This window comes from Ictidomys tridecemlineatus, chromosome 5, assembly GCF_052094955.1.
Source record: "Ictidomys tridecemlineatus isolate mIctTri1 chromosome 5, mIctTri1.hap1, whole genome shotgun sequence".
Taxonomy (NCBI): Eukaryota; Metazoa; Chordata; class Mammalia; order Rodentia; family Sciuridae; genus Ictidomys; species Ictidomys tridecemlineatus.
The window spans coordinates 55,838,267-55,910,355 of record NC_135481.1 but is presented as its reverse complement, the minus strand read 5'-3'; the positions used below and the strand labels follow the sequence as shown (position 1 = coordinate 55,910,355).

Here is a 72,089-nt window from a genome sequence, read left to right as displayed (position 1 = left end):
TAAAGCCAGCCTCAGCAATTTAGCAAGCCCCTAAGCAACTCAGTGAGAGCCTGTCTCTAAATACAAAATAGGGCTGGGGATGTGGCTCAGTGGTTGAGTGCCCCTGAGTTCAACCCTTGGTTTAAAAAGAAAAAAAAAAAAGTTCCAAAAAAGAAATCCAAGGTAAGGAGCTGTAAGGTCAAGTGGAGGAGGGAGGAGGAGATTAAATGTGCCTGCCACGCGGCATCCTCAGTTGTGGGCTTTTCAGCCTGTCCAGATCCCCCTGAGCCTCCCTCTGCACTGGGCTGCCTCTGACCTGCCCTCATCTCTCTGTCCTCTTCCTTTGAGCCTGTAATTATGGACACCAGGTGCACTGCTTCCACTCCTCAGTGGTGACTATCATTCACAGACCTGTGAATGGCAAATTGCCAACCTTCATCCACATTTCTTTTTAAAAGCAGGATATGCTGGGTGTCATCACTTAGGAGCCTGAGACAATAACAGTGGAAATGGAATTTATCCAGGGAACAAAAGTAGCTTACTTTTCTTTAAAAGTACTTTTCTTTTTTTACTTTTCTGGATAACAGGTAGGATTGACTGCTGGGGGACCCCAGGCCTTGCCCAGGACTGGGGAGGGCCTTACTGCAGGGAACCAGGAGGCAGGTGCTCAGTAACAGTGGCGGGTGGAGTTGGGGGGTAGGCTTTTGCTCTGATGCCAGATTGAGATCTAGGCTGTAGCTTTTCTACTCAACAGGTTGTGAGTGGGACCCCAGAGTGCTTAGGATCCTGGATCCAAAGCCACAAAAGCATACTCTTGGGTTCAATTTCTGACTTTATCAGTTAATAATCTTGTACCCTCAGGTCACACACCCTATGCCCCAGTTTTTCATCTGAGTAATGGTGACGATGGTTACATGCCTGTGTTGTGGTGTTATTTTGTGGATTTAAATAAGATGCTGCTTGGGAGGCACTTGGCATAGGGCAAATGCACCATCAATGTCAACTGTGTGGCGATGCCAGTTGAGAGCCCTCCTTGGCCCTGAGTGAAGTGGCTGTGGAAGAGCAGCCACATCCCTCAAAGCCTGTTATGTTTCCTATCTTGAAGAAACTAGAGGTTTCCAAGATCTGGGGAGAATCCTCTGAGGAGGGGAGTCACCCCACCTGAAAGGCGGTAGGAAGGCCCCTGCGGGAGCCTCTCTCCAGCCCCAGCTAATCACGAGCCTGGCTCTGTAGGGGCCAAGGACACCCAAGGAAACAAAACCACTTGCTGTTCAGGAGGAACCTCAAGCCAACCACTATGGTTTACAGCTTTGAGGAAATCAAAAGTGCCCAAAAGCACCCAACTAGAGATGAACTGAATCCTCAAATTTCAAGACTGACATCTGAGTTGTGTCCACGGAAGAATGGTATCAGCTGGCCTGTTGACAAGCTAAAGGATGGAGGACTGGAAAACTGAATTCACTTAAAGTTTCCTCAAGTGCTTGCTCCCAGGAAAAGGGTGCCAGATATGCACATCACATTAGCCAAGGTAGAGTGTTTCTCTGGCTCAGCACAGCCTGGAGGAAATTGTTAGAAACTAGGATGACAATGACAGCCCTATCAACATTTCCCTGGCCTCCTGGAGGTTTGCCAAAGCAACTGCACCACCACGGGCTGGCTGTGCCTTTCCTGAACCCTTCCTTCTTGGTCCAGTTTAACTGGGTGGGACACAGGAACATGCCTGGGAGGCACTGAGGTGGGCTTTGTCTGCATCTCCATAGTAACAACAATCATTCACTGAGCTTCCTTTATAGAGAGGCCCCTGAGTTAAACTGCATGTTTAGCTCAGGGTGGAACTCACATGCCATGTACTGGTTCTGCCATTCTACTCCCTGTCCATTCACTGGCATGTCCCCTAATTGTGTACAACACCTACCACTGTTCCACAATGACAGCAATCAAGTCTTTTCCATACCTATTTCTCCTACAAGGATGAGCTCAGGGGCTTGCATATACTGTTGAACATGTTAAGTAAACCCTCCACTTTGCATATTGGGTGGGAGATTCTGCCATGCCCTCTGTTAGAGGTTGGCATTTGAGTCCAAGGCAGCCATTTTACAAGCTGGTGTATGGAGAGGCTTAGGGAAGGAGCTCGGGCAGCAAGGATTCTTGATAATGGATGTTGACTAGCCAGCCAATCAGATCTTGGGGAATTTGGATTTAAGCTCTGTGGGGGAGGCCAGGTGGCAGCTAATATAGAAACAAATTGAATCACAAATGTGGTGGCTTCTTCTTTCTTTTTTTTTTTTCTCTGTCTCCCTCCCTCCCTCCTTTTTTTTTTTTTTTTTTTTTTTTTTTTTTTTTTGTACCAGGGATTGAAGCCAGAGTGCTACATGCCCATCCCTTTTTTTATTTTTTTATTTTGAGACAGGGGCTCACTAAGTTGCTTAGGCCTCATTCCTAGTTGCTGAGGCTCGTCTTGAACTTGCCATCCTTCTGCTTCAGTATTTGCCTCAGTAATTCCTGATGGTCCCATGTGTCTAAGGGCTTAAATGTGTAAGGTTGGTAAGAAACCAGGGGGCTTTGGGGGGTGTGGTAGCACTTACCTTGCATGCATGAGGCCCTGGGTTCCATCCCTAGAATCACAAAAACAAAACAAAATAAAAAATAACCAAAGAAAAAAGGGATTTGCTATTTCAGTAGAGATAGGGAATCAGGAGCCAGGTTCATACTTCCACATGCAGCAACTGGGGAAACAGACAAAATATTGAAACAAAATTTCTCAAGACATTGGGCCATCAAGCAGTGAGGCACAGGGATCCCTGAGAGAAAGGAACATAAGCTGATGAATGTCCCACTTCCTGTGTGGGGAAAGGTTCCTGCAGATGACACAAGGGACAGTGGACCAGGTCGAGCTTATAGGTTTGTGGAGCAGATACAATCAGGAGTCTAGGGAAGCCAGGGTTACTAGATTCTGGAAAAGGATTCCTGAAAGATTTGAAGAAAGAGCTGCAGAGGTCCCTGAAAGCCTTCAGTTGAGTTCTAAGCAGCAAGAGAGGAAACTACCCAAGACCCAGAAAGAGCACCCAGCACTGGATAATGAAACCCCTGCTAAAGTTTGCAAACTGAGTGTCATGGTTCGATTTAACTGGATACTTGTAGAAGTATCATGTTGGCTGGGATGTAGCTTAGGGGTAGTGTTTGCCTAGTGTGCATAAGGCCTCAGAGTCCATTCCCAGAGCGAGAAAAAAAAAAAAAGAAAAAGAAAAATTCTTCTATTTGATGTGCAAAGACCAGCTAATGATAAAGCCTCCTTTTGCACTGACTGCTAGGAAGACCAAAACCAAAGGAAGCATTTTATGTTGTAGCCTGACTCCAGCTTCTTGTTTCTTTTTCTATTCTCTTTGTGTGTGTGTCTTTATTTTATTTACTTATTTATTTTATGTGGTTCTGAGAATCGAAGCCAGTGCCTCAAACATGCTAGGTAAGTGCTCTACCACTGAGCCACGGCCCCAGACCTTACTTTTGCTATGCTTGTTTTCTTAAATCCCAATTCTCTCTTACAAAATCACAAGATTTTGTGTATTTTTGAAAAATCATCTTTTGGAATACAGTATAAACAAATAGTAAAATCAGGACTCATGTTTTGAGAAGAAAAATTCTAGTGATGATTTTTTGGGAAAGCCAAAGAGATAAAGATTAGTTTGTCTAAATCTTTCAGGATGGATTTAAAAAAAAAAAAAAAAACCGTAGAAGTTGACAAGGTGTAAATGAAAGGAAGGTAGATGTTCTCTCAGAGACAAAAATGCTTTCAACTGGACGTTGCCAATGTTCACTCTACTCTTCAGGGAATCTTGTCCAGATCCTAGACCAAAGATAGGTAGAGGAAGAGGGAGACAGGAAAGTTGAATGGGCGAAGATTGAGTAGGAGTCAGTCATCAACAAGGCTCACCACCAAAGGGGGGACCAACATGGGTCAAGGCTCAGGATAGGGGAAGCAATGAGAATGTGTTAGGCACATTTGTAATTTTCAAAAGCTAAAAGTTGGGGAAAATATGGACCAAATGGAGTTTGGAAAATCAACTGATGCTAAAATGGGTAGATGAGAATGAAATAGGTTATTTATAGTCCCTAATAATCTCCCCATGAAGAGATATTAATTGCTAAGGGAAAAACAATGACTTAATGGTGGAGAAAAGCAGCCAGCATCACCTTAACTGAGTGAGCAAATAATGTCACTAGTGATGAGACAAATGAATAATGTGCCTCCTGGTACGATGACTGAGCTGGGTGTGACATCAAGTCCATGGGGACTCTGGCCAATCCTTCACAACCTAAAGCTGATGACAGGAAAGTCCTGCACCAGCCCCAATCGAGGGATGTTCTCAGAACAACTGGTCTCTATTCCTCCAAAGTAGAAAGGTCAGTGGAGACAAAGGCAGGCAGAAGAACCGTTCCAGAACAGAGAGACGAGGAAGCATGACAATTAAATGCAGCTCGTGATCCTGGGTTGAACACTGGAATGAGGAAAAAAAAAAAAAAAAAAGCTAGAACAGACATTTTTGGATAACTGATAAAATTTGAATATGGACAGTGGATGAGATAAGAATATTATATCAATGTTACATTTCCTGATTGTGATATTTATACTGTGATTATGTAAGAAAACATTCTTGTTCTCATGAAATATACATTGAAGCATTTAGAGATTTAAAAATCCATGACATTTATAACTTCTCAAATGATTCAGGAAATTTGTGTGTGTGTTTGGGGTACAGAGAGGTAAAACAAATGGGACAAAATGTGAACAAGGGCCAATCAAGGTAAATATATTTTTATTGTTCTTTCATATATAACAAATGAAAAATGTTTAAGATATATAATAAAACACTGTATATTTTAATATGTATATAAATATAATATTACCAAAGTTAAGTCAGATAGTTTTTCTAGGGTCACAGGATAAATGTAAACATAAGATGGTTTACAGTGTCAAGATGGACACACCAAATGGATGCAAGCCTGTAATCCCAGTGAATCGGAGCCTGAGGCAGGAGGATCACAAATTCAAAGCCAGCCTCAGCAATTTAGAGAGGCCCTAAGCAACTTAGTGAGACCCTGTCTCAATATAAAAAAATAAAAAGTGCTGAGGATGTAACTCAATGGTTAAGCCTGGGTTCAAGCCCTAGTACCCATCACCCCCCAAATGGACACACCAAAGATCATGTGCTTTTTTTTTTTTTGCTTTTTTTTTTTATTGTTGGTCGTTCAAAACATTACACAGTTCTTAATACATCATATTTCACAGTTTGATTCAAGCGGGTTATGAACTCCCAACTTTACCCTGTATACAGATTGCTGTATCACATCAGTTACCCTTCCATTGATTGACATATTGCCTTTCTAGAGTCTGATGTATTCTGCTGTCAGTCCTATTCTCTACTATCCCCCCTCCCCTCCCCTTTTCTCTCTCTACCCCTTCTACTGTAAATCATTTCTTCCATTTGTATTATCTTGTCTTACCCCTCCTTTTCTCTTATATATCATTTTGTATAACCCTGAGGATCGCCTTCCATTTCCATGCGATTTCCCTTCTCACTCCCTTTCCCTCCCACCTCTCATCCCTGTTTAATGTAAATCTTCTTCTCAAGCGCTTTGTCCCTACCCTGTCCTTGTTTACTCCCCTTATATCAAAGGGGTCATTTGGTATTTGTTTTTTAACGATTGACTAGCTTCACTTAGCATAATCTGCTCTAATGCCATCCATTTCCCTCCAAATTCTATGATTTTGTCATTTTTTAATGCAGAGTAATACTCCATTGTGTATAAATGCCACATTTTTTTTTTATCCATTCATCTATTGAAGGGCATCTAGGCTGATTCCACCATCTTGCTATCGTGAATTGTGCTGCTATGAACATCGATGTAGCAGTGTCCCTGTAGCATGCTCTTATTAGGTCTTTAGGGAATAGACCGAGAAGGGGAATAGCTGGGTCAAATGGTGGTTCCATTCCCAGCTTTCCAAGAAATCTCCATACTGCTTTCCAAATTGGCTGCACCAATTTGCAGTCCCACCAGCAATGAACAAGAGTGCCCTTTTCCCCGAATCCTCTCCAGCACTTATTGTTGTTTGACTTCCTAATGGCTGCCAATCTTACTGGAGTGAGATGGTATCTTAGGGTAGTTTTGATTTGCATTTCTCTGACTGCTAGCGATGGTGAGCATTTTTTCATGTACTTATTGATTGATTGTATGTCCTCCTTTGAGAAGTGTCTGTTCAGGTCCTTGGCCCATTTATTGATTGGGTTATTTGTTATCTTATTGTCTAATTTTTTGAGTTCTTTGTATATTCTGGTTATTAGGGCTCTATCTGAAGTGTGTGGATTAAAGATTTGTTCCCAGGATGTAGGCTCCCTGTTTATCTCTCTTATTGTTTCTTTTGCTGAGAAAAAACTTTTTAGTTTGAGTAAGTCCCATTTGTTGATTCTAGTTGTTAACTCTTGCGCTATGGGTGTCCTATTGAGGAATTTGGGGCCGGATCCCACAGTATGTAGATCATAACCAATTTTTTCTTCTATCAGATGCCGTGTCTCTGATTTAATATCAAGCTCCTTGATCCATTTTGAGTTAACTTTTGTGCATGGCGAGAGATAGGGATTCAGATTCATTTTGATGCAAATGGATTTCCAGTTTTCCCAGCACCATTTGTTGAAGATGCTATCCTTCCTCCATTGCATGCTTTTAGCCCCTTTATCAAATATAAGATAGTTGTAGTTTTGTGGATTGGTTACTGTGTCCTCTATTCTGTACCATTGGTCCACCCACCTGTTTTGGTACCAGTACCATGCTGTTTTTGTTACTATTGCTCTGTAGTATAGTTTGAAGTCTGGTATCGCTATACTCCCTGATTCACACTTCCTGCTTAGCATTGTTTTTGCTATTCTGGGTCTTTTATTATCCCATATGAATTTCATGATTCTTTTATCTATTTCTACAATAAATGCTGTTGGGATTTTGATTGGTATTGCATTGAACTTATAGAGAACTTTTGGTAATATCGCCATTTTGATAATGTTAGTTCTGCCTATCCATGAGCAGGGTATATTTTTCCATCTTCTAAGGTCTTCTTCTATATCTTTCTTTAGGGTTCTGTAATTTTCATTATATAAATCTTTCACCTCTTTTGTTAGGTTGATTCCCAAGTATTTTATTTTTTTGGAGGCTATTGTGAATGGAGTGGTTGTCCTCATTTCCGTTTCAGAGGATTTGTCGCTGATATACAGGAATGCCTTTGATTTATGCGTGTTGATCTTATATCCTGCCACTTTGCTGAATTCATTTATTTGCTCTAATAGCTTCTTTGTAGACCCTTTTGGGTCTGCTAGGTATAGGATCATATCATCTGCAAATAGTGATAATTTCAGTTCTTCTTTTCCTATTTTTATGCCTTTAATTTCTTTCGTCTGTCTAATTGCTCTGGCCAGTGTTTCGAGGACTATGTTGAACAGAAGTGGTGAGAGAGGGCATCCCTGTCTTGTACCAGATCTTAGAGGGAATGCCTTCAATTTTTCTCCATTCAGAATGATGCTGGCCTGTGGCTTATCATAGATTGCTTTTACAATGTTGAGATATGTTCCAGTTATCCCTAATTTTTCTAGAGTTTTGAACATAAAGGGATGCTGAACTTTGTCGAATGCTTTTTCTGCATCTATCGAGATGATCATATGGTTCTTATTTTTAAGTCTATTGATGTGGTGAATAACATTTATTGATTTCCGTATATTGAACCAGCCTTGCATCCCAGGGATGAATCCTACTTGATCATGGTGTATAATTTTTTTGATATGTATTTGAATCCGATTCACCAGAATTTTATTGAGGATTTTTGCGTCAAGGTTCATTAGAGATATTGGTCTGTAGTTTTCTTTCTTTGAAGTGTCTTTGTCTGGTTTCAGAATCAGGGTGATGTTGGCCTCGTAGAATGAATTTGGAAGTTCTCCCTCTTTTTCTATTTCCTGAAATAGCTTGAAAAGTATTGGTGTTAGTTCCTCTTTAAAGGTTTTGTAAAACTCTGCTGTATACCCATCCGGTCCTGGGCTTTTCTTAGTTGGTAATCTTTTGATGGTTTCTTCTATTTCCTCTATTGTTATTGGTCTGTTTAGGTTGTCTATATCCTCCTGACTCAATCTGGGCAGATCATAAGACTTAAGGAATTTATCTATGCCTTCACTATCTTCTATTTTATTGGAGTATAAGGATTCAAAATAATTTCTGATTATCTTCTGTATTTCTGAAGTGTCTGTTGTGATATTGCCTTTTTCATCCCATATGTTAGTAATTTGAGTTCTCTCTCTTCTTCTCTTCGTTAGCATGGCTAAGGGTCTGTCAATTTTATTTATTTTTTCAAAGAACCAACTTTTAGTTTTGTCAATTTTTTCAATTGTTTCTTCTGTTTCAATTTCATTAATTTCAGCTCTGATTTTAATTATTTCTTGCCTTCTACTTCTTTTGCTGTTGTTTTGCTCTTCTTTTTCTAGGATTTTGAGATGAAGTATGAGATCATTTATTTGTTGGTTTTTTCTTTTTTTGAGGAATGAACTCCAAGCAATGAATTTTCCTCTTAGAACTGCTTTCAATGTGTCCCATAGATTCCGATATGTTGTGTCTGTGTTTTCATTTAACTCTAGGAAGTTTTAAATTTCCTCCTTGATGTCTTCTAAAACCCATTGATCAATCAGCAACCTATTGTTCATTCTCCAAGTGATGCTTGATTTTTCCTTCCTTCTTTTATCATTGATTTTTAGCTTTATTCCATTATGATCAGATAAGATGCATGGTATTATCTCTACCCCTTTATATTGTCTAAGAGTTGCCCTGTGACATAATATATGGTCTATTTTTGAGAAGGTTCCATGTGCTGCTGAGAAAAAAGTGTAACTACTTGATGTTGGGTGGTATAGTCTATATATGTCAATTAAGTCTAGGTTGTTAATTGTGTTATTGAGTTCTATAGTTTCCTTATTTAACTTTTGTTTGGAAGATCTGTCCAGTGGTGAGAGAGGTGTGTTGAAGTCTCCCATGATTATTGTATGGTGGTCTATTAGACTCTTGAACTTGAGAAGAGTTTGCTTGATGAACACAGCTGCACCATTATTTGGGGCATATATATTTATGATTGTTATGTCTTGTTGGTGTATGGTTCCCTTGAGCAGTATGAAGTGTCCTTCTTTATCCCTTTTGATTAACTTTGGCTTGAAATCTATTTTATTAGATATGAGTATGGACACTCCTGCTTGTTTCCGCAGTCCATATGAGTGGTATGATTTTTCCCAACCTTTCACCTTCAGTCTATGAATATCTTTTCCTATCAGATGCGTCTCGTGTAGGCAGCATATTGTTGGGTCTTGTTTTGTGATCCATTCTACTAGCCTGTGTCTCTTAATTGGTGAGTTTAAGCCATTAACATTTAGGGTTATTATTGAGATATGGTTTGTTCTTCTAGCCATATTTGTTTATTGATGTTACTAAACCTGATTTGTTATCCTCTTTGACTACTTTCCCCCCTTTACTGTCCTACCTCCCATTGTTGGTTTTCAATGTTATTTTCCATTTCCTCTTCCTGTAATGTTTTGCCAAGGATTTTTTGAAGAGATGGTTTTCTAGCTGCGAATTCTTTTAACTTTTGTTTATCATGGAAGGTTTTAATTTCATCTTCCATCCTGAAGCTTAATTTCGCCGGATACACGATTCTTGGTTGAAACCCATTTTCTTTCAGTGTTTGAAATATGTTATTCCAGGATCTTCTAGCTTTCAGAGTCTCTGTTGAGATATCAGCTGTTATCCTGATTGGTTTACCCCTAAATGTAATCTGCTTCCTTTCTCTTGCAGCTTTTAAAATTCTCTCCTTATTCTGTATGTTGGACATCTTCATTATAATGTGCCTAGGTGTGGATCTCTTATGATTTTGCACATTCGGCGTCCTGTAGGCTTCTAGGATTTGGGATTCTGTCTCATTCTTCAAGTCTGGGAAGTTTTCTCATATTATTTCACTGAATAGACTGTTTATTCCTTTGGTATGGAGCTCTGTGCCTTCCTGTATCCCAATGACTCTTAAATTTGGTCTTTTGATATTGTCCCATAATTCTTGGATGTTCTGCTCATGGTTTCTTAGCAGACTTGTTGAGCTGTCTATGTTCTTTTCCAGTTGAAATACTTTGTCTTCATTGTCTGATGTTCTCTCTTCTAAGTGATCTACTCTGCTGGTAGTATTCTCAATTGAGTTTTTAAGTTGGTTTATTTTCTGCATTTCTAGGATTTCTATTTGTTTGTTTTTTATTACCTCTATCTCCCTGTGAAATTGATCTTTTACTTCCTGGATTTGTTTGTCAATGTGATCTTTCATTGTCTGATTTTGCTGTCTCATGTCTTCCTTGAGACTCCAGATCATCTGAAGCATATATATCCTGAACTCTTTATCTGACATTCCATCTGTTGCAGCTATTACCTCTTCTAAAGTTGAGTTGACCTGCATTGCTTGTGGTCCTTTCTTTCCTTGTCTTTTCATGCTGCTCATGTTTCTTTCTGCTTGGTGAAACTGTTGTGTTTATGAGATTTTCCCCCTAATTATTTATATTGCTCTTGTATAGTTGAAAAATCTCCCTTGCAGGGCGGGTAGTGGCTGTGCTCCTCCTCTAGTTGGGGTGATTTTTCTACCGCGCTGGCGGGCTGCTAGGCCTGCTCTGCCGGTTGTTCGCAGGTCTGCCCACCCTGCGGGTGCGGGTGGCGGCTCTGTTCTGCCCCCCCTCCAATTGTGGCGATATGACTACCACCCCCTCGGGTTGTTGGGCCTGATCTGGATTCGGGCGGCTGCTTTGCTCTGCCCCTACTCCAATTGGAGTGACGTGTCTACCATGCTGGCAGGCCTCTAGGCCTGTTCCGCTGGTGGGTCTCAGGTCTGCCTGACTCTGGCAGTAGGGGGAGTTGGGGGTCGAGAGTCCTTTGGTTCTTGCGGTCACACCCACGGAGAGATTTTGAAGTTTCCCGGTTGTTCACCAGGTGGGCGGGGCTGTTAGCAGAGCCCAGAGGGCATGGCCATGTGCTGGGCCATGCGGGGACCCTTCTAGCTGAGTCGGGCCACCGGGAGCCACCTGAAGAGCGGGGCAGCTGTGTCTGCGTGGCTAAGATCCGGGCGGGTGGTTTAGCTGTTCGCAGAGCGAGAGCTGGGCCTCCCGGGAGAGCCGGTACGGCGGGGGCATCTGCCGGTTTGGGCTGCCACTCCGCTCCGGGCCGCTGCTGCTTTCAGAAGCTGCTGGTGGCTGCGGGATTGGACCTCTGCGCCCGCCGGGGGGGGGCCACCTGTAAAGCCGCGTAGCTGCGGCCGCGTGGTTAGGAACTGGGAAGGTGAGGCAGCTGCTCCCAGAGCGAGCACTAGGCCTCCCAGGGGAGCCCGGATGGCGGAGGCCGACTGCCAGTTGGGGCAGGGCGGGCCAAGTCGCTCCGGGTGTCCGCCACTTGCAAAAGCGGCTGCTGGCTGCAGGACTTGACTTCTGCACCCCCCACGGGGCCTCCTGTCTAGCCGGGTAGCTGTGGCCGCGTGGTTAGGGACCGGGTGGGTGAGGCAGCTGCTCCCAGAGCGAGCACTAGGCCTCCCAGGGGAGCCCGGATGGCGGAGGCCGACTGCCAGTTGGGGCGGGGCGGGCCAAGTCGCTCCGGGTGTCCGCCACTTGCAAATGCGGCTGCTGGCTGCAGGACTTGACTTCTGTACCCGCCGCGGGGCTACCTGTAGAGCCGGGTAGCTGTAGCCGCGTGGTTAGGAACCGGGCGGGTGAGGCGGCTGCTCCCAGAGCGACAGCTAGGCCTCCAGGGGGAGCCGCTTGCCGTAGCGGCTGATGGCTGCGGGACTAGACCTCTGTGCCCGCGTGGCCGTCCAAGACAAACTGTCACTTCCAATAAACCTACCAGTTCACGGTAGCTCTCCTCTTAAGGGAATTATGCTAGAAGTTCCTCCGTAGGTAGGCTGCCACTGTTCCGATGGGTCTTTCTTATCCCGTTAAAGGGGAGACGTTGGAATCGCTGCTTCCTCGCCGGCTGCCATGTTGGATCCCCCCCTCATGTGCTTTTTAAGAACCACCAGATTCCTGTCTAGCTACCAAGCTCAGTTTTCAATTTGCCTGTGGAAAGTTACGTGTATGTCTTCACTCAAAAGACTAAGCTAAAAAACACTAAAACTGCTTTCACAGAAAGAGGCGAGAGGGTTTGGGTGAACTTTGTGGAGCATCAGAAGTCCTCGAAGGATACCAAGATCCAATAAAGTTGAAGAAATAAATGACTACCTCATTTAGGTTTGCTTTTTGTCACATCATTGACTGGAACTCCCCACTCCAAAGAGAAACTTTTGGTTTGAGTGGTGCCCAGAGTAAGAGAAAGCATTCCCAACAACAAACCAAAGTGGCTAAACCTTTCCACCTGAACTCAACACTCAGCAGGGCAAATGGGTCTGGGATATCAGATATTTGTGGGGTTTGGGAGCAAGACCAAGCCCTCCATGACAAATATATGCCCTCACTTTGTAACACAAGGAAAGAGGTGGGCTAATTCCAGGACTGGAATGATAGCACCTTAAAAATCTGGGGTTCTTACCTACTAGGATTTTATGTTCTGAACAAGTGACTGAATATTGCTTCCTTCCAAAGCCAGATATAAGGGTCTAGAACTGTGCAGTCCAAAATGGTAGCCACTAGCCACATGTACCCAATTAATTGAATTAAAACGATAAACTTCGGTTCCTTGAGTTGGCCACACTTGGCTAATGGTGCTCAATAGCCACACATGGCTAATGCTTCCCATAATGAATATTATTGCAGAACGTCCTGTTGAACAGTATTAGTCTAAAAAATGATAGATCACTTTCAAAACTTTTGCTTTCTTTTCTCATGACCGACAGTTTAGAAGCTTTAGAATTCTTATACCAAGCTTCAAAACCATGTTTCCAATTGTCACTAGTTCATTTGGAGCTCCTCATCCACTGGGAAAATGAAGTATTTTTTGAATCTAGGTGGGGCTGTGTGCTGTTACTGTTTGATGTATCATTCAGAGAAGACTGAATTATGCTTTAACAAGTGACTCCCAACTCTCAGTGGTTTACAGTAACAAAAGTTTATTTTTCATTGACACTGAATGTCAATCATAAATCAACACTTTGTGGCTCTCTGTCCATGTACTCTTTATTCTGAAAACCAAGATAATGGGAAGTCACCTATCCAGAGAGGGCCATGCTCATGATGGGTAGAGGGAATGGCAGAACCACCATTAAAGCTTCTTCCTGGTAGTTTCTTAAGTTCACATTTAACTGGCTAGAGCAAATCACATGGCTAGCCTAATGGCAGTGAGATGGAGATGTTTCATCTATCCCAAAGGAGGGTCCCACAGGAAGTATCCTTTAGGAAGGGCCAAAGGAGTATTTTGAATAAAATGCAGCGGCTGGGAGGAGTGACCCATACATACCATGAGGGAAAATTGTGTTGCTGATAAAAATAGTGGTGTGCACTCATGGAAGTTTTCAGATATTTTCTCTTATTCTCCCCCTACTTGCCTACGAGCTGTTAATATACATTACTGAGTGGGTCTGTGACAGGTCCACATCATAGAGATGTCCTAACAGGAATTGTCAACACTTGTGTGTTGTCTCCCTTGGGGTGGGTGGGGAGGGTGGGCTCTTCCATTTTTCAAAATTGCACTATGTGAGCCTGGAGCATTTTGGTAAATGACATGTATGGATACTGAGAAAACAAGGTGGAGCACAGCAGACTGTTGCCACAGATTGTTGCCCAACATTCATCTTTTCCTAAATGCACACTGATTCTCTCATATGCCAGTATGTGTGGTCTTGGTGCTTCACACAATTTTGGTGTCTAAAAACCCAAAGGATATATCTTTCCTCTAATTGCCTTGGCTCCTACCCATTTCCAACCTGAGTTTTCTATAAGACTGCCAGTTCCTAATGGATTTTCTAAAAGTTTCACTGTCTTGCTTACTTTAGCTGAAGTGAGAAATCAAAGAGCCCTGGTAACAAAGAACCCTAACTGATCCATGCCTTATGCAGTCAGTTCTCACAGCCACTGACCACTCTTCTGGGGAAGACACAAATGAAAAAAATTAATTGCTGGTCAACAACAACCAAAGAAACTATTAGTCTTGGCTGATTAGGAATTTAAAATGGTTAGTGCAGGTGCTGTTATCAGCAGGAATCAGAATTGATCCTCACTAGCTAGGTAATAGGAAGAGAGAAGTAGTAGTTTGCAAGCTTCTTGTCTCCAAACTTTGTCCAAAGTTGATGATGTTGTCTTCAGCAAATGGTGCTGGGAAAACTGAGCATCCAGGTGCAAAAGAATTAAGTTGGATTCTTACATCATATAAAAACATTAACTCAGTGGACCAAAGGACTAAATTTTAGAGCTAAAACTATGTGATTCTTAAAAATTTATATAGGTGAAAATCCTCATGATCCTGGATTAGGCAAAGATAGTTCCCAAGAATGACATCAAAAGCACAGATAATTAAAAAAAAATGGAAGTTGCCAAAATTAAAAAGACTTTGTGTGTAAGCATAAAAGGATATTATCTCCACAGAATAAAAAGGTAACCCACAGAATATTATTGCAAATCACATTTCTGTAAGGGATTAATATTCAGAAAGCAGAATGAACTCCTATCACACACACACACACACACACACACACACACACACACACACACCCCACTTAAAATGGGCAAAGAACTGGACTGGGTTGTGGCTCAGTGGCAGAGCATTTGCCCAATATATGTGGAGCCCTGGGTTTGATTCTCAGGACTGCAAAAGGCAGGGGGTTAAAAAAAAAAAAAGACTTCTAGATATTCAAATGGCTAAAAATCACATGAAAAAAAGACTCAACATTAGGGAAATGCAATGAGATGCCACTGCATTAGAATAGCTATTATTAAAAAGAAAATAATTATTGACAAGGATGGCGAGAAACTGGAACCCCCATCTACTATTGGTGGTAATATAAAATAGCAGCTCCCTACAAGTGTTCACAGAAACATTATTCATAATAGCCAAAGGTGGAAAAAGCTCATGTGTTTTTCAGTGGAGGAATGGACAAAACTGTGGTAAGTACATATGGTGAAATATTATCCTGCTTTAAAAAAGAAATTGCTATATGTTACATTGATGAACCTTGAAAACATTATTCCGAGTGGGGCATGTAAAAGTTAATTGCTGGTCAACGAGAATCAACAATTAGGAATTTAATGGGACAAATCAAAAATAAAAGGACAAATAGTATATGATTCCACTTATCTGGAGTTATCTAGAAAAGGCAAATTCCTAAAGGCAGAAAGTAGAATAGAGGTTACCAAGTTCTGAGGAGAGGAAAGAATGGGGAGTTACTCCTTAGTATGTATATACAGTTTGTTTGGGGTGATGAAAGCTGTTTAGAGTGATGACCACTCTATAATCTCACTAAACTATACACTTAAAAATGGTTAAAATGGTAAACCTTGTTATGTATTTTATCACAATGACAAAAATAAAGCTGATGGGACCTTCCTTGGGAAGTTAATTGGAATAGATAATGTTGATCAAAGATGTTTGGAGGGAGTTGGGCACATATGACTGTAATCCCAGTGGTTTGGGAAGCTGGACAGGAGGAATGCAAGTTCAAAGCCAGCTTCAGCAATGGCAAGGGGCTTAGCAACTCAGTGAGATCATGTCTCTAAATAAAATATAAAATAGGGCTGGGGATGTGGCTCAATGGTCAAGTCCCTGTGAATTCAATTCCTAGTAACAAAAGTGGAGGGTGGAAGAAAAAGAAAAATGATGTTTGGAGGGGCTGGGGATGTGGTTCCATAGTACAGCATGTGCTTGGTATGGAAGGGGTCCCTAGGTTTTGATCCCCAGTACCACCAACACCACCCCCTACCAAAAAAAAGTTTGCTAAATGCCTTTTTCAGCTTAAAGACTTCTCTTATAGTGTATTTTGAATAATGATAAGATAAACAGTATAATTCATTAACATTCTTCAATTTGTACAATAATCTATACCACCTAACAGACTTTTGGTGTTTCCTGAGAAACAAAACTAAAAAAAACAGTTTTAAAAGTTGTCCCCAAAGTTGGAGGATTAAGGTTTACAGGCTCTGAGGCAAAAAATAAAATTCCCAGAAGTACCTCAGAAATAAGGAACCATCATCTAGAGATGATAACACTGAAGACCACATACCACACATCTACTGACACACAGTAGGGGACAGTTGAGACAGCAGCCAGTTCTTAAGGGAACTGCCTGCCAAGTCTCAAAGACAGAAACTCAAAATTGCAGGTGTGGATAGCAGTGAGAGGCCTCTGACAGGAGCAGCTTGCCCTGTGGCACATTTCGGGATTAGTAACAACGAAAGGGTTTTATTTGATATTGGTTAATGATTCTCCCCAGCAACATTGGGGAGGACAGCTGCAGTGGCTGTAAGGTGAGGGATCTACTATGTGAGCAGAGTGCTCACCGAGTTTGTTTTGTTGCTTAAACTCAGTCAGAGAACTTCTAAAGAATCATGTTCACCAAGAATTCATTATTGTTTGATTCATGACCTAGCTACCACTAGTGTAGGTTGCTGCTTTAGTATGGGAGGGAAATTTTCTGATAGTCCTGAGACTATCTAGATCATCACATTCAGGACAAAGGAACTTGTGTTTTAGAAGCAGCTCAAAAATAAACACCCAACAATCAATAGTCATTTTAGTAATAAATTGCTAATAAACCAGAGCTACTTTAAAATTTAAAACGATAAAACATTTGCTGTCCAACTTAAGAACCTTGAAGAACGAGGAATGACGGTTGCCTGGGGGCGGTAGAGGTCAGTGGCAGCAGTAGGGAAACCTTGACAACATTTCATAAGGCTTCAGGCTCTCTGCTCCCATGCACTTGAATCCAAGTGCACAGTTCAAATGACCACAGCTCCTGGCGCATGCCGGCTAGCTGCTAGGCAGGCCAATGAAGTGCTGCTGTACTGTGATTGTGAAGTTCATCCACTTCACGGAGAACCTGCTCTGCCAGAATCGATGCCCACTCAGTTCCTGTCTCTTTCAGGAGCTCCAGAACACTCCACACTCCACCCAAGTGGAGGCTGTAAACAGGTCAGTGTTCTTGATTCAGCAGTCAGCCAGAATGATTTAATGACTATTAAGGTGTGGGCCAGCACGACACTGAGTGGTGTAGACACAAAGAGCAACTCCTTCATGTATTACAGTGCTTCTGGATTTGAGGGGAAAGCTGACTAGAGAGAAGCAAAGGCCACTCTTACTGGGGTGTCTACAAATTTCAGTGAAAAGCTGTTTTCAAGTGGGTTCAGTGACTCAGGAGGATAGGCAGGTGGATTGCAAGCTCAAGGTCAGCCTGTCTCAAAATAAATGAAAGGACTGGGAATGTAGCTCAGTGGTAGAGTGCTCTTGGGTTCAATCCCAAGTATGAAGACATAACAGCTGACTTTTGTGATGTACCTTTATTAAATCTCTCAGCCCTTGAAGCCCTCTTTCTAAAGGTAGAAACTTCCTGGTAAGGCCAGCATCGTCACTGGTCACTGCTGTCATCTCTGCCCAATGTCTTCCTTTGCTTGTCTGTCCTCCTCCGGAGGGGAGACTTCCTACTTGTCTGTGCCCAGGCAAATCCAAGCTCACCCAAAGCTAGGTGGCCCCACTTCTTCAGTTATCAGGAACACTTTCTTCATAATTATAAGCATTTATAATGTGACCCATTTCACATGTCCCAGCCCCTCTGCTTCCACCACGTATCTCAAATGTCACAGTTCAAAAAAGACCATCTCCTGGTGCACACACACAGTGGCAGTCTCATTTTCTCCACATACAAAGCATAGTTTTATTCAAGTGTATGCTTTGTCCCTGGTAGTGGTTAGGGCTTGTCCTTTCAGGTCTGTGAGCTTGCATGTGACCTGCTTTAAACAATTAAAATTTGAGTAGGGAACAGTAAATCTAAGTATTGGTAAGATCTCAGTGTTTTGAGTGAGACATATATGTTCCAGGGACAGCTAGGATACTAGTGAGGTTAAAGAGTAAGGAAGATGAGTCAAAGAAATCACAGAAACAAGGTCTCATGTGGGGTGCTCTGTAAGCTACTATAAGGACCTGGGATTTATGAGTGAAATGGTAGCCAGTGCAGGGGTCCAAAAAGAAGAGTGACATGATCCAAGGAGGGTAAAGGAGGATGCAGGGAGTCACTGGGGAAGAAGAGAAGGCAACTTTTAATGTGACCCTTCCAACCTTCACTGCAAAAGGATATTTAAAGTTTTCCAGATCAATCAATCTTGAGGGCAGGGCTAGAACCACTGCTTCATAGAACTTGGGGAACTGATAACAAAGAAAATCTGTATCCTTATAACCTCATTTCAATTCCTTTTCTAATCAAACAGTGATGGTTGACAGCTGATATCGCACCATCCCTTCATCCCCCTAATTCAGACCCTTTGAAGGGTCTAAGAAAGCCATACTGTGGGAGGAAAGGAGATATGACTACTGCACCGACCAGTAACACAACAGTGATTCCTATAAAACATAAGGATGATATATGGTGCCCTACATATCACTTTGAATTTCAGAAAAATAGAATTTTCTTTAAAGTACAATCATTTTTTACATGAAGTACTCAAATTTTTATACCTGAACAATTGATTTCTGAAAAAAATGACATTCATTCTATAAATTAAAGTATCAAGAAAATTCCCACAGATTCACAGAACCAATCATGTGATCTTCAAAAACTGCTACTCCATTCTTCCTTATCTCAAGTTATGAAGACTTGCCCACAGGAAGTTTCTTTGTTGGAACCCTGCTCCTCTTGGGATGAAGTGTTTAAGGATATTGTGGTCTTGTCAGATGCCAGATCCATCTGGTCCTGAAGCAGGAAAAACTCTCTGAAGGTTAAGGTGAACTAGTAACACTACTGACAGTCACCGTGGAGTTGACTTTGAACATGGATATTTATACATGTACATGTAAATATACTTAAAACCATACTGTCATTCAACAGTTGGGCCAATATATAACATGTTGCAAAAATCAGGATAGAGTACATGGCAAACAAACCTTTACAGTATGAAAGGATGAAGAATTTGATGATTCTGGACTTTTTTGTAGTCTGGGAACCTATATATTTAAAACAAAACCAAAGGAAACAAAACAAAATAAGAAAGCATTCTGTAAACTTCCTGTGATTTAGGCACAAAAGCAGTTTCATTGCCTTTATTAAATGCTAAGACCACTTTTATTAAGGATTGTTGCAGAAGGGTATTTGTTGAAATACATCAAGAAATGTATAAATTTACATGGATTATATGGATGTTTACTTGCTATGCCTAATGACAAGAAGTCATTTCCTATATGCCTCTATAATATTTACTCACTAGAAAATTTTGTTAGGAATGGAAACTTATTAGTTAAAAAGTTTTCAATATTGTAAATAATTGAGAATAACTGTGCTATAAGATGAATCTTTGCAAAAATATTTTCATTACACAGAATCAAATACACATTTAAAATTGTTATAATGAGAATTAGACAATCCATGGATGAATTCAGTACACTAATGGAAGGTACACATATGACCTTGCTGACCCAGAACAGTCACAAATTCTTCTGAGTAAACCCTGGATTTTTAAATACTACATAATTTAAGTCAGTTGTTACCAAGACAAATATAAATAGCAAAATATAATAATGATAAATCTTCAGAAAGGCTACAACATGGCCCATAGCTTAAGTCAGAGTTTGACACCTGGAACAAAGAGCCCTCAGCCAGCTTTGCAAGGACTACATTTAAAGAACAATTATTTTCACATAATTCCTCAGTGCTGCCTCTATCATAGACTGAATTGGATCCATATATCTCTACGTTCCAATAAAATATTAGAAGGGAACATTCCAGTTACCTCACTTAATTATGCAATTCAAAGTAAGTTCTTGAAATTACTTTCCTATCCAATCTTTATTGTTATAATCTTGCTCTGAACATTTAAATTAAATAATCGTTTCCTTTCATAGTCACTACTGGATAACATTTCACACACTGATTTAAGCAGCATGTTGACCTAATTTAGCATTGCATATTATCAAATTTCATGTTTTCAAATAAATAAATATATGTAGTATAATATAGTGAGAGAGACAGTACTTTTCTTCAGATCTGTCATCTGATTCTTAGGGGACACTCTTATAGATAAAACTTCCAGTTTTATAGATCAAAAATGGCCAGATATTGGGAATTGTCTTTGGAAAATTTTTCGGGGGGTGGAGGGATTTTACTGTGTAACTATAAGAAAAGCCACAGGGGATGCTTTGGTCTGGAAGAATCATGCCTATTCCTAACCTACAGTAGAGAACGACACACATCCACTATTTAGGTAACAATACAATTATTAACATGAAATACAATTCTTTGAAAAGCTTTTATGATACTCTAAATCACCTTATACAGGATATCAGAACCAATAAATATGAATCTTATGCAGATAAAAGGCAGCCAGTGAAACAAAATCTTTTATCAGTATTTGGTCAAGTGGTTGGTTTTGTGGTAAATTAAGTAAGTTCTACAGAGAGCATACAAACCAAGTTTTCTAGGGTAGTTCATCGAAGAATGAAGTTTTCAACTAGCATCAAATTTGATTTGATGGGAAGGTCAATCTAAGCTTTTAAGCAAGAACATGGAAAAACAATTAGTTATTTACAATTAGAAAACAAGTATTAGTTTTTCAGTAATGGATTAAGATAAAACATAACTGAAACAGACAAAAAACAAAATAGCTCCAACACTTAAAATTACAACTCTCCCTGTAAAAATTCCTAACACAAAAATCATAAACAAAACTGCAGAATATAAGACGTACAAATTACATATAAATTCAACAAATCCTTATTTGTCTCAACTTTAATGAGTTATAGGTCTTGCTATCTTTGGTTATTATGCCTGATTATCGTTTTCATTATACATTTTACAATAAACAAAATGAGCTCTTGCAGCTCATAGAATTTCACTGTTATCACCAGTTCAATTCTTAGATGTCTCTAATTATGTAAGTGAAGATCAGACTTAACAAAACCTAAGTCACTTTCAGACGTGGATGAACAAAGGACAGATGTTATATAACCAATTATCAGAATTAGTAGAGGCAGAAAACACCTCCCTTCTGCACTCTAACCATACACGAATTTAAGTGCTATTATATAAGCAGGCACTACATCTTGGATATTGGGTGAGGAAGACCTTTCCCAGGCAATTCCCAATTTTCTGTCTCAACTCTTCAAGGAAGTAAGAAATATATCATGTGCTAGAAGACAGGCATAAAAATATTCTTGCCTAAAAGAAACAATTACTGGCTTCTTTATCTCTGGAATGTTTTAATGACAATAACCATCAACCCAAACTTTTTGGCTTTCAGTAATCTTCCTAAATTAGGAATAAACAAGTCTAGTTCACGTTTTGACTATCAGATTTATCGTTTTGGCAAATTTACCCACTTGAAAAAAAATCCTCTTAAGACCTTCCAATAATTACTTTCAAAATTTCCAGGTTTCTCAGTTAAACAAAAATGCTGCTTAGGATATTAAACAATCATAAATACACACGCATTATGCAATTGCCTGTTTATTTAGTGGCACCAGTTTTGCAAACTAGAAATTATTTCTACTTTTCATCTCACATACAATCTGCAACCATTCATAGGCTGAATGCAATTTCTTCAAAGGACTTGAAAACAAAAGTACATTCTTAAAGTTAAAACTGAATTCACATATTTCTTTGGATCAGAAAATGATACATCATACAATATACACATTTATGGATTTTTCTTTGAAAGTTTGGATCATATAACCTGCAAAGTGGATGAGTTAATGTGGAGAATTTTGCTACACATTGTGTTTAAGAAAATTTCTGCAGTTAGTTGTCATAGTCTTATATTTAGAGATTTTAAACAATCTATATAAAATTCAACATGCTTTTAACATGTACATGTCTTCCCCCTCAAAACAATTATACAATGAAGTGAAATTATTTCAGTTGTAAAACAGATCATAACTGGGATATTGTCACTAAAAGATGATATTTTCCTACAGATAACATGTTCAGTTAGTCAATGACCAACTAGGTAAGATAACAGTTACTACATTTCAGAAGTCCCCAAAATGCTAGGGCTACAGCTCAGTGGTAGACCACTTGCCTGTCATATACAAGGCCCTGGGTTTGATCCCTAGCCCTGTCAAAGGGGGAGGGGAAATTCCAAAAATGGACAATAAAAACTGTAACTGAACATTCAATTTTTCAACAAGTGTCAACAATTTCATAAAATTTTTTATTGTAATTATTTTTTTAAAATCTTATTAATGTATACATTGGTGGCTATTCATGTTAGATCCTGTTTTTAACATTTTGTATTAAGTCCTTAATTCCTTAGAATCTGAAATGAATTTAACATTTAATGAACTCTAATGCAAGAAAAATCAAATCTTAAAACCTGAGTAAGACATGACAGCTATTGTGTTGTTAATATATTACAGCTGCACTGGGGAGGTTCAGAAAACTTTAGATACACTCAATTTCCATTTTACCTTTCTGTTGAATTTCAAAAGTGGCAAATCTTAAGAGATATTATTCTCAAAAGTAATCCAAATGTGATTTTTTCATCTCTAACTCTTTTCGCTGAAAGTCTTTCAATATCAGATTCAAACCATGCCCCATCCACCTTATTTGCTATTTTCAAAGTAAAACAATTCCTTAAAATAGACTCAAGTTATATTTACATCCTTGGAATATTTTTATGGACTATGCAGGAGAAAAAATGATTTCCTATTATTCTGTAATTTGGAATCTTAATTGGGGTTGAGGAGTAATGAACCACTGCAACATTATAATTTTTAGGGAGTTTCCCCATGATTCATCTGTCTCAAAGGGACAACAACTCCCAAAAAGTTAAGAACCATTACTAAAATGAATTTCTGTCACTCATTGTACCGAGTTAGGACAGTACTAATTCTGTAACTACTCAATCTTACACATAATCTAGCTTACTTCAGAAAGTACCATACAAATGCAAATATCCCTAAACACTTTTTTACTAGGAGGACTATGTAAAAGGAAAAGAAAAATTTTCTAAACATTTAATGAAAAACCCATTAGTAGAAAACTGGTTTTAGGAACAATGAAAAGAACTGAAGGGCTGTTTTAACGTAAAGAAATACTGCATGTTATTCTGCGTTAAAGAATCAGCAACTTTTACCTTCATCTTCCTTTAAAAAGTCAAAATTATTCTAGCAGTGAAAGGTGATTCTTGGTGGCTTATGTGGCATTATTGGTTTTTTTTTTTTTTAAACATCTACAGCCAGGTCAAGGTTCTTATCACTCTATCCCAAGTTTTCTTATTTTCAACCCAGTTTAATAAAGTACTAACTGGCCTTAATGAGGTAATGAGTTTAAACTTTCTTGTTCAAGAAAATGGAATTGGCCTATTTGGATGAGGGGCAGGGAAAAATGGGGGTGGTGGTAGTGAGAGAGAGACACAGACAGACACACTGAGAGGAAATGAGGGCAATATTTTCATGCAAGATAAGAAAAAATGTCACTTTTTTATTAAACAACCTTTTCCCCCCTCTCATAAAAGTGTAAGCTGTCAACTGCAATCTGAATCTGAGTTTTTCTAATTAGCACCCCCATCCACTAGTTAATATAAATAGGAAACCATGAGAGCAGAGGCCACTAGCTTAATATATAAAATAGATTAAAGGAAGAGTTTGTATTGAGGTGAACAAAAGTGGAAATGCTCACTTGACAATAAAGCAGAGCCAATGCCTCTCCTTATTTCTGAAGAGCTTCTTAACAGTAATAACTAACACTTAGCTGATGTATTTTTTTGACCAAATAATACAGTATCATACATTTAGGAAATGTGTTCTTAAATATTTCAAGCATACTCTCTGAATATATAATTTAAAAACAAATACTAACCAAAACACATGGCACATTATTTAAGGAAATAAAGTAAAATTAGGCTTCTAAAATTTTAAAACATGAAGTAGACTTCCTGATGCCTAAAAACTGTGAGTAGTCAATTAAAAAATGGCCAACTGATCAGCAGTATTTATAAGCAAAAGTATATGAAACTCCCTAAGAAACCCAAAGAATAAATATTTATATACTGAAATGTTTACTTATCCTTTCTAGTACCAAATCCTAATACAATACTAAAATACAAAGTTGAGCTAAAAGTATATGCCATGAAATTCAAAATTAAAATAAAACTAGAAGGAAATTAGTACCCAATTTCATCAGTTCTTTCAGAAATCACACATTGAATTCCCAGATGAATTTGTCCAGTAAAGATGGTTAGTGATTACTTAATGGTAATCATTTGGCTAAAATGTGGTATCAACACGGGCACTATGTTATTAAAAGAAAGAACACAAAAAAGTTTTACTTAAACAAGATCAATTTAGCTAGAGATACTTATTTTTTTAAATGCCCTCCTTCAAATCCCACCTATATTCTCAGGATTGGAAAATTCTAAGAAATCTATGACTTATTTCTGACTTGCTACTGCCAACAGAATAAGTGAGCTTCATCAGTCCAATTTTACTCTTATGCGGAGCTAAATTTTCTTTTGAGATTTTTAACTTTGGGGAAGAGAAAAGAAACAATAGTTTTCAGGTGAATAAAAGCAACAAAATGAGCCCTTTAGGGCAGAAGCATACCTTTTGCTCAGTAAAGTACCTGACAAACAGAAGGTGGGCAAAATATATATATGTGTATATATATATATATATATTTTTTGATGAGTGATCCAGTTATAATACTAACATATCTTTAGGTTATTAATTTTGCCCAAATGCAAACTCCTTGAAGATAATGACCCATTCAATCTATTTACAGTCCTAAGGAATTTAACCTAGATCAGTGTTTTGTAGATTAATATATGGTCAAATTTATGACCATTATAATTTGGATTATTTGAATTATATAACTGATATATTCTCTAATCCAAATTTCTTAATGTTATGACGTTTGCATAAAAATTAAGCTGGAACAATTGCATAGTTCTCTAGAAATAAATGGTTACAATTAAAAATGTTTGAGGATAGTTTTAAAACTGAATAAGAAAAATACCACTTTGATTTAATTTTTAAAAGATAATACTGAGAACTGCTTCTGTTATCTTTAAAAGTATATTCCTAAAGAAGGTAAAAATTAGGGAGATCTTGTTAAAATAATAAGAATTAGATAAGTGAAATATTTTAATGTTAGGTAGTAAGAATCTGGCTATACAAAACTGAATTTCTGGTTAACAGCAGTAAACTGGGTTTATCATAATATGATATCTAAATGAAAATTTAATCTTAATAAATCTATATATCCTCAGATAAGAACCACCTCCCCCCCAAAAAAGAAAACATAGAATACACCAAAAATTCTGAGGCAATGCCCTGAGATGCTAATTAGTATTAAAAAAACAGTGGGGGCTGAGAATTCAAGAGGTACAAAAATGAAGTGCACAGAAGAGGTGCAAAAATGCCTTTTAAATGTGGTTGTTTCTCACCATGACCATTACCCCTAGGAGTCAAGCAGTCTGCTAGTACAATGTAAAGTTCCTTTCTGTATTTTTAAAATGGAAAGTTATATTTTGTACGGCAGTGTTGACTCATATGGAAAAGATTTAGTCTTCTTAAAATCACATTTAAACACAGTCTTCTCACATTTCCAGCCAATTTCAATATTAAAAACTTTAACAGGAGTATCTTAATTTTCTCTTTTGTTTAAAAGACTCCCAAAAAAAAGTTATAATATGCTATGCTATTATGGTTTGAAATATAGCTTCCCATCACGTGTTTTACTTATGGTTCAAGTTTTACATCTAAAAGATACCACAATCCAGTTAAATATTTTGCAAATTATGAAACTAAAAACTTTTGGTTATTTATTAAAAAGTTAAGGAACTGATTTGTTGTAATAGGGAGGTTAGCTTTCAGTACTGGCATGTTTGGTAATCAAATCTACACTAGAAGCACTGGTATTCATTAAGTGCAAATTTAAATGCTTGCAAAGTCATAACTTAGAACATTATCATACTTCGCACTTTACCACAGATTTAGACATTAAGCATTTATTGTAAGTTAAGTAAGGAATTGGTTCTGTAATTCCAACTTTTCTGAATTTCTAAATATAAATAGTACTTCAATTTTTCTTCATTCATGCTGGATTAAGAGATAAATTAAATACAATTAAATTACATTTAATCACCTCACAAATAAGAGGGATATTGAAAAGAGTTTGCTGGTATGTAACTACTTAAATCTGAAACATTTTACATTACTTTTCCTACTAGGTTCCCTAACTTTACATTAGTTTTAAGGCTATATATACAAATATGTATATTTCCAAGTTAGGGAAAACAAACAAAACAAAATGTATTATACTAGCTTTATACACAAAATTCTGATTTTGTATTTAATGCTGTATTTTAATCTTACATTTTAGTAGTTTTCTAGTGGGGAATCTGCTTACTAACTGATTCATTTACATGATAATAAATACAATATTCAACCTAGAAAGACAAAAATACAAAAGGGCACAGAACAGTAGTCTTTTCAATGTGACAGATTGTAAAACTTTCACATGCTTAATCAGAAAAATTTAAGCCTAAATTAAATTAGGTTTATATCTACAATTCCTTAAGCTTTGAAATTTATTTTTAAAGGCCAACAGCTAAATATTATCAACATGCTATATTTCAAATCACAAATACATCTTAACCACTTGGATTCTAAAGACATGGGCCAATTAAAAGTCACAGGCAAACACACACAAACACACACATACCTACCATAGAGTGTTAGATTGTCAAACTTTGACAATTATTTAATTAAACAGTAGGCAAATTCAAGCTGATGTACATCTTAATGAAAAGTAAGCAGCCTGAAAGAAACTTATTTTGAAAAACAAATTAAAGAACAAGAGAGACTTAAATCTTTTAAGTTTTTCTAATGGAAGGAAAACAATTTCATTGGTGACTGAAACAGTATTGTCAAATTAAAAGAGACTAACATCTTTCCCTTTGAGAACATCTCATTTACAATGGTATGGTGTTTAAAAGGCCGGGGTAAAAGAGGAATTACACATACATGATTAAATTTCTTGTTTGTTAAATCAAGCTTTATTGATAAAATGGAATTCAGAATATCTTACTAGGAACAGCAGCAGGCCCAGCCAATCATGATAGCAAAAATGTGGCAGTCTCCTACTATATGTAGGAAGCTGCTGCTTATCAATTAGTAATTAAATGTAAGGACTTGTAAAAGAGGTGCAAAGAATCAAGGCATTTTAGCCCCAAGATTGATATTCTTATGAATATACTGTATTACCTGCAATACTCATAGCAACAAGGAGAGAACATCCTGAAACACAGTAAAATAAAGAGAGTGGCTTTATCAACAATGCCAATCCCTTGCCAAGAACATTAAGATAGTTTTCCATCACTCCTGGGATATTCAGCTTTGTAAGATTTTGAAATTCTTCTCCATAATCATGTGCATGTTTGAGCACCTAGCTGACATGGCTGCTGCTCTCCCTGTCCCAACCCCAAATCCAAATATAACATGACTTGAAAGGGCTATATATCTGTTGCATCACACAACAAGCCAACATTTCTTGTATCTTCGATAGTGATTTTAAAGCAGTTCATAATTAAATATGAGCATTTTGTACAAGGACAATTACACTTTACAAAAAAAAAATCATACAACAAAAATTGCTGGAGTCTGATTTACAACATGAATTATGGTTTGAAATCACGTTTACATAAGTCTCAAATTTACAAAAAAAAAAAAGAAAAGAAAATCAGTTCTGGGCTAGCTGTTGTACTGCTGAAGTTCTCTGGTGTAATCACTCTCACCCATGTCATATCCCCTTCCTTAAGTTGAGGCTGGATGCTAAAAGGTTCAACAAAGTTGAGTTGCACTCTCCTTTGGAAGTGAAGGTAAACTCCACGGCTAGATGAGCAGTTTTACCACATGTCATCAGTTGATGCTGAGTCCTTTATAAAAGGAAACAAAACAAGGTACTAAATAAAAGCTTAAAGATGCCAAAGTTTTTACTACATCTGGAAGTGCAAGAAAGATAAGGTTTTGTAAAGCTGTCTTTTAGAACATCATATTAAAAGTATGTAAGTGTGTATATGAAATATGAATATTTATTTTGTTCCAAGAATTAATCTTCCATTTTATTTCAGAAAAATATTTGGAATGATTTTACTGTGAGGTTGACCAAATGTGTACTAAATCAATACAACTATAAAAAAGGACTCTTTTCTTTGATAAGATCCAATCTTTTTTTAACACTGCTTTTATAAACTTTTATTACATCATAAGAGATTAACACTTCAAATAATGAGGTTTTAGCAAGCTTCATAATGTAATACATAAACTATTTCAGAGCTGTGTCCAAATGATTTCAAGTTATCATATTCCTATAAACATCATATTATAACAGAATTGCAAATAAAAACTTAATTGGAGAATATGGCATTCTAATGTTTGTTTATAGAAACAGAATTCTCTAATATTTAAATGAAGAACATACTTCAGAATTTCAGACAAAAGTATTTCCATACATAAAAACTATTTAGTAGAACGTTCTGAAGTTCTGTCGTAGCTATAACTCAGATTAGTTCAAGATTCTGAGTAGAAATATTATCCCAATTATAAATTAAAATTTGGTGGAGGCAAACCTTCTGAAGTTGACTGTAGAGGCTTTGAAAAGAAACCAGAAAAAAAAAAAAATCAAAGGAACTTCTTTTTTGAGAGGTGGCCACTCACCAAGATTATGTCCTCAATCACTAGTACTGTGGTGCAGGCAGAGATCAGAGCAAGCAGAGTTCAGAGCAATCAATCAGGGGTGTGTGTAAGAGAATGGGTGCAGTGAACAGCTCTGCAAAAACAGGTAGGAAGGATATGCATTTAGAGTGGAGGGGAAGGAAAAGCAGAGGGAGCTAATATGCTACTTACAGCGTCATCATTTTTGTAAGGATTCAGTCTATTGTAAACAGCTTCAATTACATTCCGCCTAAATTTGAAAAAAATGCAGAAAATTAATTTTTCAGAAAGTACAACAATGCTTAAAAACTCATAGTCAGGTGTTCATTAAAATTTCAATGGTAATCATACATGTATAAATCACTTAGTTTCATTTCTATTGTCAATAAGCCAGCCTCACTTTAGGATATTTGTGTACCAATGTTAAATTAGAGGTGAATTTACTTAAAAAAAAAAAATGCAGCATCCCACCAACCCACTTAATAGAAGACTGAGAATCATGGCTTAAGGCAATAAAAATCCTCCCCAAATTAACAAAGGCTATATGGTCAACTTCCATTTGAATTAGAGGCTGAGTCACCAATGGCAATGCCAATCTTAAGGCATAAAATAAGTTATAAAGTAGAAGTAACTTCAATGTTATGATAAAAATAATTCACATAAACTTTATGTTTAAATTATGCTTTTCTTAATGTCCCTTTAAAAACAAATTCTATTAAAACCCAAAATGTCAAATTTGACATTTCCATGACAAATCTAGGAATTTGCTTTTGAATAATATTTTCATTAAAAAATCTATAATATTCCTTATAAATTACAGTCTTCTTATTTCCAAAACTGGTAATTTTATAGACAATTGTACAAAGTCATATGAAATATGTTTCCAAAAAATAAAAGCTACAAACTGTAACTTTTACAATGATTATTTAGTGAAATGATTGGCTACATCTGCAAAATACAGTCACAAATGAAGGAAATCAGTCAATAGTATATCTTTGTGGGTCAATTATTTGGACAATTGAGGTAAAAATGCTTTAAGCATTTCATTATAAAACTGCTTGAATTCTCCAATTTAAGTACAGAAGTAAGCTTAATATTTACCACAGATCAGTCCACTCTATGAATTAAAGTGGAAAAAGGCAAAAAATGCATCCTCTCATGTTCCCTGATAGTCAAACCAACAAACAAGCAATAAATAACTAAAAACAACTGGGAAGATGAAAGATACATGATTCAGATGGTGGAAGAGAAATCTTTGGGGTGTTAAGTTTGTCTCGAGATTGACAAAATAAAATTACATTACTACTACTAATAACAGATTTTAGTAGTGCCATGTAATTGAATCACAAAAATTTTTCACCTGTATTATCTATGAGAAAAATCAATGTCACATATCTTCCACTAAAGACAATCTTCAGCATAATAAATTACAAATAATAGTATTCTGGTGTCTATTTCTAAACAAGCACCAAATATCCTTATACTAAAATATGGACTCCACAGGTTAAATATTTTGAAAACATAGGTAAATACATTACTTTAAAAATTAGCAAATACACACTTGATCAAAGAACACATAACATTTTCATATACTAACAGAAAGCCTAACACTGTGAAGAATGTAACTTACTTGCTTGCCAATTCACCTCCTGGTGGGAGGCTGGGGATGTTCTCACTTGCTAATGTGCGCATCACATGGACTAAGTCGGGGACGCCTTCTCCCTGCTTCTTTATGATTTCTGGGAATCAGAAGTACTTTTTTTGTAAGTGTTATCCAAATTTAATTAATAAAAAAGACTGAAACAAAAATAACTTAAGATTCTAAAGATGGCATTTACCATATCTGAGATATTCTAAACTGGTATAGCATTAAAAAAAAAAATCAAACTGACTTTGAAAATTATGACAAAGGGATGCACAACAAGATAAAAGTGACTTAACTTCAAAGAATGTAAACAATCAGATAAAAACGTAAAAAGAAAAAATATTTCATGTTAAATTAGTGTGTTACATAATCAGGGACATGTGTGTACAAATGAAGATATCCTTTCTTAGGATGCCAACTAGTTACTTCTGAGGAGATCAACTCCTCTCTTTAGACTGGATACATATTTTCCTGAACTTTGTCCTGTAAAATACATTACATGAATTTAAAAATAAATAAATAAACAAAAATTCAAGAATTCAAGATTTGAAAAAAATAATCTTTAAGTATGGGAAATTTATTGATCACATACTAATCCAAATCATTTGTACATCATATGTTTATATTTGCAAAATGATACTGAAGTAGCATGCACATTAGGTTATATACTTGAACATCACTCTCAGCTCAATTTTTCTTTAAAATATCTTTGACCAATGTATAGATACATAATACCATTTCCTTCATTGATTACTTGAATGGAAAAGGTCTAAATTTCATGACAAAAATTTTTTTAAAAAGAAAGATATAATAAATGGCACTACTGAATGTAAAATAATTTCAAAACATCATTCAATGGGTATAGCAGTGTTATGCAGATGCATTGTTTTCTTAACCACAGAATATCAAAAACTATGAACAAAGAAGAACCTTACAAAGAACTCTAAAACTAAGTATAGAAGTATTCACTTGGAGTTTTAGTACACTTATTTAGTCTACATGCAAAGTGAAGCCAAAGCTTTTTGTAGGTTATATGTTAAAGTTTTGTTCAGTTTTTGTTTTTACAATGTTTATAGCAAAACAATATTTTCTTTGTCTTTACTGGGCAAGAAATTATCATTTTAATTCTTCATTTGTAAATACCTTAGAAAATAACAATGCATATAAAGATCTTTCATCCTTTGATCAAGCCTCAAAATATTAATTCATCATAAAGGCACATATTATAAGACAGACATTGCTACCCATAAAATTTCTTTAAATGGTTCAAATTTTCCTTTTAGAATAAAGATCAAAATTTACCATCTATTATTTTTGCCTTTTTTTTTTTTTTTAAACCAGTCTTAAGTCTGAACAAAAAGCAAGGATCTCAGATTTGGTTTGCCAAGTTCCTTTATTGTGTAATCTTTAACATCTAATATTATTTATGCTACATGATTCTATTGCTGGAAATCTGCTATACAAAAATAAAGGGATTTGATGTTTACCTAAGCTACACAATTTCACAATCTAAAACTATAATACACTTAACATACAGTCTCTACTAAGCCAATACAATTATGTGGATAGATAACTAGATACAAAGAAATGAACACTGATGATAAATTCAACCAATGATGGTTTCAGGTCTTAAAAACATTACTTTGAATCGTCTATATTTGATGTATCTTATATTTTTGTTCAAATGTAAGTTAGGAAGTTTTAACTATGAAGAAAAATTACAGAAAAACAAATTCTTTTTTTTTTTAAAATAATGAAAGGCTTTAAAAACAGTTAATATCTCCTATTCCTGCATGGGATAATCCATTGAAACTACCTGAACATTAATACTACACTAACCTTGTTTCTTTCTGTTTTCTTAAAAAAGAAAAAGAAATTAATTTTAAGAAATATTCCTTTAATTGTTCTTGAACTATACATTTTAATTAGAACTGAAAAAAAAACTGAGTGCTTTTTATAGAGAATATATATGTATAGAATTATCCATGTTTCATATACATATGTACAAACACATTCTTCTTTCCACCCCCTTCAATCAAGTTTGAAGGATTCTATTAGTTATATTCAAATTAGCAATTTTAAAACTCAGATAGTCAGTAGCAAAGTTTTTTAAAATATAGATACATTAAGTATAATTTTAAATTGGCTTAGAAGGACCACAAATTTAATAGTAGTTTGATTAAATAGTGTGCTGAATCCTTTCACACCCCCATTCAAGTATTTAGAAGGACATAAATAATAGAAGAAAGTAGAATCTAAAAAGCTTTGCCCTTTACTATGTTGTGGACATAAATGCCAAAAATGTTGAAAGCAAATAAAATCAGATTTAGTAGGGCACAATGATTTAGTCAAGGCATATATTTAAGGAAAGAGAGGGGGGAAAAAAAGGTATGTTGTGCCTATTTTGAAAACTGAATGTAGTATTTCTTCACTTAAGACACACAACATCTTTCACAATGCAAACAGTTACATTCTATGTCTTTAAATAGCAGCAGTTTTTAAATTAATGTAATATTTATTCTCTAGCTGCAGTCTCAGCAAATCTACCTAAGAATATCATATTTATGACACATAATCTCCAATTAAATAGTACAAGTTTTAACACTTCAACATGTCAAAATATTGAGTATTAATGTAAACTGTCCAGTTGGCAACTCTTGCTTGATAATAGGTAATAAAAAATTAATATTCTAACAAAATTATATCAAGTGAATACTTCATAATTAATCAAAAATTTACTTTAGAGAGCACATTCTGAAAAGCAGCATTTCTAAGATTTGATCTCTTTCATGGTAAAAATAGTAAAGTACTTATTTCTTTAAATTAATAAAAAGCCTGTATTCCCAATTTACTTTAAAGTGCCAAAACATTAAAAACCAACTTATCCCTATACATACTATAGTTTCATATTTTCCCACTAATCAGCAGTTTAAGCCGATGACTTCATAGCATTCTAAATACTTATTTTACTGTTATCCATAAATAACTTATATAAAATTATTAATTTAAAACATAAAAATTCCAAAACTATTGGTAATAAGTGAGGAAAAAAATGCACTGAATAGTTTGTCCAATGAATGAAATACTAAATAGTACAAACACAGACATTATCACTATCAAGTAGAGGAAGGCAATAAAAACAAAATAGTAGTTCTAGACAGTACTAAAAATCAAAATTAAGAATATCATATATCATGACTCTAATATCAGCCTGATTATGACTGATATCAAACAGAAAAAAGTAAACAAATTAAGGAGCATACTTATTTTAATAATATAGGCACTGTGGGATATAACAGTGTGGTAGGTCAATGTTTGCATGCCATTAGAAGTCTTTAACATGCAAATTAGTGACATCAGGAGCCCAAAATGCACTTTTTACAATAAATCATATCAAGCTTTTCTGCTTATAGAAACTGCATTATCTATATGCTTATTATATGTATGCAGTATATTAAATTCTCTGAGGAGACAATGTTTACACTAAGTAGTAGCTGCATCCAAGATTAAATTTAAAAAAAAAATATTTTTGGTAGTTGTAGATGGACAGAATGCCTTTATTTTATTTTTATGTGGTGCTAAGGATTGAACCCAGTGCCTCACACATGCTAGGCAAACGCTCTGCCACTAAGCTACAACCTCAGTCCCCGCAAGATTAAATTTTTCAAATATTTAAAGGCATTGTACTTGAGAGGTACAAATACTTTTCTATTTGTTTCAAGATAATCTGCAGAATTATAAAAAATATATTCCTAGAATTCCTAACTTATTCTGTATTTTATTCAGTAGTTACATTTCTGCTAAGTAGAGAAATATGTCTTCTAGTCTACCTTATTTAGGTGAGACAGTTTATGGCTTAGACAAGAAGCCATGACACAGATGAAAACAAAAATTTAAAAGCTCTGGCATATGAACACTGTTAATAACCAGGTTGTGACCTTCAAGTTATAAAACAAAACAAAAACAAAAAAACTTCTACTAGAGATTTTAAATTAGCATACACAACTATTCACAGAAAGATGTATATAACAAACCACAAATCAGAATTTCCTGGCATTAAATTACTATGCCAGTGAAATTTTTCAAGAATTTTAGAGCCCATAACATTTTAGCCTTTTGAAACAAAAGTATCCTGAACAGAATATATAGACTAGTTGCTATTTCTAACATGTGAAGGACAACTGCATACATACTTCTAAAATCTACTACAGAATGCCCTTTCTCATTTTTGCACACTAAAAACTAAATGTTAAAGGCTTTTAAAGTTCTAAAAGCTAAAATGTTAAAGTTTGTGTTGAAGGTTTTTCTTTAATAAAGCTACTTATTTTTTGTTAAATGATCCACCTTCTACTCTGCATTCCAGGTACTTGTCCAACTCTGCCTCCTTCTTCACTGCTTCTGGTGATACTTTGGGTGCATTTGGAAAACAGATCAAAATCACACTCATGTTGTCTCGACTTCCCTAGGAAGAAAAATTTGAGAAATATTTTGATTTCCTTTTTCCTTTCAAAGCCTTGAGAATCTTTACAGCTATGCCAATTACAGTTACACTTATTCTAGTGAAAATGTTATTTTTAAGAAAAAAAATATGTATATTGGGGAAGGCAGTTGCCCTCATATAGCACATTAAATGTACAGTATAATCAACCCGCCAAAAAACAGAAAAGAAATATCCTACATAATAATCATTTCTAAAAATTCTATAAAGCAAAATTACTTTTAAATATTTACTAGTGACTTAGTTAACTTGAAGTGATACCTATACGTACATTCAGAAACATCCACGTTTACTCCATACATCATGGCAGAAAATGCTAGTGGTATTCTTTACAATTAGGATTTGGCCTATACTTAATATGTATATTTGACAAATTTACATGTAAAATAATTACAAGTTTTGGGGCTAACATATTTGCTTCCTAAGTAGAAATATGGAATTAGAAGTAAAACTACATATATAAAGTTTATACAGCAGTTTTCAACCCTACTTAAAAAACTGACAGGGGCTGGGGTTGTGGCTCAGTGGTAGAGCTCTTGCCTAGTATGTGTGAGGCACAGGGTTCGATTCTCAGCACCACATATAAATAAATAAAGATCCATTGAAAACTAAAATATATTTTTTAAAAAACTGACAATTTAGGCAGTACATTTATTTTTAAAGGCATCTAAGTATTCAAACTGCTGTAATTAAAACACAGATCCATTGAAAACTAAAATATATTTTTTAAAAAACTGACAATTTAGGAAGTACATTTATTTTTAAAGGCATCTAAGTATTCAAACTGCTGTAATTAAAACACTTGATGTTGCCTTCCCTACACCCTCCTTCCTATTAGTTCTTGGAATTAAAAGTATTTAATTCAGCTAGATGGAAAAATGGACCTTATAGCATTAAACCACAAACAATACAAACAAGCTAATATTAGAAAGACAATCCTAGAGGAAAACTACAAATAATTCAACCAGGGATTGAATTCAGGTGCATTCAACCACTGAGCTACATCCCCAGCCCTATTTTGTATTTTATTTAGAGACAGGGTCAGACTAAGTTGCTTAGTGCCTCGATAAGTTGCTGAGGCTGGCTTTGAACTTGGAATCCTCCTGCCTCACCCTCCTGACCTGTTGGGATTACAGGCATACGCCACCATGCTGTGGCTCAAATAATTTTTTAAAGTAGAGAAGAATATAAAAGAAATAAAGTAGAATCTGAGTCATAATTACTAATTATCTAACAATTCTTAAAAAGTTTTAAATTTAGCTAATAAGCATTTAATTTTCAAAGAGAATGCTACTTTCATGAACACTAAGTGACAATACATGCACCTTAAATCATTGTTCAGTCCCACAATTGAGAAAGTGACAGCATGCACTATGAAGTTTATACTCTATTGCCTTTTGTGTTGGATATTATATAAACCTGATTTCTAAGTGCAATCAGATTTTAGGATTTTAAGTTGAGTGTCATGACTGTGTGCATATAAAGCTACAAAGAATTTTTTGTTGACTTTTTATTTCTGCATGTTAAAAGAAAATCAAAATATACCCTCAGAGAGTTTTATAAAAATCAATATTTGTTTCAAAAAATATAGCAAAGAATAAATTAATGATCATTACCAACAAAATAGAAAAAAAGTGTGGTACAAAGAACACTTAACCTAAGTCAAGGACCTAGATTTCTAGTTTTAATACTGTTACTAAATTATATAATCCCGTAGAGGTCGGTTATAACTTCTCTAGGAAAGGAATCAACATTAACTGGGTATATATTATATGCTAGACTAGGTAATTATGTGTGTATGTTTGTTTATTACAGTTCCCAACGGTCCTATGAATTAGATACTATTATCTATATTTTATAGCTGAGAGAGGTTGAACAATGTGTTTAAGACTAAAGAGCACAAAAATAATGCAGGTAAGCCCTGATTCCAGTTCTGTTTGACTTTCAGTCCGCAGAACTTTCTCTGGTTTAAGCTTCCTCAACTTTAAAATAAAGGGACTAAGCTAGCTTGTCTACGCATATCACATTCAATCCTCCCAACAACCCACAAAACAGGGTAATAGCTGTCTTTACAATTAAAAAAAACAAACAAACAAAAAAAAAAACTGATTTTCCAGAGAGTTTAAATAGCTTACCTGAAGACATACATGATCCTATAAGTTTTTCTGACTTTATGTGCAAGGCCATATCTATTACCACACCAAATAACCACTAAAGTCCTTGTTGATGATTCAGATTCATTAAAAATAGATGCAAAGTACTTCCATAAATGTTCTGAGGTATCACATGGTAAAAATACTAAATATTCTAAAAAGCTTTTCATTTATAGATACTGAGGCTTAACCTTCCCACTCATACTCTTTTAAAACACATAATTCAAAATAATCTTTCTACTTTTGATAATCATCTACATTTTTAAAAAGCTTAAGTAATCATGGTTAAAGACTAAATATTTAGATTATAACTCTTGCATATATGGTAATTGGTTAATCTATTTCTAAATAAAAATAGATTATTTCTTTTTATTTAGAAATAGATTAACCAATTACCTATGTTGTCACTTCTATATTTTCATAATTGGTAGATTACCTTGCAATTGTGCCACACACTTATTTTTAAGAACTACAGGCTCTAAGATGATTAAATGAGAGTAGTAATTAATATGACATAAAATCATTTCATGTTTTAAAAAATAAAGTCAAGCTACCTTATACAAACAGGTGTCGACTACTTCATTGCAAACTTTCTCAAGATCATCAGTGACTTCAAGTCTGGATCTTACAAAATCACAGAGCTCTTCATTTCCCATAACATCCCAGATACCATCACATGCAAGAATAATGAACTGATCATCTTCTTCAGATCTTTCAATATCATGAACTTCAGGCTCTGGTGAGACAAGCTGCTCTGTAGGACCTTTTCCATGGACACATTTGTAATCAAAATCCCCAAGGGCCCTTGACACAGCCAGAGAACCATTCACACGCTGAATCATTACAGAGCCACCTGCATTCTGAATTCGTTCTTTTTCCAGCGGATTACTTGGTTTATGATCTTGTGTGAAGAAGTGAACTTTCCTGTTCCTACAAAGTAAACCTCTTGAGTCTCCACAGTTAATGAAATAAGTATGTTGGGGAGAAATTAAGACACCCACAGCTGTTGACCCACTTCTATCTGCACCATGTTTCTTCTCTGACATAACTCTCATGTGTTCATCAATTTCCAGAAAACCTGTTCTGATTCCATTCTTTACATTTTCCACAGAAGGTGCTCCTGCAGACCCTTTAAAATCCTGGTTATTGGTGATGTGATCTAACAAATGCTCACAGCAGTATTTGGCAACCTGAGAACCAGCATGCCCATCATACACAGCAAAGAATGACCATGTTTCAAGTCCACTTGGCAAACCGATCACAGCCGTGTGTGCATCCTCCATTTCAACTCGCCAACCTTGCATGCTGCTTAGCCCATATCGCAACCCATTACCCTGCCCCTGGGCATTATGCTTTTCCATCTTTGGCTTGTCTAAAAATGCTCCCATTATGTCTTGATCCTCTAGGTCTGCAAAGGAAGAGAAACAGGAAAGTCAGTAACTGCCTTATAACTTATAAGTAAAATACATGTCCAACAATTTTTTTTTTTTTAAGGGTGAAGCAGGGAGGGAAAAAAAGTGTAAAAGAGAAAGAAAGCTTTAAGAATTTACAACTCTTGTTGTAAATGCCTGGTGTAGTGGAAAGCTGACTCTTAGGGATAACCACTTGAGGTAGAAAGGAGACCTTTCAATTTATATGAATCAGGTCCAGCATTTATAAGGACACATTGAACATTTGCAATCTTAACTAAGTTGTATGTAGGTCAATTAAAGAAAACTAAATGAATTTATAGTGCATACAAAGGCCTACTAACTCAAAACATCTTAATTGAACATTCAGGAATTTCCAAAGATTAATTCCAAACTATCTAGTTTTATTCCCATTATTTATAAACCCTCTGAAAAAGCAAAAAATGATCTACTCACAGTGCTTCAAAATTTTCATGTTCCTTGCATCAAGCCTTTGCACATGCCACACCCTTTAACTAGAATCTCTTACCTCTACTTACAGAAAAAAAAAATATCATACCCATTCTTTAGATTTACTTCAAATTCTACCTCTTTTGTGATATTTTTCAATCTTTCAGAAAGCCAATGAATTATTACTATAAATGGTCCAGCCTCAATTTTCAAGTTGCAAGCAATCATGCATACAAACGACAAAGCTTATTATATATAGCAAAATTAGATTAATTTCATTCTATTATTCTCATGATAATATGTATCATTATTATGCTCTATGACCATTAGGTATAAGTTACAAACGAGATCAAAGGGTCCAGTGACAACCTTGCTGAGAAGCTTAAAAACTTGGCTAAACCTTTCCCAATATTCATGAATTAACCCCCTGGTATGGAATAGGCCTACACAAGAGAGACAGTTGGTCAGAAATTTAGGTTGACCTTACTTCAGTAATAGCTTAGAAATGTAGAAATTTGGGGTACAAGTGATCAAATGAGCCACAATTAAACTAAAGGCATTCTGAAAGGAGGATAGAATAATGAAGAGAGAATGAAGATAAAGAAGAAACAGGAGAAAAGTACCTAAGAGTCAATCAGTATGTGGCTCTGTGACTAGGGGATGGATGGTGGTAGTAATGCTAAACTCAGAGAAAGAAGAAAATCCTTCTAGGAAGGAAATAAAAACATTTAGTTTTCCAGCTACCTTTCCTCTTCCTTTTTCCTCCTAGGGCCAAAATTATACACAGTTTACCTACTCCTTGAAGACTCTGCTAATGGAAGGTAAATAATGAAAATTAGCTATCATGTATCCTTTATGAGTGGTATTTATGAGACTAATTTTCTGACCAAGGTAATATACACTAATGCAAGGGTGAATATTTTTATTGTAGAAAGGATAATTTAAGAATGCCACCTTATTAGTAGACAATGTTTAATAAGAATTCTAAATCACTGTGGTGTTTATAAACATTACCTTATTTAATCTCAATTTTCTAAGGCAAGTACTTATGTTAACTCCAACTTATAGATGATATCAGTCAACTAAAAAATAAGTATAATGGAATCAGAACTCTCATTCAAATCTGTCTGACTATAAGGTAACATTACTAAGTCAATAGGTTTCAACTCATGGTTGTGAAACAGTGTTATCTGTGGACCTTTTGAGAAATAAGAGATTTCCAAGTCAGAATGCCAAACTTGTAACCTAGGTATCTGTATATTTGCAAAATTTCACATGTGACTCTGAGGCACAGCAAGATTGCAGATCACTGGGGGAAAAAAAATCAGATTTAAGGCCTAAGGTAAAGAAGATAAGGAAAAAGAGACAAAGCCCAAAGAGAAAATCAGTCACCCTACATTACAAGACACTATTACAGGTTAGAAATGACAATGAGAAGTTTGACAGAAGACTCTTATCATCTTAAGAAGGGGAGGGGGGAAAGATACGAGTGAAATGCATTGATTTAAACATGTTTAACAGACAAATCAATGAGAAAGAGCAGAAACAACAAATATTTTTCTCCAAATTTCAAAACAGCATAAAGTACTAAAGAACACAAGTTATGAAAAATGGGTTTAAGTTTTGGCTCCACTATAATATATGTTATGAAGAAATATGTGTATGTGGGCTGGGGATGTGGCTCAAGCAGTAGTACGCTCGCCTGGCATGCGTGCAGCCCAGGTTCGATCCTCAGCACCACATACAAACAAAGATGTTGTGTCCGCCGATAACTAAAAAATAAATATTAAAATTCTCTCTCTCACTCTCTTTAAAAAAAAGAAATACGTGTATGTATTTTATTTATCTATCTATCTATCTATCTATCTATCTATCTATCTATCTATCTATCTATCTATAGATGCTGAGGGCCATTACCAAGTAGGAATGACGCATCGAAATTTCCTTGCCAAGCGTACCCCATGCTGCTTAGAGGACATTCGATGGGACATTGCATGCATGCTTTAATAAGGTGACCTTGCTCAAGGACCAAGGCGGATCCGGGTTTAGAGCTGATCAGGTTTGAGGAAGTAACCGGCTCCTTGAGTTTAAGGCATTGCCAGTTTAAGATAATGGGTTTTAGGGAAGTTGGCGGTTGAAGATTATTGCTGGGATTAGGGTGTTCCAGCTGCTTGTTCCCGTTGAGTTCTCGTGAGATTAAAATGGGATTTGGAGATAGCCTCGTGGAGTAGGTGAATTGTGCGGGAGACGGCAGAACGCGATTGCCCCTGGACCTGTGTGGAGGCGGTGTGAGAGCGGGAATAAAGAATTGCTGTTTGAACCTACAAGGTGTGTGGTGGCTCGTGATTCTGGTGCCAAGCCGAGACCTTGGCATATCTATCTATCTATCTATCTATCTATCTATCTATCTATCTATCTATCTATCTATCTATCATTACTGGGAATTGAACCCAGGACCTCTCAAGTGCTCTACCACAGAGCTACATTCCCAAGCCCTTTTTAAAAGTTTTTGAGACAGGTTCTCCCTAAATTGCCCAGGCTAGCCTCGAACTTGTCAACTTTCTGCTTTAGCCTCAGGAGTATTTGGGGCATGTAGTTACAGGCATGTGCCACTGCATCTGGCTTGGCTCTACTACTTCATAACAGTATAACCATAATAATTATATGACAATTTAACTTTTCTGAAACTCTTTCTCCATATGTATAATAAGAAGGTACTAATCTTACAGGGTTATTATGAGGATTAAAAATGAAATATTATATATACTTCCTACAGTGTCTAGCATATTATAAACACTAATACAGATGCTATTGCTATTTAATTATTATACTGTTTTTTTCCCCCCTGCCAGGGAAGGAATAAAGTCATAATAACCTTTATTCCTGGACACCAACTTGGACTACCCTTAAATCAAAAACTTCTGAATGATAAACCTTTTGTCTTTTTATTTATTTGTTTGTTCGTTTATATTTTTTTGCAGTGCTGGAGATCAAGCCCAAGGAGGGCATTATGCATGCTAGGCAAGAGCTCTACCACGGAACTATATCTCTAGCCCCTGAATGATATCCGATATACTTTAAAATAGACTTTAAATACTTCATTAGCAAATAGAGGAAAGCAAATTTAATACAAGATGCCATTTATGATCCATTTAGCAACATCAAAAGTTGGTAAGAGAGGCTGAGTTGTGGCTCAGTGGTAGAACACTTACCTCACACGTGTGAGGCACTGGGTTTGATCCTCAGCACCACATAAAAATAAATAAAATAAAGGTTTTGTGTTCATCTACAACTAAAAAAATACATACTTAAAAAAAAGTTGGTAAGAATGTTTGAAAACAGGAACGTCCCTATACTAATGGTAGAAAATAGTGAAGTTGAAGATGCACATAAGCAACAACTCAACAATTCCACTTCTAATTATATATCAACACCAATTTAGTGGTTTGCGTGACCTACATTTTAAAAAGATGGAATAGAGTGTATCCTGGATGACAAAGGTAAGTAAATACTATTCTTAAAGTTTCGGTCCCAGAATTACATTTTGTTTACCAAGCTGAGGTCTATATACTTCTTATATAGTCTATATACTTCTTTTGACTGTGGGTACAGTCAAAAAGTTTAAAATACACTGCTTTAACGAAATCCTCCCATTTGCCTAAGGTGATGTATACAATGATTTTTTTTAGAGAACTATAATAGTAAGTGTTCATTAGAAGGTAGAACAAACAAATAAGGGAATATTATTAGCAAAATAAATCGAGTTTTGCTAAATTTTCTAAACTTGAGATATTTCTCAAAAATAACAAAAGGAAATACACTGAATTATTCAGCAAAACAATTTTAAATAAATACATTTAAGCAAATATACATATTTGGTTAAAGTGTGAAAAGTGGTTGCAAGCTTCATGACAGCAGGGTCTGTGTGGTTTATTGTGTGCCCCCAGCACTTACAATGGAGCCTAACAAACAGCAGAAGCTCATTTTTTTGAATTACTAGCTTTTCTCTAGGGAAAAAAAAAAAGAGAATAGCTTCAGGAAAAGGTCCCAAAGGGGGGTTCAACTGTGTATGTAACTGGTGTTTCCAGGGCTTTTTAATGACATCCTTTAGTAACACAATCTCTGCTTCACATTTTAGTCTTTGCTTCATCTAAGGTAAATTGAATTCCTCCAAAAGTAAGAAGTCAAAAGTAATCAAGGAGCAATCAAGGAACAAGAGGAAAAAAAAAAAAAGTAATAGTAGTAAAAAGCACTCAAGATTCCCTTAAACTTATTCGCCTCTAGGTGAGGTAAGATTGGGAGCTTGGATTTCTCCCTCATTCTTACTATATCCTGCATCCTCACCACTGAACTACTAAAGATAATGATACTAGCTTAGTAATAACATCTAACATGGGGGAAATACTACTATTTAAACACTAAAGTTTTATATATGTACTAACTTTAATCTTCATACAATCCAAAAGAAACTAAGCTACAGTTCTGTTAAGTCATCTACTGAAGGTCACAGCAAGTTGTTTCTGAGGGATATGGACATCAGGCCCCAGGTAGGGAACTTCCCTTACTGTTTCCCTGCCAGCCCTCCTGCCTCACCCTAAATTAATCTTGCCACCAAAACTCCTCCCATGACCTGGCCCTGCCCACCATAGGAACTAACTCCTCCCATGACCTGGCTCTGCTAAAACTCAATAATATAAACCCAGGCCCCTCAGGTGGCCTACCACCATTATCCCTGCCACACCAGAAGTGCCCCTCGGGTGCTGAATAAAGCATCATGATCATGAGGTCTGCCTTCATATTCTTTTTTTCTTTGTATTCTCTTTCATGTGCTTTCAGTTTCATTTGTCTCAATTCCCTTAGGGTGGGAGGGTAGTATTAAGACACTTGATGCCTACTAATCTAGCATCTCTCAAACTTTCTCAACTATACAATGGGTTATTAATACTTAACTCTGGGTGTTGCTGCAAGGTTTAAGTCAGGCAATGGCTGCAAATTAGCCAGAGGGCCTGGCAGAAATGAGGCACTCAGCAAATAGAAACCATTTAATTATTACACAGCTACATCTGGATTCTGATAGAGACCTTACTCTCCATTTTAAAAACAAGTCCAGTAGGTATTTTCCAGGCATTCCTAAAAATATACCAAGATAAATAGTTCTCTTTAGATAAAATAGGCAATTCAGAAATCTTACCCTTGGATTCTAAGTAATTTGTAAAGTTCTGCAAAGCAGCCCACTATAAGATACATAAATATAGCACCTAGTTATGTAAATATAACTCCAGAAGTATTTACTTATTATAAATACTATGTTTACATAGTCCTCTTGTATAAGTGAACTAAAGATTATCTTCTTTAGTCAAGTTACTAAATTGGTATATATGTACAAATAGTAAGGTCTTACGAGATTCAATTTGCTTATGAAAGTTTAAATTAGTGTGAGAGAAATTTTAATTCTCCCCTAAAAATCTTTTAAAACATATATATATATATATATATATATATTCATTGTAGATGGACACAATACCTTTATTTTATTTGTTTATTTTTATGTGGTGCCAGGGATTGAACCTAGTACCTCATGCATAGTAGGCAAGTGCTCTACCACTGAGCCACAATCCTGGTAAGTCTACTTTTGAGTACATGCTGGGTCTCATCACAAGTATTTTTAGTTGATCTGAATTTTCAAAACAAAATATTTGATAATTATAAGAATAAGTTCATCTTAGATATAATCAGAAAGTTTGGTGAACAATGTCTTTTAAAACCAAAATTAATCCCTAAACTGAAAAAGCTAAGGCTGGCCAGGAAGTCATTTATTAAAAGTTCAGCCATTGCCTTTTATTAAGCAAAGCTGATCTAATAATATAGAAAGTCCTGAGTCTGGTTACTTGGTTTAATTCATTCAGAATTATACTGAATAATAATTTTTAAAAGCTCAATTTTACTACTTAGCTTCCTAAACAACATATTAGTTCCCCAATAACAGTGTTATTCAATTTGAGGACTGTTTTTGAAGAAACTGAATAAACTCTAGAAGGGCTTATAATCCCAGCTATTCAGGAGGCCAAGGCAGAAAGATCCCAAATCTGAGGTCAAACTGGGCAATTTAGTAAGGCCCTGTTTTGTTTTCTCTTGTTTTGTTTAAAGGCTGGGGCTGTATGTAACTCATTGGTAGAGCACTCCTGGGTTCAATCCCCAGTACTGTAAAACAAAACAAAAAATAAAAATCCCTCTACAAAGTATTTTTCAGTTTACCTGGGAATACTACAGTCTAATTAAAATAAATAAATATGGGAATACTACAGTCTAATTAAAATAAATAAATAAAATTCCCCTAGTCTGAACAATAGAGGACAAAATAGATACCTGTAAATGATGTGGAGAAAATTAAATTCTTTTAGTAACTGATACTTCAAGACATACTTAAAGTAAGGCTCAAACATGCTAAATACTAAAATAGTAAAACATCACTGCTAAACAAACTAACAAAATATCATCGCTAAACAAGCATTTCAGCAAAGGTGGACTAACTCGAAGACTCTGATGAGAAATAAGACAGATTTGGGAAGAATATCTACAGTAGACCTTCCTGAGCTAAAAAACCTAAAGACTGAAAGGAAATCAAAAGGGAATTATCAATCAATCAAGAGGGTATTATCAATCCTTGTTCTCAAGGATGAAGACAAATGGTCAGCTGGCCTACAGAATGCTCTTATTTACTTAGCACAGTAGTGTTGAAATTCCCAAGTCTTATGGCATAAAAATTAATACATTTACTTTGCAATCCAAGGCAGCCATCTCAAAGTTATTGTGATAATAAGCACATCACAAAATTACAACACATTTGAGGAAAAAAAAAGAAATGATATGTATGGCCCTATTTTACAAAAAGGAGGTATAGAATGATCTGCCCAAGGTTACCAAGCGGGTTTAGCAGTAAGGATTACAATAGGGTGTAGAATCCTGGACTTGCACTACATTCTCCTCCTCAAGCAATGCAGTATATGTCCAAATGAAGTAATTGAAATCTTTAATTTTTTTTTTTTTACAAACATAAAAGGTAGGGAAGATTGTCACAATACAAAGCTGAAACTTCTTTCAGTATCATCTTTCCCTGCTTCTAAGTCTATATAATTTCTTCTCTAAATCTCTAACCTTCTAAAAGACATTCAAAAAAAAAAAAAAAAAAAGGAAGGAGGGGAGGAAAAGAAGAAATCTAAACTTTTTTTGTCTGAGACTTAAAAAAAAAAAAACCGGTGCTGGGGGTATAGCTCAGTTGGAAAAGTGCTTGTCTCTCAAGCCCAAGGCCCTGGGTTCAATCCCCAGCACCAAAAAAAAAAAAAAAAAAAAAAAAAAAAAACAAACCAGTGAATTACAATTACTATTAAGGCCAATTCAGGTATTTGGACTGAACAAAATAGAAAACAAGCAGAGAAAAATAAAAGGATATAAATACATACATATTTTTAAACTCAGAAGTTTAAAAGAGGTAGACCCAGTATTTATTAGCTCCAAACTAGAAACTACCCATATCAAGACATGACATTTAATGAATAAAACAACTGCAGGCTGTCAATTTTTTTTTTTAAAGGACTCTGAAAATAGGTTCATGGAAATGAAAAACAATTACTGAACTAAAAATTCCAATAGAGACAATGAATAGCGGATTGGATATCACAGAAAGAACAAAAAAATAAATGAGTACATCATTTCAAGGGAATTCTTTTAGAACTCATCCTATCCTCTTATATTTCTATTCTTATATAGGACTCTGTTCTCATCAATGATAAATACCACTGCTAGAGCTTTGGAGTCCATGCTTCAAAGGAAATCTCAAAGTTCTTACGTATTCTTCAGAAATCCTACAATTATTATCTTCGTTTTCTCATTTCTATCAACTGGCTTTTAAATTCAAGTCTCATCCGATTAAAAATAGTCTTCATATGACTCACTCCCCTCTAGTTACCTAATTCTTTCTTCCTTTTACAGTTAAACTTCTTGGAAAAAAGTGTTGATAACCCAAAATATCATCTGCCCATTTGATCGGATCAAGTCCCTCCAAGTCAATGCTTAGACTCCATCTCTGTTCATAGCAGCACTCAACACAAAAATCCCTCTTCCAACACTCTTCCTACTGGCTTTTCAAGATGGTACATACTCCAGACTTTTCTCCTACCCCTAACTTTTCTTTCCATCCTTGTCTCCTTTGCAAACTCATCCTCGGTTATCCAAGCCATTGTATATTCCTCAAGTCTTACACTAGGCCCTTTTTTTCTATGCTGCTTCCTCCTTAAGCATTCTTTCACATCTCTGAAATGTACCAGTAAATGGCACCAAGTAAGGGGAACAGAAAACAAGGACATCTTTGACAGCTCTCTCTACTTCATCTCCCATCAGTTCTTGGGTTAAATTTCCTAAATATTCTCAAGTATGTCCACTTTTTCTGGTCACACTTTAGTCTCCAAGCTATCATCATTCTCAGCTTTCATGTTTTGTCTCTTCCACATACATGTGGGTGTCATTCCAATTCATTCTCCAAACTAAGTATAAGCCTAAGTAAACCTTTCAAAATACAAGTTTTGCCATATAACTTCTGTACTAAAAGCTTTTAAATGGTTTTCCACTTCTTGGGGAGAGAAAGAACTGCTCATTTTAACTAACATGAAGGCCCTGAATGATCAGGCCCCTTACCTTCCTTTTTTTTTTTTTTTTTGGAGTTTTTAAAAAATATATTTTCATGTTTATTTTTGCAATTTGTTTTTTTGTTTTGTTTTTTAGTTTAGGGCCTCACTTAGTTTCCTTTTTTTTCATTGGTTGTTCAAAACATTACAAAGCTCTTGACATATTTCATACATTAGATTCAAGTGGGTTATGAACTCCCATTTTTACCTCAAATACAGATTGCAGAATCACATCGGTTACACATCCACATTTTTACATAATGCCAAATTAGTAACTGTTGTATTCTGCTACCTTTCCTATCCTCTACTATACCCCCTCCCCTCCCCTCCCATCTTCTCTCTCTACCCCATCTACTGTAATTCATTTCTCTCCTTGTTTTTTTTTCCCATTCCCCTCACAACCTCTTATATGTAATTTTGTATAACACTGAAGGTTCTCCTTCCATTTCCATGTGATTTCCCTTTTCTCTCCCTTTCCCTCCCACCTCAAGTCTCTGTTTAATGTTAATCTTTTCTTCCTGCTCTTCCTCCCTGCTCTGTTCTTAGTTGTTCTCATTATATCAAAGAAGGATGATCAGGCCCCTTACCTTCCTTCTTTAGCCTCATCTTAGTTCAAACTGACCTCCCTCACATTTTCAACTCTGATCATGACTTTCTTACAGTACCTAGTACTCATCATGCTTCTTTTCCTGAAAATACTTAAATGAGCATTATTTTTTTCACCAAAAAACTTATCTCATCAACTTTTAGCCTAGTTAATTTCTACTCATTCTTTGTGACACAAGCACAAGTTCGTCAGAAAAGCCTCCTTTCAATTCCCTAGGTCAATTCTCCTAGGACAGAGCATATTGTAGACTATAGACCATCAGTAAATATTTGTTTTAATAAATAAAACTCAAAAAAAAAAACCTCAAGAAAAAAATAGACATACGCTGCCAAAAGACTTTCTGAAGGAGAAAATAGAGACTATACTCAAAGAAATTTAAAAAATAATTTTCAGCTGGGGGCGATAGCACACTCCTGTTATCCCAGCTAACTCTCTCAGGAGACTGAGGCAGGAGGATGCCAAGTTCAAAGCCAGTCTCAGCAACTTAATGAGGCATTTAGCTATTTGGTGAGACCCTGTCTCTAAAAACAATACAGAAAAAGAGCTGGGGAAATGGCTCAATAGTTAAATGCCCTTGGGTTCAATCCCAGGTACCAAAAAAAAAAAAAAAAAAAAAGTATTTTCCAACTTAAAAAGCTAACTGGCTTAATTGCTAAAAGTCTATTTCTAGTTGATCACAACTGTAGAAATTCAAGGAAACAAACAAAATATCATTATGTAAAATTCCTGAGACAAACATGAGCAAATCATCAAAGGAAAGTGTATCACATTGGTATTAGCCATCTCAACTGCAAAAGGAATGCTAAGGCAATAGAGAATAGAATACTAAGAGTGACAATAATAAGTTCATGAAGGTGCCTTTACACAATCACTCAAACTATTACTTAAGTGTATATGGGGGTGCATTTTAAGGGATACAAAGCATACACTCGTATCCTTTTTATTAAAAAAACAACAACAAAAATCAGCCAAGCAAGCATCTACTGTTTTAAAACCAAGTTTTTAATCACTATATGATTTTATTGATATTAGCAGAAAAATTAGAAGTAACCTGAATTCTTAAAAATAATAAAATAAAACACTTAGAAAAATTAAACCATAAAGAATTAAAGAATCACCCAATTATCTAATTTAATACTAGGATCCACTCCATTTGTATCTTTAAAATGCAAAAAATCAAGCTGGGTATAATCCCAGAAGCTTGGGAGGCTAAGACGAGAGGATCATGAGTTCAAAGACAGCCTCAGCAACTTAGAGAATCTCTAAGCAACTCAGGAAAACCCTGTCTCTAAATTAAAAAAAAAAAAAAAAAAGAATTTTAATTTTAAAAAATTAAATTAAATTCTGGTATTAGGGGTCAATCCCTAATACCAGAAAGGGGGGGGCAAGAAATCACCAGGAAAGCACATATGAAACAGCAGAAAAACAGAAATACCTTGACATAATAAGATTAAAGTTAAATATAGTTCTATCCAATTGTGACATCATCCGGGGCCTGGTATGCAGCTCAGTGGTAGAGCACTTGCCTAGCATGGGCAAAGCCTTGGGTTTGATCCCCAGCACTGCAAACATAACAACAACAACAACAAAAAAAAAAAAAAAAAAAAAACCCAATATGTGACACTGAACAACTCCTTTAGCTTAATATCCTTCATTGATAAATTAAGCAACCTTGTTTACTTACCAATTACTTTCTACTAAGAAATGTATAAAAAATGAAAGTGTAAAGTTCTAGCTAGGAATACCTAGGTAAATTTCATTACTAAATTTCTTTCTTTCTTTCTTTTCTTTCATTATAGATGGACACAATAACTTTATTTTATTTATTTATTTTTTTAGATGGTGATGAGGATTGAACCCAGAACCTTACACATGCTAGGCAAGTGTTCTACCACTGAGCTACAACCCCAACCCAGTACACTAATTTTTTAGTCTAAAAGGATGTTGATGAATGCCCATTAAAATTTTACTCTAGGTAAATTTTACTCTAGGTAAATTATTTTACCAATAAGATGATTATGAGAAAAAGATTTACTTTACTATAGAAAGACTGATTTGTAAGAAATAAAAAGAGAAAAAAGAAGCTATGAATTAGGACTGCAAGTTAGTAGCCTGAATTTTTCACATATGTTGTTAGCCCCTTTCCCCCCAGAACAACATAGAACAACATGCATTCTCCGGAGTCCCCACCACTCCTTCACTACATCTATCCCATTTCATTCACTTTTCCACCGTGGGATCCAAGTCTGCATGATTAAAAGGGCTGGAGATGTAGCTTAGTGGTTAAGTGCCTCTGGGGCTTACAATCTATGAGACTTTTCATCCTATTTTTGACTAATATTGCTGTCTTATCCAAAGTGGCAAAATGAAATGATACCTGTAGCAGGCTGAATAATGGCTCCCAAAAATATCAGGTCTTAATCTGGTACATGTTTCCTAATTTGGAAAAAAAAAAAAATCTTTCCAGATGTGATTAAGAATCTTGAGGTGGGGAGATAATCCTGGATTATCCAGAGACCTATGATTGCAATCTTATGTCCTTAGAAGAGAGGCAAAGATTTGACACACATGCAAGTGATCTGAAGACAGAATTTTGAAGATGTTGGCCTTGAAGGCTGGAGTATGTAATTATAATACAAGGAATGCTAGCCAGATCTGGTGGTACATGCCTATAATATAATCCCAGTGGCTCGGGAGGCTGAGACAGGAGGATCCTGAGGTTCAAAGCCAGCCTCAGCAATGGTGAGGCACTAAAGCAACTCAGTGAGACTCTGTTCTCTAAATATACAAAATAGGCCTAGGGATGTGGCTCAGTGGTTGAATGTCCCTGAGTTCAATCTCTGGTACACCTCCCCCCACTCCCCCAAAGACAAGGAATGCTGACACCCAAAAAGTGGAAAAAGCAAGTAATAGATTCTCCCCTAAAGCTTCTAGAATAAGCACATTCCTGTTGACATTCTGACTCTGGCCCAATGAAACCGATTTTTGGACTTGTGGTCTCCAAAACTGTAAGAGAATACTGCAAATGGTATCGGTTTAAGGCACAAAATCTGTGGTAATTTGTAGTATAGCAAACATGTCAACTAACAATACCCAATAGTCAAGTCCTCCTTCAGGGAAAGAAAATCTCACAAGTGAAGATGGAAGTCTGTAGTAAATTCAATTAAGTAGCAAGAGAAAAATCGACAATTTCTTCCTATGACAAGCTAATAGGAATAGTTCGCTATTACTTCTCTCAAAGAAACCTGAGAATTGTAACTAAAATGGTACTTCTATATAAATCATCCTATTAGTTTAAATTCCAAGGAGGAACATATGAATGGTATCCAGGTATTCTGAGGAGTCAAGAAGTATCTAGTCATGCTATTTTTGGGTAAGGGAGAAAAAACTACCATCATTTAAACCAAAAACAGAAACAAAATTTATGGAACCCAAACAGACAGGTTCTGAATAAAACTATTAACTTTTAAAAGAGTACTCAGAATACTTCCATCTGAAAGATTCAGCCTACAAGAAAACTAAATAATAATTAACAGATAATAAAAGAAAATCTTGAGATGAAAAATAAGAACTGTAAAAAGTATTAATAGTTAAGAAAAGAAATTTAAGAGATTTTTAAAAAAATCATTGTAATATTTCAAATGGCATGAGAAGAAATAGTGAGGAATGAATATCTGACAGTAAACAATCTGAAAAGGGGAAAAACAGAAATGAGAAATCATCTAGTATGCAAATAAGCAAAAAGAAACAAAAGTGGGTAGATTGGAGGAGAGAAAAAAATGAAGCTCCAACAGCCTAATTAGTATATCATAAAAAGAAAATGAAACAATTCAAAAGGAATTAAATTCCTAAAAAATTAATCTGAAAGATATAAATTTGATGACTTAAAGGAGTCATCAAGAAACAAAATGAGGGCTGGGGTTGTGGCTCAGTTATAGAGCACTTGCCTAGCATGTTTGAGGTACTGGGTTTGATTCTCATCATCACATATATTGTAAATAAATAAAGATTCATCAACAACTTAAAAACAAAAGACCAACATCAAACCATAAATTGGTTATTAAAAAAAAAAAGATAGGGTGCGATGGCGCATGCCTGTAATCCAGGCAGCTCCGAAGTCTGAGTCAGGAGAATCAAAGCCAGCCTCAGCAACATCGAAGCACTAAGTAATTCAGTGAGACCCTGTTTCCAAATAAAACACAAAATAGGGCTGGGGATGTAGCTCAGTGGTTGAGTGCTCCTGAGTTCAATCCCAGATACTCCTCCCACAAAAAAAAAAAAAAAAAAAAAAGAATTTTCATAAGAAAATAATTCAAACAAACTAAATATGCCAAAAAATAAAAAATAGAAACAAATCAGGCTGACCCTAGACATCTTCATAACAGACAGGCAAAATGAGGCAATGCCTTTAAATGATGGTATAATATAACAATTCCATTCCCAGCAAAATAATTTATAATGTGAAGGCAACAGAAAGACATCATAAAATATTACAGCACTGTTATTATTCATGCAGGATTTCTTTAAAAACAACCACAACAATTACAAGAACCATGTAAAGATAGATTTAAGCAACTGAGGGTAATCAAAACAAAAAACTACAAAAAAAAAAAAAAGTGAAATGATACAGATTATCTGATGTTAATATAATAACAGACACTGGTAACAATAATGAAAGAAGAAAACCTCAAACATCTGGAAATTGCTTAAAATGCATGCTAAGCTACTTTCCATTGAGTTTATTTCTACAATTATAGGATATTTCGAAACAATATGAGAAAAAAAGTCCTATCATATTCTATGAGGTATGACCAAACCTTATTCAGGAAAACTCAAACTATCTGGGGGTGGTAGAATAGCAGTGTATTAAGCATTCAACTCATAACACAAAACAATGAAAATAATATACTAAACATTCAACTCAACCACCATAAACATACACAAAATAAGAAAAGCTAAAAGAATATATTATGAAATATTAAGGTAAACCTTAAGTTATATAAGAGGAAAAATGATAAAACAGGTAACCCACTGTTTAATCTGAGAATAATTATTTAAAATTAGAGACCAAAAACCAATACACACCTGACAGAAAATTATTTGAAAATTAAAAAAAAAAAAGTCCACACTGTACAATTCTATTAATAAAATAGAGAATATGGAGGTATTAAAACAGTTCTTGGAAACAGATTATATTTGTCCCCCAAGAAGTACTGAATAAAGACTAGCAACTTTGGCAAAGAACTATCCCCTCAAAACACTTCACACTTCATGAAATATGAAAAACTTTAAAAAAGGTTAAGAACATTTCAGGTTAAAAGACATATGACAACAAAATGTAATATGTAATGGCAGGATGGGGAGGACTGCTGCAAAGAACATTACTGGGACAATTGATTAAATCTATCAAATATATATAGATAACATCATTGTATACATGTTATAATTCATAAATTTGATCACTGAACTATTGTTATATAAGAGAATGTCCTAAATTCTTATTCTTAGGGGATATACATTTAAATATTTAAGAGTAAAGAAGCATGCTGTCCACACTGAGACTTAACTGGGTTTAGAAAACAAAAAATTAACAAACTATGCATGTACTGCCAAGAGAATATCCATATTCTGGCACACAGGGAAAAAGGTTTGCAAAACAAACATGACAAAATGTTAATAACTTGTCATTTAGGAAAATAGTTCATTGTACTTTTTTTTGGCAACTTTTGGATTATTTTCAAACTTAAGTTATTAAAAATAAAAGTGAATTAGGCAAGACAATTTCAAAACCAAGATCTTTTAATCCCTAAAGGAGCTGTTTATGATTTAGACATGATTTATATACACACACACACAAACACATATGTATATATATATAAACATATTTTGCATATATATATATATATATATTAGTTGTAGTCAGACACAATATCTTTTATTTATGTATTTTTTTGTGGTGCTGATCGAACCCAGTGCCTCACACAAGCTAAGGAAGTCCTCTACCACTGAGCCACAACCCCAGCCCCAGGTTATGAGTTTTAACCTAATCAGTGCATTAATCCACTGATATGGATTAACTGGGCAATAATTATAGGCAGGTAGGGTGTGGCTGGAGGAAGTAGGTCACTGGGTGTGTATGTTGGGGGTTTACATTTTGTCCCTAGTGAGCAAAGCGCTTGAGCTATTTTCCTCCTCCACATCCTTCCACCATGATGTTCGGCCTGGTCTCCAGCCCAGAACAATGGATCCAGCCATCTAAAGACTGAGACCTCTGAAACTGTGAGCCCTGAATAAACTTTTCCTCTTCTACACTGTTCTTGTCGGGTCTTTTGGTCACAGCAATGAAAAAGCTGACAAAAACAGAAGTATACTGTACAACTCCCCAAATTACCTAAAGATCACAAACACACAAAAAAAGAACTTCCTGTTTATTTTTACAGACCCACCATAATCCTGATATAAAATCTGATGAAGCCAATCCTAAAAATATAGAACTGCCATCCAAACATGTTCATTAACATGATGCAGAAAACCGTAAGTAAAATATATGTTATAAGTCACCAAGTAATGTTCATTTTATGAATGTAGCTATGAGATCTTTTTAAATGTTCAAAGGAAAAAACATCACGTGGTTATATCATATGCTAAAAGGGTTTCACTATAATTTATTTCTTAAAATAATAATATATATTTTCAAGCCACAGAGGAAACACTGTGATTGGAACAATTTGCAGGAAAGGGGAAAAAAAAACAAGGATACCTACTCTTATTTCTGTAACTCGGCAATGTCTAAAAAGACTAGTCAATGTTATAAGTCATGATAAGTAAAAAGATACAAAATTATGAGATAAAACTGCTATTTATAGGTAATTACTATGTGACAGCAAACTTGAAACCTAACAAGGGAAAAAGGTTATCAGATTATAGAAAACCAAAGAAGAAAACTATTAACAATTTGCACGTAGAAGCTTATGAAAAAACAGTAATGAAATAAATAAATAACAAATAACTCAGAACCTTTCAGAAGAGGGCTTCAGAATTAAAAAAAAAAACACTCCCCTTTCAAAGATAAGATTCAATTTTATAAACATGATTATCTTCACTTTATCATTCCATAAATTCAATATAATCACAAGTGGGACTTTTGGGTCCCAGACCTTCAAGACATAATTCCAAAATAAAATGTTAATGAATGCCAAAATATTTCTACCAACATGAGAATTCATAACATTTAAAATACAAAAATTTTATTACAAATTATGGTATTTAAGAGGTATTGCTGGTGCAGATAAATTTATTGGTGGAACAAAACTGAGATTCCAGAAAGAGCTATAGGAACAGAGACTCAAACAAATATTATTAGTACAACTAACCTATTCCACTCCTGCCTTCCTGTGGTGGGTGAAGGACTCTTTACCTCATAACTTAAACACCAGGAGATTAAATATAAGTTTGTACTAATCAAACCATGCCAGCACATCTAGACAAATATTTCTATATTCTTACAGCAGAGAAGGATTTTTTAAAAATATTTTTTGTTGTTGTTGTTGTAGATGGACACAATACCTTTCTTTTTATGTGTTGCTGATGATCGAATCCAGTGCCTCATATATGCGAGGCAAGCGCTTTGTCACTGAGCCACAATCCCAGCCCCAGAGAAGGGACTTTTTTAAGGATGAAAAGACTTGACTCCAGAGGAATAAAAAGGGACTCCATATTAATAAAACTTCTACACTGTGAAACCAAGCTCATAAACTTGAAAAGAAAACACACCTTGGACTATTTACAATATATAGAAAGAGTTAATATTCCAAATAGATAAAAGGTTCTTATGTGACAACAAAAATGAACACTTTAAAGGAAAAGAAATGGGTGAAGAACAAGAACGGTGATTCAATGAATAATTTTTTAATGCAAATAGCTAATAAATATATGAAGCAGTGATTAACCTCACTAACTATTAAGCACATATTTATTTTTTACATAATACCATCTCCAAGATAATTTTTTAATGCCGATCATTGGCAAAGGAGTAAAAATATATATACTTCACTTAGAAGGGCAATCTGCATCTTTCTGGAGGATATACTAAAACAGTGAGTTACATAAAATGGTTAGATGTAGGTTCTTAAGAAAATTAAGACCTGGACATTGCAGTGCCTCTGAAGCCCAGTGCCTATTAACTAATTTCTCTGTGCATGTTGACCCTGACTAAGGCATTAGGGAGAGTTCTCTAATGTGTAACATTCATTACACCGAGAATCAGAAAACATCAGCAAAATAATGGTGCCTTAGTCCCACATAGCAGAGCTTAATCTTCTGATAGTTTATGGTGTTTTGTTTTGTTTTTGTGGTGCTGGGGATTGAACCCAGGACCTTGCACTATATCCCTAGTCCACAGTTTGTTTTCTAAAACATTCTTACATTATAGCAGCAATCCTTCAATTCCCACATCTTATTTTGGTTAGAGGTACAAGTTTTCTTACAGGGTCTCTAAGTTTGCAGTTTTTAGAACCAGTATCTCCAGAAGTGTCCTTCCCAATTTACCTTAAGAATAAAAATATTTTCCCAATTCCTCTGTTTCAATATTTTTTTAATGAAACTCAATCCTGTACGTTAGCTAGTTAAATCAACAAATACTCTTAAGTTTCTTCTTCTATAATATAGGTCACCTATAAAACAATTATGAAGATTTATATAAGAAATCTTTTATAAAGGAATATTTGTTATCAAAACAAAGAATACATGCATATTTTATGAACTTAGTTTTCATTACGAATAAATATTCATTTAAGTAAAAAAAAAAAACATTTTACCCTGTTAAGCAATGAATCTCAATTACTATAAAAAAAATACAACCTACCTTCACTACCTGCTTTCTCTGGAAAAAAAAAAAATTGTATACATAATATCTAGGCAAGCTGGGCAAGTGGTACACACTCTGTAATCCCAGCAATCTGGGAGGTTGAAGCAGGATTCCAACCAAGTTCAAGGCTAGTCTCAGCAATTTAGCAAGAACCTGTCTCAAAAAAACAAAACAAAAAGCCGGGCTGAGGATATAGCTCATTGGTAGCACTCCTGGGTTTGATCCCTAATATTGGGGGAAAAAATCTGAGCAACATTTCTGATACAAGGAACTGAATAGGTTTAAAAATGTAACATCTAAGTGGTCAAATACAGGTAGTACTAACAGTTTCCAAGAATTCACACTCTCTTCCCCACAAATTTAGTTTGTTTACTATAGGACTTCATAGCTGTATGAGTTTCTGACTCTGCTGGGGGCACTTTTACTGATGGCTCCTAGTAATTGTGATCCAACCAGAAAGTCTCTGGTCTATCAAACCAAGCAATTTCTCAATTAGCTCCATTTTCCTGGACAATGATAGACCTCTCTAAAGCAATGAACATGGGCAACACTCAGAAAGACTTCTCCTACTCTAACTTGAAAATCCCAGAATAGTATCATTCAGTTCTCGGAGATTTCTCTGAATAATAATCTCCAGGTTATACTGGTTTCCTATTCTGCACTGGCTCCAACCTGATGATATTGGAACAACCCAAAGAGAATGCATGACTTATAGTTCAACTTCAAAATTCCTCCACAAAGTTTTAGAAAGAGAATAACTGAAGGATGCTAAATCTCTTCAAAGAAGGGAGTTACCCTTTGTGCATCATTGGCATATCACTACAATTCAAAATTAAGAACTGAAAATTTTTAAAATTTCACCTATCTTCTTATCCTACCATACTACATTTCTGCCTCCCCCCCCCCCATTTAGGTCTCATTCCTTCTTAAATGGTCTCCAAGTTTTCTTCTGGTCTCCATTGTATTGTATTTTCCACAAACTTAGTATCCTTGAAATAAGAATATTCTTTTCTAATCTTGTTCTTACCAATTTGCCCCTCCCCCAGCCTGAATAATCACTTCTGTTCCCTTCTTGTTTTCAATTTTTTTCTTTCTTGCATTTGGTAACCCAGCTGCAAAAGGAAACCTATTTCAGTGAATCTAGGCAAGTCTGAATTTGAGGTAGAAAAGAAATAACATCTACAGTGGCATTTTAGGCAAAGCTGAGACTACAGAGCAACTCACAGTGAAAGCACCTCCGAGAGGAAAGGATTAATGGCAAATATTCTTTTAAGTTACAAATACCAGTAGTGATGAGATTGAGCCTTGGTTTAAATTTGAAAATAGCATTCTACCACTGAGCTACTTTCCCAGCCCAAAAATATTACTGTGATTTTATGATTTTCTTATATTTTATTTTACATAAAAAGGTTAAAAATAACAATAAAGTATATCAATTAATATTTAAAATATCTATACTATATTAATTTTTCCAACAGTTAAAGAAGTTACCTGAAAATGTCTTGGCTGCCAAATATTTCATCTAATAGCTTCAACTAAGTATTTACTTTATTCAATTAAATATTTACTTATCCTCCTCTGACTAACTAAACTTCACTCAAATGATTCTAATACAAATGAACTTTGAGTTAGATATGCCCCAAAGTTTAAAAATAAAAATTCAAAAATAAAACTAAAATCAATCAAACCAACCAAAATAAGACAAATTCTACTCTTGTTAAAGATCATTTTTCCCTACCCCCAAATTATTAAAAAGTAAGCAGTCTTTGCTAAAAACAAGTAAAATCTTGCAAGTGATCAAATCATAGTCAGTTTGTACCAATCTTGGCAACAGTTTTTGTTTCACAAAGTGCATGTAACAAAGCCTTGCCACTGTCATATTTCTTTCTGTTTCATTCTTCTAAATGTCTCAGCTTCTAGGCATGTGCTGAGAGATCTGAATTACATATTGAATAAGGTAGAGGTCTCAAATTTATACAAAGGTATGTTCTACATAATTTTTAAAAGTAAATTTTATAGGGGCTGGGGTTGTGGCTCAGAGGTAGTGTGCTGGCCTACCATATGTGAGGCACTGGGTTCAATCCTCAGCACCACATGAAAATAAATAAAGGTATTGTGTTCACCTACAACTAAAAAACAAATATCTTAAAAAAAAAAAAAAAAGGAAATCTTATAAGTACACTATATAATTGCCTGAAAAATATCAATGCTAAATTTACTTGGAGGGCTCTAGTGACTATAAAAATTAGATACTGACCTATTTTCATTAACAAGTATGGTAAAAGCAAACTATTGAAAAGATTTAGATGGCACAGAGCAATTTCATCTTTAAAATTTTTAAAGAACATTCCAGTATTTATAATCTCAATTAGCCTCATCTCCTAACTAATTCAAGTTTATCAATTATGGATAATTTGCTACAAATTCAGAAGTGGATTAAATTCCTAGTTTGCTTTTTAATCCTTGCACCCTTGAAGATGCAGACTCAGACTGACCCAGAAAATAATAGCTGACTTTCTGGGCCAATTCATCCTTTTTTACTTTTGCTTAAAAAAAAACCCTTCAGACAAACATTTTATAAATATTTGCTGATAAACTTGTATTTTAACTTGAAAGAAGGAAAAAAAATGTTAATATACATTTAAGATGGAAAATGATTCATTCACACACATGGAGCTTCTAAATATTTTACACATATGAAATGTCCCTGTTGGAAAAAATGACCAACAGCATTTGCCTCTGACAGACTTCTGTTGATATAAATCTAACATTCTTCAAGAATCATTCACTGAATCTACAAATTGTTGGCAAACAAGATGCTTTGTGTATAGGGAGATGGGTTCCGGGGAAGTAAGCAAAAATAAAAATAAAATAAAGTAAGTTAAATTTTTATTTAGTACCTTAAAAAAATTATATTCAGCTACCTCCTAAACTTGAATAGTCTAAGTGAACCTGGCAGCTGAAAATGAACTTCTTGAGTTCCTTTCATTTTCCTCATCTCAAGAAATCGATCAGCCCTTAGCTTACAGAATCATATATTTTCCTTATCATAGCACTTCTGTGTGAATTCTCACTTTAGATTTAAAACCCATGAAGGAAGAAATCATACCTTTTTTATTCACACTATTTAGCACATAATGACACTTGATAAATGTGTGGGAAAATGAATGACAAATATCAGTTGTCAAAAAAAGCTTGTCAGCAGTGCTTTTTCTACAGAGAAAAAGGTATTCTTCATAGAAGTTAACCCACCAACAAGCTGTATCCTAGTATTTCCATTTTGTTTATTCTATATAATAAATTGTTCCAGTTTTGTTTTTTCCCTACAAAATATTCATGACAGTTGCTAATAAGAAAATATTTGGACTCGGGCTGGGGTTATGGCTCAGTGATAGAGCGCTTGCCTACCATGTGCAAGGCACTGGGGTTCAATTCTTAGCACCACATATAAACAAATGAATAAATAAATGTCCACCAATAACTAATAAAAAATTAAAGACAATATTTGGACCCAAAAGCAAATCTGCAGCTTGCTAATAAAACATTTGATTCAAATGACTGTTTATCAATAACACAATGTATAAACTGTGGGATGACCACAGAACAAAAGCTGCCATTTCTAAGATAGGCCCCTTGACATCCCAAACAGACTTACAGACAAGAATAGTTTCTACTGCTTTACAAAACAATGAAAATTTTATTTATTCTCTATTTAACATTCTGAAGCATGATGGCATGCTACAAAGATGGTTTTCTAAAGCCTGGTAAGTTCTGAGATTCTATTTAGAAAACAAAAACTACAACAACAAAGAAAATACACATCCATATCTTGTTATCTTTTATCATTAATACTTTCATTTCTGAATTCTAATAACAAAGGCAAACAAGCAACATCTCCTATTATGCCAAATTTGATGAAATTTTCTTGTACTCATGCTAAACAAAAAAGAATCTAAGAATTCTGAGAATCTAAGACAAAGTTGGTCACAAATTATGTTCTTAATTCTTTGAGACAGTACAACAGAACTTTGAGTAACTTTTTTTTTTTTTTTTTTTTTAAATCCAGGGCCTTCTGCATGCTAGGCAAGTGCTTTAACAGTGATCTAAATTACTAACCCTTTTTAGAATTTTTAATTTGAGACAAGGTCATGCTATGAACTATTTTCCAGTCTCCTGAGTACTGGGATTACAGGCGTGTACGGTGCCCAGATGAATAGCATATTCTTTAACTAAAGTAATTAAGCTACACATATCATGATGAAATTTATCTACATCCCTGAGTTAGGCATACCATAGGTGAATACAAAGCACCAATCTAAATTTAAAAAACCAAATTATACATGACCTATGCTTTCTCACAGTCTACTATATTTCTGGCTTATATTCAATTTTCTCTACTATGAATTCCTCATAGAAATGAGTAGAGGCCAGGAGCCATGGCACCTACCTGTAGTCTAGCTACAAGAGAGGGTGAGGCAGGAGGATGCCAAATTTGAGGGCAGCATGGGCAACCTAGCAAGAATCAACAACAATCAAAAACAGTTGGGGATATAGCTAAATGGTAAAGCAACCCTGGATTCAATCCCCAGTAAGTACACATATTCATACACATAAAATCTTCTTAAACTAAGAATTGCACTGGAACAAAGAACCAATGGAGCTAGGTGAAGTGGCAAACAATGACTGTAATCCCGGCGATTCCAGAGGCCGAGGCAGGAGGATCCCAATCCAAAGGCAGCCCTAGTGAGGCACTAAGCAACTCAGTGAGACCCTGTCTTTTATTTATCTACCACTGTCTTTAAATAAAATGTAAACAAGGGTTGGGGATGTTGCTCAGTGGTTAAGCACCCCTGGGTTCAATCCCTGGTACAAAACAAAACAATGGAATAATTTATACCAGTGATCATAAATAAAAGCCCTAAGACAAAACTAAAAATGGTTTGCAGAACTAATTGTATTATACCTATATATTAGATTTTTTTTTTTTTTGGTATATCTCTTCTTGGTGACATGTACTAAAGGAAGCTGACATGAGATGATAATGAACTTTTCAAATTTAGGGTACAATATCATCACAAGATTCACTCACTCTCTCTGGCTCTGTAGGGCTAGAGTTGTGGCTCAGTGGTAGAGCACTTCCTGACATGTGTGAGGCCCTGGGTTTTATCCTCAGCACCACATATAAGTAAATAAATACAATAAAAGATCCACTTACAACTAAAAAATATTAAAAAGAAAAGAAAAAGATTCATTCTCTCAGTACAAAGGAACTATAGTTATATCCTTCATACATTAAAAAGTATCTGACCCATCACATGACCAACAGACTTTCAGCAGTAGCATAAAACTACAATGGCTTATTAATTACTTTGCAAAGCCCAGGACATATATTTGGCTTCTATAACCAGCTGTAAAATTTTGGGCAAATAGCTGCTCTGCCTCAATTCCCTCATCTGTTAGAAGTAATAAAACTATTGTATAGGGGTGTTGTGAAGATTAGAGGTGACAATTAAAAATGTCTTAAAATAGTCCCTGCAAATAAATGCTCATTGTTACTAATGTCAAGGTTAAAAAAAAACATAAGAGAAACACAATCAAATTCATTATTCTGGTCTCATGAGCATCATACTCTTAATAGATGGATCTAAGCAGTCACTAACTATAAGGAAATATTCATTTAAAAACCCAATAAGGGGGCTAGGGTTATGGTTCAGTGGTAGAGCACTCACTTCGCATGTGCAAGGGCCTGGATTCAATCCTCAGCACCACAAATACATAAATAAGGTTAAAGATAGTATTCAATTAATATTGTTAAAAAAAAAAAAAACAGGAGCTGAGGTTGTGGCTCAGTGGTAGCGAACTTGCTTAGCATGTATGATGCACTGGGTTCAATTCTCAGCACCACATAAAAATGAATTAAAGACATTGTGTCTACCTAAAAAACTAAAAAAATAAATACTTGAAAAACAAAACAACAATAAGGGATGGTTGGGCTGGGGCTGGGGCTCAGAGGTACAGTGTTCAACTAGCATGTGTGAGGCACTGGGTTTGATTCTCAGCACCACATAAAAATAAAATAAAGGTACTGTGTCCACCTACAACTAAAAAATACTTAAAAAAAACAATAAGGGTAATTTTACTATATATTTTCTAATTACTAGAAATAGTTCAGCATTTTGATGAGGTTTAAAGTTTAATTTAGAGATTTATATGAATACAGACTATTTATGTTAGCCATCTGTTTAATCAGTTGGTAGTTAGCCTCTTCTGTAACTAATATATTGTCTGATTCTTGTGATCCCACAATTCCTCTCTCTGGTTTAAAAGATAATATTTCTTCATAATAATATCTGCAAATGTAAAATACTCTGAAAGTATGTGATTATAAATGCCCAATTAACCCTCAAAGTCAAAATGTAGGGAAGTTCAAAGTTAAATCTATAAAACAGAAGCAGTCAACCTAATCTCCTATACCAACATGAGAACTCTGCCATATTTCATTTTCTTTCTCTTTTTTTGTACCAGGGTCCCCAGACCTATTTTCTATTTTATTTAGAGACAGGGTCCACTGAATTGCTTAGGGCCTCACCATTGCTGAGGCTGGCTTTGAACTCGCCCGTCTCGGCCTCCCCAGCTGCTGGGATTACAGGCATGTGCCACTGTGCCTGGCATACTTCATATTTATGTAATCTTCACACTTAAATATTCAAGTGCATCCAAAATACTATATAGGAATAGAGTCAGAAAGAAATTCTGCAATCAGAAAGCTGGTAACTACTTCTACAACCTCCTCCTACAGTGGTAATTTCCACTCCCAGGTAGATTTTATTTAATCCTTACCAAATATTTTAATGCATACCATCCACAAAACATTGTGCTAGGCTGTAGATATAATAATAATTTACTATATTTTCCCTACAGAATTAACTGAACACAATTATAAAATTAAGACTTGAAATTAAGATACTTAGAAGTAAAATATATGATGATTAAAGCCATATAAATAATGTAGACATTGTTATAGAAATACAGAGAAAGGAGAGCAGAAACATTGGTGAACCGGGAAGACTGTGGAGGAGGAAATATCAGAAACAAGCTTTGATTTAAAAAAAAATAAAGAAAGAAAGAAAGAAAAAAGGAAGTGGGCTGGAATGTAGCTCAGTGGTAGAGCACTTGTCTAGTATGCTCCCCGGCCTGGGTTCAAACCCCAGTGCTGCAAACAACAAAAACAAAACAAAACAATAGCTGGAGAAGGAGAATTTCAAACTGCAAATCAGCAAGAGCAAAGATCCTTGAAGAAAAAAGAAAAGGATGTGTTTCAGAGATGACAAGTAAACCAGTTTGGCTGAAATAGATCATGCCTGAGATACAATCATAGAAAGTAACAAAGGCAAAAACAAGAAGTCTGATCTTTATTCTAAAAGCAAAACACTGAAGTATATACTGAAAAGAGAAATGCAAAAAACACTATTTTTCAAAGAATTTTGTGATGTTTATAGAATGGAAAACAGAGAGGGGTACAGTATAGGATGCTAGCAGGAAAGAGACAATTTTTCAACTTTAAATAACCCAGGACCCACAAAAAAAGCCTTAATGCCTTCAATGAAGACTTCACTAAAAATAATAATTAAAAAAGTCAGACTGAGTTAATCAGAATGATTTAGTTTCCAACATCTTTTTCTGTAGCAATGATATATTCTTGCTCCTTTCTAACCATGAAAGGTTACTCCTCTTCAAAATACCAACTTATTCTTCCCTACTTACTGACCATTCTAGTCTGAACATTCACCTTTGCTTTTAAATTGTTACTCTTTACCCACAATTTAACCATCTATTCACACCTAACCATTAACTCCAAACCCATGAATTATTTCCAACTCATAAAAATACTCATACTCAACTCTCTGCAATTACCTCTTAACTTTCAGTCTATTCACATGACATCTCTATATACCCAATACTTGTTCTAAATTCTCTAAACAATCTCTTCTCAGTTGGCTTTAAGGCTTACTGCTAAAACTACAACTTTTTACATCCAGTCTGCCTCTACCCCCCCAAGTATCTCAGGATTTCATGTACTCAATAGCAGTGGCACGTTCTTCATGGTATAAAATGTGTCAAGCACCTTATATAATCTTTTCACTGAATCTTCCAGATAACCTTATGAGAAGCCAATTCCCATTTGACAGGTAAGGAAACTGTAGCTTGGAGAGAAGGGGCTTACCCAAGAACACCCTACTAGGAAGTGGCAAAGCAGGAACTCAACTCAGTTCTGTCTCATTCAAAGGGCTAGCTCTACCTGCCTGCTTTATGGGGCCTTCAATGTGGCTTTATTAATTACATCTATTCAGAAACACTGCCCCATATCATTCATTAAAGATTTCAAACATTTGAGAATTATTATTGATTCCCCAATCTGAACAGTGGATGCTGAAGAAACCAAACTTTTTGCTTCTGTTAACTTCTGACACTCTAGAAATGATAAATGAATTTGATGTCTTACATTTTTTTCTGAATGTCTTAGAAGGGATTCTTGCATTAGAAGACAACTATATATACTTATAAGTATATACAGTTATACTCATTTTAACTCTAGGAATCTATGAATCAGTGTTAACATTCAGCTTTTTAAATTCTGGTTCCCAGAAGCAAGAAGGCTCATATAATTGGAAAAAAATCCACTCAGGAATTTTTTTTTTTAATTACACAGATCTAATGCTGGCATGTTATTTAGGTTTTTTCTGTCTATTCAGTCCTTTCTTGGTATCCATGGTGGAACTGGTTCCAAGACTCCCCACAAATACCAAAATTTGCAGATCCTCATATTGTACACGCTGAGCAGAGATGCAAGGTTGTCGTCATTGTTTTTTTTTTTTTTTTTTTGGGGGGGGGGTGTTTTGTTTTTGTTTTTCAGTACCAGGAATTGAACCCAGGGGCACTCAATCACTGAACCATATCCCCAGTCCTTTTCTGTATTTCATTAAAAGACAGGAGATCACTTGAGTTGCTTAGGGCCTCACTAAGTTGCTGAGGCTGGCTTTGAACTCAACTTTGAACTGATCCTCCTGCCTTACTCTCTCTCTCTAGCTACAGAGATTACAAGCGTGCCCCACCACACCTGGCTTTTTAAAAATATTCAATGAACTCTCCATGGATGCAAAACCCAAAGAGATGAAGGGCTGGTTGAATCCATGGATGCAAAACCCAAAAAGATGAAGGGCTGACTGGATTTAAAATAGAAATTAACGGTGAAAAATTAAAGCCTAACACAAATAGTCAATAAAGTACTTTCATTTACTTTCTTCTATACCTAATAGAAGTTCAGTTTCATAAGATTTTAATTCATACTGCATTATCCATAAAAATAATAATTTTTAATTCATATCCTAAATATGAATACTATATACACTTTGATCAATGGATTAGAAATCAACACATTTAGAATTATAAAAACTCAATCTCCCTCTTTTATTATACGCTCAAGGAATACTTATAATACCTCTATTATTATAAACACAGTATCACCAGGCATGATGGTACACACTTGTAATCCCAGCAGTTCAGGAGGCCTAGGTAGGAGGATTGCAAATTCAAAAACCAGCCTCAGCAATTTAATGAGGTTCTAAGAAACTTAGCAAAGTCCTGTCTCAAAATAAAAAACAAAAAAGGGTGGGGATGTGGCTGTGGTTAAGCACCCATGGGTTCAATCCCTGGTACCAAAAAAATAAAATAAACACAGTATCAACAGTCTAATTTATCAATACAAATTAATCTGTACTTTTCAGTTTCCTACAAAAATTATGAAGTTTATTACATTTTAGATAAAGGTATACAGAACTCACTCCCCTCAATTGTTACTCTTCCTACATGCCTTAGTAGAAGAAAAGCTAGGTAAAGAGAATATCTAGGTGGTACATAGATAGCTAGGATGGTAAAGAGTAAAATCATCAAAGAATATATTCTGGAGACTAATAATGAAGTACAAATCCTTATATAATATGAAGTGCATTAGATACTAAAGGAAGAAAAAATAAGAATCAACCTTTTGATTTAGATAAAGGTTAACCAAAAGTACTTTCATGTAAAGGTGGCTACTAATCACAGGTCAGAAAAATTTACATATCCTGCCTAACAATAGCAAAATAATAAAGGAAGTAACTGGGGCTGGGATTGTGGCTCAGCAGCAGAGCGATTGCCTTGCACCTGTGAGGCACAGGGTTCAATCCTCAGCACCACATGAAAATAAATAAACTAAGATATTGTGTCCATGTATAACTAAGAAAAATTTTTTAAAATAAATTTTAAAAAATTAAAAAATAAAGGAAGTAACTACATTTTAAAATATCTTTGTTATTGTGACATGAAATTACTACTCATGAAATAAGAAAACAGCTTTTATCTAGTTGCCTCACATGCCCTCCCCTCTCCAAAGATCCACATATTTCACAGGGCCACACCTTATTTTATCTTCTTGTGTAACTCCTCCAAAAGTCTACTTGGGCTGCTTTTCTTTTTTAAAAGACTATCTCCTGATGTGATTAAAAATGACAACAGTCACTGGGTGCGGTGCCCATGCCTGTAATTCCAGCATTTTGGGAGGCTGAGACAGGAGGATGGAGGGTTCAAAGCCAGGCTCAGCAACGGTGAAGCACTAAGCAACTCAGGGAGACTCAGTCTCTAAATAAAATACATAATGGCCTGGGGATGTGGCTCAGTGGCCCAGTGCTCCCGAGTTCAATCCCTGTACTAAAAAGAAAAAAAAAAAGATGATGAGAGTCCCCTGCCCAGGAAGTAGATAATCATTTGAAGAGAACATCAAAATATCACCTTAAAATTAATTATTTTTACATCAGCACACACTAACACCTTAAACAATTAATCTGTCTCTCACAGGTGAGCATTTCAGGTAACAAGCTCCCTGTAGGCCTGTTAGTCTTTAGTTCAAATATTCATAGTTAAACCAGAATAACAGCCTTGGCGTAGTCTGAACAAATTCAAAGAACATATAGGTATTTAATATCTGCTCAGCAATATTTACAGTATGATAGAAATGAGATACTATCTATAGATTTCTTTGGGGGGGGAGGGTTAAAATGAGATATTAGAGAACAGTTTTTCAAACAGAATTTAACAAAACAAAATCAAGACCCAGCTTGAACTGACAGAAAAACCTTCACAATGTACTCTTGTTTTTTGGGGGGACTAAACTCAGTGGCACTCCACCACTAAGCTACATCCCCAGTCCTATTTTGTATCTTATTTAGAGACAGGGTCTCACTGAGTTGCTTAGCACCTCACTGGTGCTGAGGCTGGCGATCTTCCGCTCTTAGCCTCCAACTACAGGTCTGCTCCATTGCGCTCAGCACAAAGTGTTCTTATAATACCCTTCCCTTCTATCTACCAAGGGTCCTGAGCTTGTTCAAATCAATTGTCTCAATCACACTTTGTCTCCACTAGAATCTCCACCTTCCTTCCTACTGTAAATTTATCCAGATTTCTCAATCCCAACAGAAAAATCAATGAAGGCTACCTACAGGAATAGTTTTCCTAAAGAACAATCACCAACTTTTTCATTTTTTAATTAATTTATTTTTTAGTTGTAGATGGACACATCATCTTTATTTTATTTATTTTTATGTAGTGCTGAGGATAGAACCCAGTGCCTCACACTTGCTAGGCAAGTGTTCTACCACTGAGCCACAACCCCAGCCGCCCCCCCCCAATTTTTTCTTTTAAATAAAACAGAATCTTAAATCAGCTTTATAATGTTGAAACATCTAAGTGTCTGGCATATGCCAGATATTTATTTTAAAGGTATTTGAAGAGACACACAATGTCAAAAAAATTGGATAGTACATGTGACAATATAATCTACCCCTTTTACTTTACTGACTTGGAAATTGAGATTCAAAAGGTTAAAGGACCTGTCCATGGACACGTATTTTGGAGCACAGCCATGACTAAACAATTTTTGTCTCCTAGTGCAGTGAGCCCATCAACAGGTTATACTATAATTACTATCTTCAGTTCAGCCCTTCATACTAAAATATAAAATGATACAATCCATGTAAAAATACATAAAAGATTCAAGCCATGTAAAAATTTGATGACTCCGGTTAGTAGTCAATTTCTCAAACATATACAGATGTGTGTGTGTGTATACATATATATCACTTCCATAATTACTTCATTAATGTACAAATGCTTAAAAAAATATCAAAAAAGTTTTAAGCAATTTCCACCTGCATTTTATTATAGTTTCAATAATATGGCTTTGTTGTAAACTTCAAGGTTTAAAGTAATCATCCCTACAGGACTGTTTAACCAGATAGAGAGGGGCGGGGAGAAAACTGTAAGAACATAACTATAACATCGGGAAAGAAATGTTACTTTGTGCTTCAAATTATTTAAAGGCAAAGGAAACATTAAGTCAGTAAAGGTAACATCTGAGATTAGAAAAAAGGGAGTGGAGTGGGTTATTAACTCCCTCGTGTCAGTTTTGTATTCTGTAAAATAAGGAATTACAGAAATAGAGTCTTTGGAAAAAGACCAATATGTAGAAAGAAAAAAGTATGAAGCTGAAGTGTAGAGATAAAGGGAATTGGGGGGACCAGTCCTGCTTGATTCTTGGGAGCACTGGAAGTTTAAAGAGTATGGCTTTTCTTTCAGAACAATCATTTTAAAATTTCTTACTTTTTTAATAATGTGAAAATCATTTATTCTGTGCAAACAATAACTGTCTTTCATAATTTTATAATAACGTTTTAAAACTCATTCGTCCCATTATTCCAATTAGCAGGAAACTTGGGGTGAGGGTGGCACACAGATTCCTTTGCTTGGACAATTCAAATATGTGACCTTTGTGGATCTCTAAAGGAGAGGAGAAAAATGTCTTGAGTGATGAAATTTTCAAAACCTATCTAAAACTGTGGTTACTAGAGGACTCTACAACCAGCTGTCTTTCAAGAAAAAGCTACAAGTTTCTTTAAAATGTACAAGCAGAACAGAACCCTACTTCAATCAACTAACATCAAGAACTTTTACTCAATTTACACGGCTAAAAGGATAAGAAATCAGGAGAATTTTACTTCACTTGCTCAATGCCTTAATAATGAATGAACTGGAAGGCATCATTGACTTGAGTTCGGAAGAAGCCTCACTCTCAGCCCTGCCCCCAGTAAAACCAGAAGCAAATTGTCCAAATCTGGTGTTTTGAGGCTCAAGTCCGGTTCAAAGGAAGCTTAGCGCCACCCCCACCCCCTGAGGGTTGGAGCCCCGAACACCGGGAGCCGGTGGGAAGCCCGCCACTCCCTCGCAGCTCGGGAAAAGTCCCGCGGCAGCTCCCGGGTCAGGCCAGCCCGCGGCTCTCGCCCGCGTCGCCGCCACAAGCACCCCGCCCGGTCGCCGACGGCCGGAGGGTCGCGCCCCCTCCCCGCGCCGCCGCCACACAAACACTCCGCCCCCGCCTCCCGCCGCCGCCCTCGCGGAGCCTTAACCCCTCGCCGCCCGCCGCCGGGGAAGAGGCCGGGCCAGGGGGTGGAGTTGTCGCGTCTCCTCCCGGGAGCGCCCGGGCAGACGCCCGGCTTGTTTACAGGCCCCAGGCCTGTCCGCCGCCGCGGCCGCGCAGGCCCGCGCCGCCCGCCCGCCCGCCCGCCCGCGGCCCGAGCGCCGCGCTTACCCGGAGCAGCCGCGGGCGGGCAGGTCTCTGGTCAGCCAAGGCAGCGGCGACGGCAGCAACTGCGGCCGGGGAAGGGGCGAGGAGGGGGTCACGGCGGCGGCGGCGGCGGCGGGCCGGGGAGGGGGCGGAGGAGGGGAGGAGCCGGGCTGCGTCCGGGCCCCCGGCTCTCGGCGCCCTCGCGGTTCAGATCATCCGGGCGTTGGAGCGGGAGGCAGAAAGCGGGTCCCGGAGAAGAAGGAGGAAAAGCCGAGGATTCATCGCTTTCGCACCCCACCTGTCTGGCGTCCCCCCACCCCCCTCCCCAACCACCCGTTCCGGAGCTGCAGCCGCCGGAGCACCCGAAGCTGCGGACCGGGCCGGCGCGGAGACCACTGCTCTCTAGCTCCTGCGCGCGCTCCCGTCCCTAGCGCCGCCGCCGCCTCTAGCGCGGCCCCGCGCAGGCGCGCTCACGACGGCGCCTCCCCTCCCCCACTCCCTCGTCCGCTCCGCCCCGCCGGCTCCTCCGCCGCTACAGCTGCGGCTCGGCAAAGCAGCTGGAGAGACCCGGATGTCGTAGGGCAGGAACTGCGGCGAGGGCCGGCAGGAGGGGGAGGGGCGACCGCAGATGACGTCACTGCCCTTCCCAGCTTCGTTAGCCGCCTCGGCTTCGCTGCCGGCGCCCCAGGTTGGGGACGAAGGGAGCGTCAGAATCCGGGATCAGAGCCAGGACCGGGACTTTCACGCTCCGGCGCCAGGGTCTGGACAGAGTGTGCGCTACTGTTCCGATCCCCGTGGATTGAGAACCCCTCAATCTGGCTGTTGGTGGAGCCGAGACTTGGAAGCTACGCCTCGGACCTAGGTTCTTCCGTCTGCCTGAAAATATAAACCCCACAGTGAAGACGCTGCCTAGCAGCGTCGAGGACCAGTCCGGAACTTTGTGTTTTCTCTCGGGAGCAGTCGCGGTCCCTTTTAAAGCGAAATCGGTCCAGGTAGCAGCCAGCTCCCAGCCCTCAAGGCCCCATACCTCCGGTGCCATCCTTCCCCAGTGAACCTAGGAGGCTCAAGCAGGTGCCACGACACACACCTTGAGTCCCGAAGAACAAAAATACACGTGCCCTATCATCCACTCACATGCGAGTGCAACTGATTCTCGCACGGGGCACATGCTGAGTTTCTGGCAGGTTTTCGCTCTGTAGCTGCTGGGATTCCACATTATATATGTGCACATGTTAGTCACGTGATTCTGTCACTGAGAACCTCCAACGACCTCCAGTA

At 36.4% G+C, this 72,089-nt stretch overlaps 1 protein-coding gene across 3 annotated transcripts; it reads right to left on the bottom strand.

Moving 5' to 3' along the window:
• Nucleotides 1-27,168: 27,168 nt before the first annotated feature.
• Nucleotides 27,169-71,276, bottom strand: Ppm1a (protein phosphatase, Mg2+/Mn2+ dependent 1A). 3 transcript variants are annotated; one of them, XM_078050007.1, is made up of 6 exons: nucleotides 70,836-71,276; nucleotides 37,699-38,552; nucleotides 34,838-34,955; nucleotides 30,479-30,587; nucleotides 29,041-29,098; nucleotides 27,169-28,070 (listed from the first exon to the last, which is right to left on the bottom strand). In XM_078050007.1, exons 2-6 carry the CDS (start codon nucleotides 38,530-38,532, stop codon nucleotides 28,041-28,043), a joined length of 1,149 nt encoding a protein of 382 aa, XP_077906133.1. In that variant the 5' UTR covers nucleotides 38,533-38,552; nucleotides 70,836-71,276; the 3' UTR covers nucleotides 27,169-28,040. The 3 variants fall into 3 exon arrangements, with proteins under 3 accessions (XP_077906133.1, XP_077906132.1, XP_077906134.1); XM_078050006.1 differs by lacking the exon at nucleotides 70,836-71,276 and adding an exon at nucleotides 39,010-39,137; XM_078050008.1 differs by lacking the exons at nucleotides 27,169-28,070; nucleotides 29,041-29,098; nucleotides 30,479-30,587; nucleotides 70,836-71,276 and adding exons at nucleotides 31,868-32,350; nucleotides 39,010-39,147.
• Between the last annotated feature and the right edge of the window lie 813 nt (nucleotides 71,277-72,089).

What these genes read in the sequence shown, in the direction of transcription:
- Ppm1a (XM_078050006.1), bottom strand. An exon ending in TCGACACCTGTTTGTATAAG is followed by an intron (nt 34,956 to 37,698) that starts GTAGCTTGACTT and finishes TTTTCTTCCTAG; the next exon opens with GGAAGTCGAGACAACATGAG. An exon ending in CTTACAAAAATGATGACGCT is followed by an intron (nt 28,071 to 29,040) that starts GTAAGTAGCATA and finishes CCTTTTATAAAG; the next exon opens with GACTCAGCATCAACTGATGA.